General features: G+C 45.1%; 1 protein-coding gene across 1 annotated transcript; it reads right to left on the minus strand.

Annotated features, from left to right (window-relative positions):
• Positions 1–11,038: 11,038 nt before the first annotated feature.
• LOC123147367 (DNA topoisomerase 1 beta) lies at positions 11,039–17,455 on the minus strand. The gene is made up of 16 exons (XM_044566605.1): positions 17,151–17,455; positions 15,339–16,716; positions 15,014–15,208; positions 14,749–14,829; positions 14,397–14,456; positions 14,214–14,308; positions 13,964–14,120; positions 13,758–13,883; positions 13,108–13,188; positions 12,932–13,022; positions 12,716–12,849; positions 12,295–12,363; positions 12,125–12,214; positions 11,930–12,033; positions 11,677–11,845; positions 11,039–11,539 (listed from the first exon to the last, which is right to left on the minus strand). Exons 2-16 carry the CDS (start codon positions 16,662–16,664, stop codon positions 11,471–11,473), a joined length of 2,847 nt encoding a protein of 948 aa, XP_044422540.1. The 5' UTR covers positions 16,665–16,716; positions 17,151–17,455; the 3' UTR covers positions 11,039–11,470.
• Positions 17,456–72,089: the final 54,634 nt, after the last annotated feature.

Raw genomic sequence — 72,089 nt, forward strand, 5'->3', positions numbered from 1 at the left:
CATGGAACGATTATTGAGAGAAAGTCGAGCATAAAATTTTTGAATAATAATTTCTCTTGAGAGCTCATGATTGGCGCATGAATATAACATTGACTTAAGCCTCCCCGAAGCTTGAGAGATGCTTTCTCCTTCGCGAGGCCAAAAATTATATATATAATTACGATCACGATGAACAAGATGCATAAGATAAAACTTCTGATGAAATTCCAATTTCAATCGGTTGTAGTTCCATGATCTCATATCATCACATAGCCTAAACCATGCCAATGCCTTTCCCTTCAAAGATAAAGGGAAGACCTTCTTCTTGATAACATCCTTGGGCATACCTGCAAGCTTAAATAATCCACAAACTTCATCCACATAGATTAGGTGCAAATCGGGATGTAATGTTCTATCACCTGTGAAAGGATTAGCTAGCAGTTTCTCTATCATACCCGAAGGAATTTCAAAGTAAACATTTTCAGTAGGTTCGGTAGGTTGAGGAGCAACTCTTTGCTCTACTGGTCGGGGTGAAGATACCCCGAACAAGCCCCTCAAAAGATTATGTTCCATAGTAACAAGTGACAGTGAATTTCAGCACACTATATAAATTTTTCCTTACCAAATTCCACCTACCAAAGGCGCTTCACTCCCCGGCAACGGTGCCAGAAAAGAGTCTTGATGACCCACAAGTATATGTGATCTATCGTAGTTCTTTCGATAAGTAAGAGTGTCGAACCCAACAAGGAGCAGAAGGAAATGATAAGCAGTTTTCAGTAAGGTATTCTCTGCAAGCAATGAAATTATCGATAACAGATAGTTTTGTGATAAGGTAATTTGTAATAGGTAACAAGTAATAAAAGCAAATAAGGTGTAGAAAGATGGCCCAATCCTTTTTGTAGCAAAGGACAAGCCTGGACAAACTCTTATATAAAGGAAAGCGCTCCCGAGGACACATTGGAATTATCGTCAAGCTAGTTTTCATCATGTTCATATGATTCACGTTCGGTACTTTGATAATTTGATATGTGGGTGGACCGGCGCTTGGGTACCGCCCTTCCTTGGACAAGCATCCCACTTATGATTAATCCCTATTGCAAGCATCCGCAACTACAAAAGAAGTATTAAGGTAAACCTAACCATAGCATGAAACATATGGATCCAAATCATCCCCTTACGAAGCAACTCATAAACTAGGGTTTAAGCTTCTGTCACTCTAGCAACCCATCATCTACTTATTGCTTCCCAATGCCTCCCCCTAGGCCCAAACAATGGTGAAGTGTCATGTAGTCGACGTTCACATGACACCACTAGAGGAAAGACAACATACATCTCATCAAAATATCGAACGAATACCAAATTCACATGACTACTTATAGCAAGACTTCTCCCATGTCCTCAGGAACAAACGTAACTACTCACAAATCATATTCATGTTCATAATCAGAGGGGTATCAATATGCATAAAGGATCTGAACATATGATCTTCCACCGAATAAACCAACTAGCATCAACTACAAGGAGTAATCAACACTACTAGCAACCCACAGGTTCCAATCTGAGGTTTTGAGACAAAGATTGGATACAAGATATGAACTAGGGTTTGAGATGAGATGGTGCTGGTGAAGATGTTGATGGAGATTGACCCCCTCCCGATGAGAGGATCAATGGTGATGACGATGGTGATGATTTCCCCCTCCTGGAGGGAAGTTTCCCCGGCAGAACAGCTCCGCCGGAGCCCTAGATTGGTTCCGCCACGATTCCGCCTCGTGGCGGCGGAGTTTCGTCCCGTGAGCTTGCTTATGATTTTTTTCCCGGACGAAAGACCTCATATAGCAGAAGATGGGCACCAGAGGGCTGCCAGGGGGCCCACGAGGCAGGGGGCGCGCCCCCCACCCTCGTAGATGGTGGGTGGCCCCCCTCTGGTACTTCCTTCGCCCAATATTTTTTTTATATTCCGAAACGTGCTCCCGTGAAGTTTCAGGACTTTTGGAGATGTGTAGAATAGGTCTGTAATATTTGCTCCTTTTCCAACCCAGAATTCCGGCTGTCGGCATTCTCCCTCTTCATGTAAACCTTGTAAAATAAGAGAGAATAGGCATAAGTATTGTGATAACAGCCCATAATGCAATAAATATCGATATAAAAGCATGATGCAAAATTGACGTATCAGATCCCAACAACTCTATGTTTTGTGGGCGATGGGATCTTTAGGGGGTGGGAGATTGCTTTCTAGGGTCCCATGTAAACAGGGGTTCAAGAGCTAGGGTTTGTCGCACAAATGAGGAAGTTTTATCCCAAACCGTTCAATGGCACGTCATCATGACGTTTATAGCCCAGTTAGCCTCATTATAGTCAAAACCACTATCGATATGACGCAAACCACTCTAGGGCTAAATCGGATTTATTAACTTTAGGGTCCAAATCACATGGTTTTTGACTGGGTATGACTATTGAAGTGGATTTGAGGGTGGAAAGTATATTTTCCTCTTTTTTGCCCCCAAAACTATCAAACTCTTTTTTTGGAAGAAATGATTTTTCAGTGGGGTTGTAAATGCATCTAGTGCCACCCCTAGTTGGTTTTGGAGTATTGACAACAAACATGGTTGAGGGACTAATGTGTTTGTGAGAATTGCAGGATAACACAGGTAGTAGTCCCTCATTGATTCGGTTTACCTACCAGAGATGACCCCTAAAAATGTATGAAGACATTGAAGACAATGGTGGTTCGTGAAGACATTAACGTTGAAGATAATGACGATGAAGACATTCACTTGAAGACTATGGAGTGCGAAGACATAGTTGTTTCGTAGTTTCATTTTCTTCTTTGTTGAGTTATAGGAACCACCGTACTGTTAAGTGGGGTCCAAGTGAACAAAGTCAGATGACTGAAGTGATGCTCAACCAAAATCCTATGTCTTCGAGCGAAGACAATGAGAGCAAATCTTATCCAGAGTTGGATAAGTCATCTTTGCTTGTAGCCCAAGGCAAGCTGCCGCGTGTGTTTGAAATCCGACCGTTGGACACGTGTTGGTTCCTTAGTGGCCCAAGGTCATTTCGGACATATCATGTCGGGTTGCCTCCTGGCTATAAATAGCCCACCCCCTACACCATAAATTGGTGGCTGCTCAGAGTTAGTGCATGACTTTTATCGTTTGAGACCAACCCACCTCTGAAGTCTTTGAGAGAGAGAGATCCTTGCGAGGACAAAGCCCAGAACACACAAAGCCAAAGAGTGTTAGGCATGACTGAAGTCTTTCTGTCTGCGTGACCTGAAGACTTGTTACACTCGAGGACTGTGCATCCTCCAGCCGGTTAGGCGTCACGTTTTGAGGATCCAAGAGTCATTGTGGATCGCTGGTGAACAAAGTCTGTGAAGGTTTGGAAGTCTACCTTGGAGACTTACCAGAGTGATTGGGCGAGGACTGGGTGTCCTTAGCTCAAGGGGAATAAGGTGAAGACACTGTCTTCTGAGTTCAATCTCAGCCTCCCTAAACAGACGTACAATTGTCACAACAACTGGAACTGGTATACCAAATCATTGTCTTCACCAAGCTACTGGTTCTATCCCCTGCCTTCTTTATATTTCAGTTCGTCTTCATGAAGTCATTGTTTGCTTGCATGGTCTGTTTGACTTCACTGTGTGAAGACTAATACATGTTTGGCTTCATACTCTCTTCCATTTCGATCCGCATTACCTAGCTACTATTAGTCTTCGCGCTTTCTCTATATTGCTTACTTGACTATCGCATGTCTAGTGTAGTTCATCTTCCGTTGTATCATATAGGCTCAATTACTTGTTTGTCTCAAAGACCTCGTGTTTTGAAGACTTTCTTAAAAATCGCCTATTCACCCCCCCTCTAGTCGATAACTAGCACTTTTAGGGTGACGCATGGGCCCATTCATTCATGGACTAAGCCACTTTGCAGAGTTCAGCGCTCCACTTCAGTTAGTTTCTAGTGTGTTTTTCTAAAATTAACAGTATGCTCTTGTTTCAACATAAAAAATAAGAATATAGTTTTGGAAAACATGAACAGAAATTATGGGAAAATGTAAGCATTTTTCAAAACATGTTTATGATTTTGGTAAAGATATGTGTGAACATTTTTTGGGGGAAAACACAATCATTTTTAGAGAAATGTGAACATATTTTAAATTTGTGATTGTTTTTCTAAAACATGAACGTTTTTGTAGAATCGTCCTTTTTGAAATTCCATTTTTATAAATTATCTTTTCTAAAAAAAATCAAACAGTTTTTGTAATTTGTGATAAATAAAACAATAGAAAAAAAGACCATACCGAAACCTTTATAAAGGTTCCAAAACCAGATTCCGACAGGCCTATAATTGGCCTTTCCCACCTGTAGGTGGCTCTATGCGAAATGTCGATACCTTGTGGCACGAAGCGATAAATAGAAATCGCCTTTTATACTCAGTTTTTCAATTGAGATTATCTATTGAGTAGGTCTTTGTTACATCATCAGTAAATCCACTAAAGGTTGTTGCAAGTCCCATTTTTAAAAATAATAATAAATGAAGGTTTTACCTCCTGTTGCCAAAGCAGGGATGGTTGAGGCCTTAGGTTGGTCGTAAGTGGTAGTATCATAGTTAGTATTATGCATGCCAACTATGCAATTTTGATGAATTGTCATAGACTTAAATGAAGATAGAGAGGATTGAGTATCATATCATGATACTGTATCATAACAAATGCTATGCTACTATGGGTCATGCATGACAACAACATAAAGTACTACGTGATACTAATATATGATACTATGCATTAGAGAGACAATATCATACACTAGTATCATATGCATGATACTAGTATATGATACTCCTCATTACAACCAGGCTTAGCGATGCAACATGATCTACTCAATCTCTTCAAGTTGGGTGCCACAATCGTGCAAGCCAAGTAAGACTCTTTAGAGGGGGGGGTTCCCCACAATTGACTCTTTGGAATTTTTTTGAACTTATGGCACACTTTATTCAATCAAATCAAATAGCTGTTACATCACTAACAATTTCAGCTAGGATAATTTGTGGAGGATTACCCTCCCAAGAAATTACAGAATTAGAATCATAGGAACTCCTAGCGAGTTTGTGTGCCACCTTGTTTCCTTCCCTTGGACAGTGAGAGTAGAAGACCGAACCAATACTTTGAGCTAAATGAAAACACTCGTTCAGAGAGTAACAAAATAAGGACTCACAATATCAACTTCCCCCTTGCATGCCTGGATAATCTCAAGACAATCAGATTCGAAGATTACATTTGAGCATCCCCACTGGTCCGCTAGCTCCATACCATTCTTCAACGCCAAAGCTCACGCTGCAGCGGCATCAAGCACACGCGTAAAGAGAGTTGTCGACCCAGTAAGAGCCTCACCCAAGTGGTTTTGAAGAACCGTTATTGTGGCTCCGCTTCCATCTTCCATGAAGCATGCATCCACGGTCACTTTATAAAGATTTTGAATAGGTTTAGACCATTTAACATCAGGAACACTTGTCGCACTCCTAGAGCCAGCATAATTGGTCGTTATCGCATGTATGGCCAGTGTTGTTTTGGAAGGAATGGCCAAACCTTCGCCCTTCACAGCTTCCCTTCTCTGCCATCAGATGTACCAAGCTCCAACCAGATAGACTCTTGGAAGCCAAGATGTTGCGGTGTGGTTGAATTACGCCTTTTATCTGTGAGGATATTCCCAAGCACGACACTACCAGATCCGTTAGAAACAAGGGCTTGGGCAATTGTTTCCTGAAGACCCTAAGATTTTCATTTAGCTCGAACACATGTAAACATGAGGTGTCGCAAGTCTTTAGCTCCCCCTTACAAACAGGACATTGTCCAGATACCGGCATATGACGATTCGCAAGGACTGACATACCCGGTATCATCGCATTTAAAACCTTTCAACCAAAATCTTTATTTTAATGCATGTACGGAGAATATAGCCTTTTCTAAAAAAATTGCCAATCCAATTATCATCTGTCATGGCAGAGAGACAACAGAAATAACAAAAAATTACAACCAGGTCCATATCAACAAACCCTGATGAAGGCCTGTCGTCATCATTTCTCTCTCATCGGAGCAGGACAAACTTTATTGTAGTAAAGAATGAGGAATTCAGAGAGGGGACGTCCTGAACGCAGCGACATCTGCTCGCTGCAATCTGACCACGTTAATTGGCATTACGAGTGAAATACCATCGTAGGTCTGCAGGGCGACTGACTTGTCAGATGAAGCTAGTCCACAAAAAGGTTGACACGGTCTGAGATATTCCAATTATTTATTGTGGCGGCTGGTTGGTGGTTGGCCATGATTTGCCCCTTGCATGCCCGCGTGCTGTCCTTGACTATGCCTCGTACGCGTTTTTCAGGATCGGCCTCGTACACTCACGCGTACATCGGTGTACTGCTAACGAAAGATCAGGGCTTCATGTTGAATTAATAGTTCTTACACGGTAGATCTTTAATTTTATTCAGTAGCGGTCGGACTCGGCTTGACGAGTAGCACGACGAGAGTGAACAGGCATAGCATTAGTGTGTTCTTGTGCCTGCGTATGTTCTACAGTGTTTTTTTGTTGCATAGAATATGTTCTACAGTGATGCCCACTCATGTAATGAAGAACGCGTTTGATCCTACCAAAGCCAAAAATCACATGGTCCGTGGTTCTGCACGTCCAAAACAAACAAGCAAAACAGTTGTTGTCAAACATAAAATGCAGTCGCATGGCCAATGGACATGTGCATGTTAAATGAGGAAGCAAGAAATTACGTTATGCACTGTCGCAATGGCACTCAACTATGGTATCTGTGTTCATACTGCCAGAAACGAAAAGGCCCATGCCAGGGGCAACGGTCAGCTCAATACTGACATTTGGAGCATGTACTTGCCTTTGTGTCATACCGCCAGCATGTTCACCTCTAATACTACATAAATACTCTGCAAAACGATGTCCTACACCCACATACTCTAACTAGCAGCCTACTCTGACCCGAATCACAAAGGCCCGCGCGCCGTGGATGGTGTGGGATCAGATGCCGCTGCGTGCAGTCATGCACTTTCTCGAGGAAGTTATTGTAATAAGGCCACAAAGTCAGTAAACCCGAACAATGATCACCAATTTAGAGAAGCATATATCAAAGGGAAACGCTTGCGTTCGGCGCGCCGGCCGAACGCTTGGGCCGGTCAACTCTTTCGTTCGTGCACTGCCTATTGGGCCTACGCACCGCCCACCGCTTATCACAGCCAGTCTTATCCATTATCTTGTATGCATCTTCTTCCACACACATATCTTTCTCTCTCGCGCCGCTCGCCGCAGCCCCCAATCATGTCCCCCGCCTTGTGCTACAACACCTCTGCTCCTCCTTGCCCTTCTTCCACGTACCCGCGGCCATTGGCTCGACGGCGGCCGTCGCCACGGTGAGTGGAGGAGAGTAAAAAAAAGCTGCAAGCTGTGATGCGTCGACGCCGCCGTTGCCTGGAGCGGAAGCACCGACCGGCCGTGCGTGCTGCCATGGCGACGGCAACCCGTGCTGCAAACGGGACGTGGAAGCTGCAATCGGCCGGCGAAAAAGCCACGAGTGGCGCGCAGATGCTTCAACAGGGTGTGATGTGATAATGTTGGAACCAGCGTCGAGATTTGCGAGATTTGCTGGAACTAGCATCGAGATTTGCTGGAACCGGCTTCTTGATTTGCTGGAATCAATGTCGCGAGCGCATCATTTTGTTGCAACCAGCCACAGAGATTGCTGGAACCGGCGTCCAGAATTGTTGGAACGGGCTCCTTCGACGGCGACCATGGTGACCATGATGCTTTTTCTTCTTCTTTGCAACCGGCATATGTTTTTCCTGCAATCGGTGATTTGTTTTGCTACAACCGTTTCATATTTTTGCTACAATCGTTTCATTTTTTTGCTACATTCATTCACGGCCGAGCTGAGTCCCGCGATGGCGACAACTTTTCTTGCTACAACCATTGTAGTTTTTGCTACATCCGTCGAGGATTTTTGCTACATCCTTTTTTCATGGAGAAGATGCCGGCTCGACGGCGGCGATGATGATTCTTTTGTTGCAACCGTTGTTGCTTTTTTGCTACATACAGTCATTTTTTTGCTGAGATCGTGTGCTACATCTGGCGACAGGCTAACGCGTGCGCGGGCGGTGCTTCGATATCCGACGAGGGGATTATGACAAGGGTCGCCGGCGCTCGCTGCAGCCCCCCCCCCCCCTCCCACTCTCTCTCTCTCTCTCTCCGACGCGCAGCTGCTGCTCATGATGCGGGACAAGAAAGAATCGAGGAGGAAGAAGGGGACGACGCGCGGGGGGAGGGGGCACTGAATCATGCGGCCTAGGATACAGGCATCGTGTGGCTGCCGTGCGACCGGCCTAAATTTAGGCCGGTGCGCCGGTGCCTATCAGTGCCCTATATCAAAAATATCAAATTTGTAGACACACAACCGAAGATGACACATCATCGACCAAACAAATCCAACAAGTGAAATTTTGTTGTCCATATATAGATTCTCTTATGTTCCATATCCAGTCACCACTCCCAATGCGGATCCAAGAAAATATGATCAGTACCAGCTCGATTTTCTCTCCGGTGGCACCACAGCATTGGACTCCCTTGAACAACCCGTTTCCCAAAATTTCAGAAAAAATCACACCTCTATTAGGCCAACTCTACCGCGTGACTCCATCCTGTCCGCACGCGTCCGTTTGGGGTAAAACGGACGAATAGCACGGCCCAGCGCGCGGCCTCAAACGGGCAAATGTCCGGATTTCATCCGTTTTCGATCCATCCCCGGCCCAAACTTACGCCCGTTTTGGGTTGAAACGGACACGCGCGGACAGCCTGGACACACGCCCTTGCCCCCCTGTGGCCCGCCTGTCGGGGACACTAGCAGTCCCTCCGCTCCCAACGCTTTCACCCTCTCTCTCCCGCCCCGCCCCGCCGCCGGTGCCGCCGCTATTCTCCGGCCGCCTCCTCACCGCATAGCCTCCGGCCGTCCCTACCAAACCACGTATCGACATGGCCGCCACCACGCCCGCGCTTTGGCCGTAGTTTTGGCCGTCGATCGAGGTGTTTGGCCGTCACCGTCTTTGCCGGTCGCAGAGGGGAGACGACCGTCGGCGACGTACCACGGCGGCCTCGGCAGCTTCCGACGAGAGCTCCAGAGCGGCCAGTAGCCGCCGGCAACCATCCCTGCTGCGTCGAGGTGATCATCGCGGCCTCTTCTTCACCACGACCGCAAGGTGTTCGGCATTTTTCCCACAGATGTATGGACAGTGGAGACAAGTTTTTCTTCCATCACTTCCTTTGTTCATCGGATGATTCGTCATCAGATAATGAAGATCTCGTGGTGGCTGCACTGGCCGTTCACGACCACATTCAACGGCAGCTTCCTCGGTACATGGGGTCAGTCCCTGGACGAGCTCCCAACCTAAACCGCAACAGGGAGAGAGGTCACGCCCTGCTCTATGTCGATTACTTTGCCAACACCCCGCTCTTCAAGCCGGATAAATTCCGTCGCCGTTTCCGAATGGCAAGGCATGTGTTCAATCGTATCCGAGAGGGAGTGGTTGCTCGTGACCCATACTTCGAGTGCAAGACGGATGCCCTTGGCAAGCTTGGATTCTCCTCTTACCAGAAATGCACCGCGGCCATCCGCATGCTTGCATATGGAATTCCAGACGATCTGGTGGATGAGTATGTGCGTATGAGTGAGACAACATGTCTGGTGTCAATGTACAAGTTTTCACAGGCTGTGATCGAGGTGTTTGGCCAAGAGTACTTGAGGCAGCCAACTACCGCTGATATAGAGAGATTGTTGGCGACCAACGCAGTTAGAGGCTTTCCAGGCATGCTTGGCAGCATAGATTGTATGCATTGGGAGTGGAAAAAATTGTCCATTTGCTTGGCAAGGCCAGTACAAAGGGCATGTCAAGGCGTGCACTCTCATATTAGAAGCGGTGGCATCACAGGATCTTTGGATATGGCATTCTTTCTTCGGCATGGCAGGTTCTCACAATGATATCAACGTGCCGCAACGTTCTCCAGTCTTCGCGAGGCTTGCAGAAGGCCACTCCCCACCTGTCAACTTTGAGATCAACGGCCACCAGTACAACAAGGGATACTATCTAGCAGATGGTATATATCCTCAGTGGTCAACTTTTGTGAAGACAATCTCGAAACCCCAAGGTGAGAAGAGAAAGAGATTTGCCCAAATGCAAGAGAGTGTTAGAAAGGATGTGGAACGTGCTTTTGATGTGCTTCAATCCCGGTGGGGTATCGTTCGAAACCCTGCACTGTCATGGGATGAAAGGAAGCTTTGGGAGGTGATGACTGTTTGTGTGATATTGCACAACATGATCGTCGAGGACGAGCGTGATGAGAGTATCTTCGACCAAGGATTTGATTATCAAGGTGAAAATATTGAGCCCCTGCACCAAGACTCGGCCACATTTGAACAGTTTGTCCAATTCCACCGTGAGATGCGTGATTGGCACACTCATTTGAATCTTCAAAATGACTTGGTAGAGCACGTGAGGGATCACATTGGCAACCAATAGATGTATTGGTCCATTTTATATTCAGTGTAGACAATTTCGATTTGGTTGTAAAACTATTTTAATTTTCAGACAAACATTTGGGTTGTAAAAACTAGTTTTGATGAAAATATGGGCATTTTTTACCGCGACGGACAAGATGGAGCAAAAAGGATGAGGCCGCGTGCTGGGCGCACGACCACCGCATCCCAGGATACGCACAGACACGACCCCAAATCCCTATTCAAACGGATAAAATCCAAACAAAACAGACGTCCGTTTGAGATGCGCGACCCCAAACAGACAATACCCAAACAAAACGAAACGTCCGTTTGGGGTCACGCGGTCGAGTTGGCCTTATAGTAGGAAGAAACGAATGAGGCAAATCGACCTGCCAGCCAAAACCAGACCTCGGTGTCAGCGAAACCGCACACGCAGCCACGCAGCCACGCACACCCATGGAGCATATACCCCCAAATTCATACCCCACGGTGCACAGTTACCATGAACAAACACTTTTAGATAAACTTACACCTCAGCATCACACAACCAGTTCTCAACTACATCAAACAACACAGTTTGCTTCCTCGCTCAAACAAATCCACAACCATCACTCTGACAGGTTATCTATATTTGCGATTGATGCAGTATAAAATGAATGTCCATCAGTTCTCAACAAGCTAAAATTCGTCGGCCCAAATGCAAACACGACTTTAGGCAATTGGGCCATAGCAAGTACAGAAGAGAAGATGGGTAGAGAAAAAAAAGCCTACAAAGAAAATGCCGGGTGCTTCCTTCTTCCAGGAGCAGGGAGACTTGAAAAACAAACACCGAGCTCTTCCTTTACTACTAGTTGCAGTTAGGGGACCGCGAGAAGGCCTGGAAGCTGAATCGAATTTACCAAGGGGCCCATTGGCTCACCCGGAAGCCAATACTCTTAGAATCTGAAATCCGGCTCGACGTCCATTGCCCATCCAAACTTTGCAAGAATCGTCTTGCTGAAAATCTGTCAGCAAAAATATAAGAAATGAGATATTAGCATAGGAAAGCAGCAGAGTGGAGCACCAACTACGAAATGTTACAATTTGGTGTAGACACTTGTAGAACCTAGAAAAGAAACTAGTAGTCCTTAAACTATGATACCTTCTCAATAGGGACTTCATGGGTTTTGCACCATGCTACCGTAATTCTAGGGTCAAGGTAGTTGATCTTTGATGTCCCTAATGCTACCGTCTTCAAATCCTCTTTCGTCTTCTTATCCATCTCCATTTTCTCTATCTTGGTTTCTATCTGAGAGATCTTCTTCTCAATCCTGCAAGTAGATTTGTTGAGACTGTTTGCTCCACTCTTTGTTCAAATGCACAAAAATATGGTATATCTGTGATTAAGATATTACGCTTCAGGTGCCAAAGTTCTCTTTGGCTTCCCATCTGCACCGTTGCCTAGAGGTTTTCCTCTCTTCACTTTGCCCAAATCTTTGTTCAGCTCATCCACCTGGGCCTGGAGAAAAGAAGCAAATGATAACGAAAGTGCTTACAGGACAGTAGTAATAATTTAAGTTCCGACCTAATCATATGCAACCACGACCAACCTTTAATTCATCAATCTTTTCATTCAGCTTAGTCATCTGGGTATCGTGTGACTTTGACACAGCACGCTGATGGTTACAAATTATAGCAACCTGGGTAAACAAAAGGCACCATTGAGAGTTGAAAAAGATGATAATACATGATTTTTCTTCTTAAGAGTAACAGACTCTACCTCTTTGTTTGCTCGTTGATAGACAGCAATCTTTTCAAGAAGGGTTCCATCTTCTGTTTCTTCGTGCAACTGCAATATCAGCACATGTACATTTTTATTTGGACCAATAAAATACATAACATAATCACATGAAACACGGTAATGCTACACGTTCTTTTGAGAATAAGAAGAAAAAATCAGGTAAATGCAGCAACTGAAGATACAATGGTGACTGTTACATTGATAGACAAAATATTTAGTGCAGCTATGATATTAAAGTTCAATAACAAAACATCACAAAAAATGCTCCTGATTGTCTTACTAGCGGCAAAGGACAAATAATCACTTCACCGAGCCCCGGGTCTGTGCGAGCCTAAACAACTCAACAAATAGTAGAGAACAGTCTCCTGGTAAGAAATGGTGAGTTTTGCTTTTAACTTACGATAGCATCCAAGGTAATCGAAGCATTATATGTACGGAACACTTTCGCAGAAAGGCCAGGCATCAAGTCCTTCAGGTGATGATTCAGTTTCGTTGTATCAAGCTGGTCAAAGACAGCATCTCCATCCTTTTTGCCTACAAAGACAAGAGGAACACATGTGAACAAAATTTTCCAGCGCAGCAAGAGGGACAGATGGAGGGAAAGCATGGGAGGTACCAGTACGGAATTCCTCAATCGCATTGTATACAGGTAATTCAACCTCTACAGTGTTGAAATATCTTATAGAATCTTTACCAAGGAAGTCAAACTGTAAGTCACCAAACATCAGATTAACATCAAAATTACTTTATCACAGTGAGTAACCATCATACAAAAATGATGAATATCAAGACCTGAAGCTTATTTGGAGGCACACAGGTAACATTATCAACCTTCAGCGTACAACAACCAACAGTATCAGCCTCATCATCATCCTGAAAAGGAAATCAAGTAGCATGAAATATATGTGAATGAAGCTCGAAGTTAAATACAAATGAAAAATAATGCTGAAAGAAAGAATTTTTTGGTAGAAGATTGGCTTATCATGTAAATACTTGGTGGCAACTAATCCTTTCTAGTCTTGCCGCAAAAAGCAAAAAAAGAAATTAATCCTTTATAGTTTGACGGGAAAAGAGTAATTTACTATACTGATGTTAATGATGCTGATGAGATATATTCCCTAAGTTCACAAATATAAGATGTTTTGGATATTTCAATATGGAGTAAATAAGTGAACAAACACACTAAAATGTGTCAATATACATCCATTCAGAAAAAAGTTAGAACATCTTATATTTGTGAACGGAGGGAGTGCCACATAAAAGCAAGCATAGTTGTGCATTAACAGAAAATATATTCTTTGTGCATGCTGTTTGAATGTGTTCTTTGGCAACAAGCATAGTTGTGCATACTGCATTGCCAACAGAAATAACATGCCAACCATCCCAAATAAAATTGAGTGTCAGTACATAACTGCAAGCAATTAGGTCCAGTAGGACAGTACCTTCTCATTACCAGCCCTAAGGGCTAGTTTATCTATGAGGTATGTTGCCACTGCAATTTGCTTCTTGGAGACATCTTTGCTATTGAAATCCTTTGTGTAATTTACACGAATGTTGTGTATGTGATCCTGCCATGGCCATGCAGAAAGATGGTTATCTGTACTTGTCGACTTAAAATTAACATGACACACAAACTGAACCTCCTTACCTTCAATTTTCGGGACTTCTCATATTTCTCCTTGTCACTCTGTCCCTTTAGTGAGCTGCTTGCTGCCAAGAAAACATACTTGAAATCTTTTTGGCTAATCGGGTCATTCCAAAAGGCCAACCATGTAACAGTATTGTCATGTTTGACTTCTTTCCAGCTGCATAACACATAAGCAATCAAGAGTTTATACATGCTACCAGCTCCTTCACAAATACATATAATTTACTAACAGCGGAAAAAATTATGGTACCTTTGTCCCTCTATTGGACACTCTGGGACTGGAGTGCCTTTTCCAATGTTTATTGTAATATCACTTGGACGAATACGTCTCTTCAGTTTTCCCATCTGAAACAATGTAATAAAAAGGCTTAAACTGAAGGCCCTCACTTAAAGAGGGTAAAATGTATGCGATTAAACATTTTCCTATGTGCACCTTAGGATGCTCTCCTCGTCCCCTGAACAAGCCTGGTGGTTCTACTCTGAAATTGCCAACCTGAATTGAACAAACAGTTTAGTCCAAAAGACACAAATGGTACGCATGTACAAGAAATCAGGAACAGGAAGAGCAGTGCAAGATAAGGAAATCATCATTATTTAATAATAACAGTAACATGCCATTCTTTGCATCCAATGTAAAGATCTTGATTGATTAACTGGTCAGACTATCAATTGCTGACTGAGAACGTGTATCTAGCACAAATGTATGATAACAAATTAACAAAGGAATTATATATGATTCAAGAAGGCAAGAAGTGAGTAAGAAAATCACAGTACAGAAACAGAACCTTCTCTCTAACACCATCAACAACAGCCCACATATACTTCTCCTCTTGTTTCAATTTCTCTTCCCGCAATGCTTTCTTCTCCTGTAAGCAAAAATCAAGATTAATCACTTCAGACAATGGTGCATTCTACAACCTACTAAGATTTAGACACAATATCTAGTCATAATCCACCTAGTTAGCAAGATTACAACAGTATGAACAACAATTTCTTTCCACGGAATAATTCCAACATGCAGAGCTTTGCTAACAAGTCAGTAAAATCTACCTCCGATGTCATCTGTTTCTTCTTCTCCTTCTCTCTGAGGTGCCATTCATAAATAGGGGTGAAGTCACAAAGCTCAAATTTCTTGATGATATGGTTTTTACCAAGAATTTTTTTCCAGTCACCAAAAAAGTTGTCGATAAATGTTTTCTTTGTTGCGTACTCCGTGTCTTTCATCACAGCAAACATGGTTGCAACCTGCAACGCAAAGGATTAGCAAAGGAACAAATTATTCGGATTCAAAGCACCCTGGCCACTACTTCATTTCATTGCTATGAATCCAAAGTTGCAAAACAAAATAACAAATAGCAAATGCTTTAGAGATCACCTCCTCCTCTTCTGGAGTCAGCTCAACAGGTTGCCCATTGTAAAGCATTTTGACGCCATGGGGATTGTATGGAGGGGGGAAAATAACACCATTGTGCTCCAAAGTAGACCATTTCTTTCCACCGCCAGATCCTGGAGGCACCCTCAGTGATTTTGAGAACTGGGAACTTTTCATTGTTTTCTTTGTTTTTGTTTTGAATTTCTTATTATCCTTCTTAACGGATAAAGGACTCTTCTTTACAATATTCTTTACAGGTGGCTTGCTTTTTGAAGACTCCCCCGGTGTCAGTTTTCTTTCGACGGGTACACTGTTACTGTCATCATCCTTGGATTCTCTTTTGACACTTCCTGAGGCAGAAGCATCAGAAGATTTGGTCTTCTTAAGAGCTGAACTTGTTTGATTATTGTTATCACCTGGCCTTTTAACTGAATTCCGGGGAGCACTCGAATTATTGGTTGGCCCCTTGTTGTTAGACGGGAGCTTGTCCTTGGAATTTGAGATACTCGCAGATGTACCTGCAGTACCTCTTGAAAATCGGGCAGACAGTGGCTTCTCATCCTCTGAATCAGAGGTACTACCTCTACTTTTTGGAGCAGCATTAGTGGGTAACCTGCTGGCAAGTGGTTTCTCATCCTCTGAATCATCATCAGATTGCACAATCTTAGGTGCAGGCTTCAATAAAACGGGCTTACTTGTGCTATTATTAGAAGCCCCTTTTGCTGGGTTGAACCTCTGAACAAGTGGCTTATGATCATCATCTGAATCATCATCAGGTTGCAGAGTCTTAGGTGGTGCAGTCTTCAACAAAAAGGTCTTATTTGTGCTATTATTAGAAGCCACTTTTGCTGAGTTGATATTCATACCAAGTGGCTTACGATCATCTCCTGAACCATATGCATTCTCACCTCCTGTGACAACTTTCTTTAATTTCGTGTCAGGCTTTTTCCTCAAAGCAAGTGGCTTGTCATCATCTGAATCATCTGACTTGTCACCTTTGACCTGAGGTCTTTTCATTTTACTCTTATCCACTGTGTTACTCTTTTGACTCCGTTCTAGAGAACTGTTAGGCTGAACAGACCCTGAAGGTCGAGGGTTTGAGCTGGTCGACTGTGGCTTCGGTGGCAGCGGCGACCTGGAAGCGCCATTAATCCCATTCCTCTGCTGATTCGAGGCTGCAGCCTTAGGGCTCCCAACATAGGTGATATTTGCCGATGAGCCTTCCTGCTTCGAGGGGGGCGGCCTGCTGCTTGACGACCTCTTGAAGGATATCGGGGTATCGTCATCGTCATAGTCATTGTCATGGACTGAAGGATTGAAAACAGACATTGCTTCCTGGCAGTGGCAGGATGCCCGATGGAATAGACCAATTCAGCCACACCTGCAAGCACAGTTCACCCATGTAAGAAGACTGCAGGTGATGAACAAGTGGAAGAATGAACTAAGCGCAAATCACGGCATCTGATAGCTAAAATGTGCTCCAATTTTGGTTTGCCATCATCCCCTGTCTGTCAAGGTCACCACAGATACTAGCGGCCTAGAGACAGCTGTTCAATATATATCCTACTAACATCATCAGGCACGACGCAACAAGACCAACCCGGGCCATCGCGTTGCCACGCACGCGCCCCGTCCCCAGATCGACAGCCCCGCGCTAAGAAACAGAAACCAGCCTCTCTCATATGGCGCGAACACGTCGACGTCCCCCGATCCGCTGGGCGCGGCCCCGTCGGGTCTCGACCACGGCGCGCGGACCCCATGCCCAGCGCGCGCGAGAGACGGGGAAGGTGCAGGGAGGGAGGGAGCGAGACGCACCTTGTCGCGTGTCCGGCGCGTCGGCCGGCGGGCGCGGAGCGAGGAGACAGAGTAGCCGGGCGGATCTCGACGCGGTCCGCCCTCCGTCAAGGCGGCAGCGGCGGCGGTGGGGGGATGGGACGGAGTTTAGGGTTAGGGCTGGCGCGGCTTATCTATGTCCTCTCCCGCTGCTCGCTCGTATTTCTATCTCTCCCCCGCCTTCTCTCGTCTCTCGTCTTCTCTGGTCTCGGTTTTTTTCTCTCTCTCTCCCTCTCACGCCAGAGAGATGGGTGGGGAGCAGAGAGAGGGGGGGCAGCGAGAGGATACACTAGACCAGTGGGGCCCGCCAGCAGTGACACATACGGCGGGGAGAAGAGAGGAGCTTCAGGATTTAGCTGGGGGCCACCGGAGAGAGACAGGGGCCCGTGTGCAGACAGAGAGCTGGCGATGCGTGCGATGCAGGCTGGCTCACGCCTCGCTCGCTCTCCGTTGCGTGCACCGGAACTGTCCGGAAGCCCGAAGAAGGGCCCGGCCGGTGGGGTCGTTGCGTCAGCAGGTGCCTTCGCGTCTCTTGTGTGGATAGGCGGCGGCGAGCGGGGTGGAAAGCGACCCATACATGAACCCGTCATCACGTTTCCGGGTATGGAAAGCGGAAAAGCTAGGATGAATGGTTGAATGTTTAATCCAGAAAACAAGAACCAGGGGAGAACCGAGCTCTCTCACAGCTCAGGCACTCTCGACCGTCGGATCAAAATACTTAATGCGATTTGGGTCGTGGGATTGAGTCGCTGGAGAGCATGGGTCGTCGGATCGATCCAGGTTCCTGTAGCAAATAAACAAGAACCACAGGGAAAACCAGGTTCTCTCACAACTCAGGCACTCTCGACTGTCGTATCGAAATTCTTGATGCGATCTGGGTCGTTGGATTGAGTCGCTGGAGAGCCTGGTCGTCGGATCGATCCAGGTTCCTGTAGCAATGAATAGTTACTCGTTTTGCTCGCTATCGCTCACTCCGTGGCTTCCAACTGGGTCTCGCCGACTTGTGGGGTAGCATGCTAGGGGCGCATGTCATTCTCTGTGACTGGGGCACGTCCCGTGCGGCCCGTCGGCGCGGTCCAGCGATAAAAGATCTTATGCCACCGCCGAAATTCCCGTCCCCCGTCGAGAGCATTTTAGTTATTTCACGCCTAGTACTCATTCAATGTGTCCGCTACTTTCGTTTCTTGCCATGCACTCCCACTCAACAAGTCGACAAGTGTTTTTTTTTTGGCTTCCGATCTACTCCATCCGTTCATAAATATAAACACCATTAGAATTTTAAAACAGAATATATACAAAGCTGAATGAATGAACCTACACCTTAAATTGTGTTTATATACATCCGAATGTAGTCCGTATTGAATTCTCTAAAAGTCATATATTTAGAAACGGATTGAGTATTCATCTTCAATCATGACAGTACAACGAACATAAAAAATAAAAATTACATCCAGATCCGTAGACCACCTAACGAGGATAGGTTGCAATGAAAAGTATCATTAAACCCATTAACACCGAAATAAGGGGCGAGCAGCCAGCGACACATGCCACTTGACTACGGTGAAAAAGTAAATTTTAGATTTCTTAACTTTTTTTAAAAGATGAGAGTGAGTTTTTTATTCTTTTCGAGAAAAGTTTTTTTAGATGGAAATAAGTTTTTTTAGGCTTTGTTGTTGTTGAGATGAGATGTGCTCTTAAGCTGGTTGACTTATGTGAGAAAGTTTTTTATTTTGAGATGAATGTGAGGTTTTTTTAAAAGATGAGGAAACACGCGCACCTTCCTCTCAAGCAGCCCGGCAGATGACGGCCCAGCCATTAGTAAATTAGTAGATTGGCATCATGCATATAATACTAGTATATGATATTACCTCCATAATGTATAGTATCATAGATTGATATTATATAGAGCTTATTTATGGCCATGCATGCTCCCTCCATTGCGAAATATAAGTCTTTTTAGACAGTTCATATTGAAATCTCAAACAGGACTTATATTTAGGAATGGAGGGAGTATTAGTATACCATTTGATATGATATGGTATCATATCATGGTGTTTCTTGATGGTGTTATGGGTGTTATGGATAGGGGTTGCTTGCCACATCGACTCCCAACCATATGGGTTGGGCCGAGGACCACCGAGATGATCAGCCGGTGGGCCACGTTCGCAGGGCCCAGGAGCGTCAAGGTGATGATCTCTTGAAAACTTGACGTGTACTCCAAGACATAAAGGTCATCTTTGGCACGGGTACCCCTAGATGTAACCCCTATGTCACACCTAGGCGCCCATTGGTATCTATATAAGCCAAAGGATTAGAACTGTAGAGGACAACTCTCATACACACATGATCTCATGTTAAATCAACCTTTAACTTGTACTTCCTCCAGATCAATATGATCAAAGTAGGACGTATGGTATTATCTCTTCGAGAGAGCCCAAACCTGGGTAAATCTTGTGTCCCTGTTACCATCGTGCCAATGCTATCAGCTCGGGACCCCCTACCCTATATCTGCTGGATTTGACTCCATCATAGATACAAGTCCCTTCCGAGTAGCTGAAGTTGTTCGATGACGTCTGAGGCCGACGATCAGGTCGGCAAAAGGCTCGATTTCCATACCCGATCTCCCTACCACGGCTTGACTGGACAGTCGGGGCAAATCGAGGGTTTAACACCTCCTCGAGACATTGAGCTCGACGATTTAGGATCCGGTGCTTTTTCATCACCCATGACACAAGATCAGACCGAGGAAAAGCATGCCACACTTATGTTGGATATATAGCATACAATTAATACAATTTCGAATTTATGATACCAATGACAAAGATAGATCTAACAAATTTACACATGCGATCATATAGATGAAATCTAACAAGGCATATGAAAAACTACATGGATAGAAATCCCTCAAATAGATTACATAAAATATGATCGATCACAAGATGATTTCTTACAATGGGGTTGATGATGACAAGGTCGCAGTGCAGACGGGCATTGTCGATGGAGAGTTGATGAAGTTTGTGGTTGACATAGTCGAGGAAGATGAAGTAGTCATGCGGATGCACCATCCAGAAACTTTATCACATGGCTACTCGTGTAGGTCAATGATGTCGGGGAAAGTCCGGAGACTACTACTTTCTTCGCCCCGCTGCACGACATGGAGATGATCGACGAAGGTCGACAGTGGCGGCTCAAAACAGAACAGTTTAGGGTTGTGTGTATGTAATCTCTTTTTGAGAAGGACGTCTCCCTCTTATAGACTCGGATGGATAACCCCCACATGGCATGTTCTGCCTATACCATAGGATCCACCCCTCGGATATCTCCATCATGAGCAAACCTCTAAGTGCACGTAAACATGCGAGTTTATCTTCGGTTCGTGCATGAGACAGACGCGGGTGGATAAGAGTAAAGTGACGCGATGAAAAAAATGCATTTCATTACGCCATGGGCGCGCTCGCCTCGCTAAAGCCCAAAGTCACAAGCCACGCTTAATTAAACACGAATAAATGTGAAATGCGAGCGAGCGTGTGTGGTGTACACTTAGCGTAGCTTTTTCTAGCCATCCTAATTACGTGAACCATGAAAGGCCCCTTTAAAAGAATCGATAAGAGGTGTCTAGAGGGGGGTGAATAGACTCTCGACAAAGAAAAGTAGCAGTTTTTAATTTCTTCAAGTTAAGGTAGAGTTTTAGCACAAGTTTAAACATTCGCAGTACATTCAAGCAAGCATGGCAAGAGTATATGAGCAGCGAAAAGTAAAGCATGTAATTTGCAAGAAAGTAAAGGGATGGGATTGGAGTGTGCAAACACAATTGGAGACACGGAGATTTTTGGCGTGGTTCCGATAGGTGGTGCTATCGTACATCCACGTTGATGGAGACTTCAACCCACGAAGGGTAACGGTTGCGCGAGTCCACGGAGGGCTCCACCCACGAAGGGTCCACGAAGAAGCAACCTTGCCTATCCCACCATGGCCATCGCCCATGAAGGACTTGCCTCACTAGGGGGGATCTTCACGAAGTAGGCGATCTCCTTGCCCGTACAAACTCCTTGGTTCAACTCCACAATCTTGTCGAAGGCTCCCAAGTGACACCTAACCAATCTAGGAGACATCACTCTTCAAAAGGTAATAGATGGTGTGTTGATGATGAACTCATTGCTCTTGTGCTTCAAATGATAGCATCCCCAACATTCAACTCTCTCTCACTATTTTGGATTTGGTGGAAAGATGATTTGAGTGGAAAGCAACTTGTGGAAGGCTAGAGATCAAGATTCATATGGTTGGAATGGAATATCTTGGTCTCAACACATGAGTAGGTGGTTCTCTCTCAGAAAATGAATGCTGGAAGTGTAGGCACGTTCTGATGGCTCTCCTTACTAATGAAGGAAGGGTGAAGGGGTATATATAGCCTCCACACAAAATCTAACCGTTACACACAATTTACCAAACTCGGTGGGACCGAATCAGAAAACTCGGTCAGACCAATTCAGTTCATAATGTGACCGTTAGGCATTTCGGTGGGATCAATACGATCAACTCGGTGGGACCGATGTGCTAGGGTTAGGGTAAAACCTCATCTCGGTTTGACCGATTACACAAACTCGGTGAGACCGATTTTGGTAATAAGCAAAACAGAGAGTGGTCAGGCAAACTCGGTGGGACCGATTACTTATCTCGGTGGGACCGGAATAATTGCAACAGGCAACAGAGAGTTTGCAAGCCCATCTCGGTGAGACCGAGATCCCATCGGTGAGACCGAATTGATTAGGGTTTCTGGCAGTGGCTATGTCAAGTGAACTCGGTGGCGCCGGATGGATCAAATCGGTGGGGCCGAGTTTGACTTTTGGTTTGAGACATATGTGGACATGAGAAAGTGGTTGAGGGCTTTGGAGCATATCACTAAGCACTTTGAGCAAGCAAGCCATTAAGCAACACCTCATCCCCTTTTAATAGTATTGGCTTTCCTAAGGACTTAATGTGATCTTGGATCACTAAAATGAAAATGTAGAGCCTTGAGCTTTTGAGCTTAAGCCAATCCTTTGTCCTTAGCATCTTGAAGGGGTTCCACATCCTCTTGTCCACCCCACTCCATCTGTTGAACTTATTTGAAATATACTAGATAGAAACATTAGTCCAATAAGAGATATATTGACATTAATTACCAAAACCACCCAGGGAGCACTTGTGCTTTCACCCTTCTATGCAGGTCAAACTCTTGCTCCCTTAGCAACGTGGGACTAAACTCTCACATGGTTGTCCACCCCCTTGACTTCTCTCTAATTTTGAAGTTTATTAGGGCCCAATATGTGGAGAAGACCCATTAATTCCAACAATCCCCACCAAGAAGTCAAGGTATGCAATTTGTTCTCAACTGGCTTTTACATACCAGTTTTAAAGTATAGACCCATCTTGGGTTGAACTATACTTAATACTCCATATCCACTCATCTTACAGCTAGAAAATGGACAATGCCTTGAATTGTCACTCTTTTGTAGAAGAGAATCACCTGAAGGCATCACTGATATTAGGCCGCCTTGATCCACACTAAGGTTTGGAGCGTTATGGTCGTGTTCCCTAGTCCTTTAATGAGCTCGTTAGAGATCACTCAAATCTCATGTATTGCGACCTCACAACTAAGCTCACATACGTGTGTTCTTTCAAGAATACCCTGTAGGAGGTATCTTGCCGAAGTGTTTCGGCCTTAGAAAATATTAAGACAAAAGTCAACCTCCCATATAGTACTAAGAGTACTCATCTCAGCGGGAAATGGAATATACATATGTACTCTCTCTAGTTGCTCCAACAACTTGTTTTTCCCTTTTCCTAATTTACGGGATATTCGATCACATAGGTTGATCTTCTGTAGTTGTGCAACTCAGGTGGGTCTCAAGCCCATTTCCCTTGATGCTCCATCTATCACTCCACATGATACTCCCTTTGTAAAGGGATCCACCAGGTTTTTGGTAGTGTTAGTATAATCAACCTCGATCACTCCTTTACGTCTCAAATTCCTGACGGATTTGATACGCCATTTCATGTGTCTTGGCGACTTCAGGTTATCATTCGAACTTTTAACCTTGGTGATCACGATTTGGTTATCACAGTTTAGAATGATGGCCAAAATTGTTTTTTCAACCATTGGCAAATCACTCAATGCAAGAGTTCATGCAACCACTTTGCATGTATAGTGGTTGAGTCAAGTGCTAAAAGTTCAGTCTCCATAGTAGACCTTGTTAAGATAGTCTGCTTGCAAGACCTCCAAAATATTGCAACACCGCCAAAAGTATGTATATATATATCCACTAGTGGCTTTGATCACATATGCATATGAGATCCAACTAGCATCACTATACCCCTCTAGTACATCTGGGTACCCTCTTTAGTGTAGTCCATACATTGTGGTTCCTCTCAAATACCTCATTACTCGTTCTAGTGCAGTCCAGTGATCATTCCCCATATTTGAATTAAACTGGCTCAATTTGCTAATAGCAAATGAAATGTCGGGTCTATTTGCACCAGCAAGGTACATGAGAGAACCAACAATTTGAGACTATTTTAGTTGCTCGACCCCTTGTCCTCTGTTCTTTTGAAGCTTTAGGCTTGGGTCATAAGGAGTTGGAGATGATTAGAGTCCTCAAAACCAAACCGACTCAAGATTTTCTCCACATAATGAGATTGACTCCCATTCTCATTCATTTGCATCTTTATGTTTAAAATGGCATCCACCTCTCCCAAATCTTTCATATCAAAGTTTTGAGACAAGAACGATATAACATCATTTATAACATCCATATCGGTCACAAAAATTAATATGTCATCAACATAAAAGCATAAGATTACACACTTACCCGCACCATATTTGTAGTACACACATTTGTCTCCTCCATTCACCACAAAGCCTGCCGAAGTGAGAGTTTTCACTACAAAAAAACACTTTCGTGATGATACGTGTTTGTCACAGTAGGTCACGTTTTCTGTCATGCATGTACATCCATGACGATTTTATGACAGAATGAAGATAGTCATACATGTGATGTCGTAGAAGTGTTCCATGACAATACCAAAATTATCATCACGCAAGTGTCCACTTCCATGACGATAAATTGTGCGTCATATAAGTGTTTTCGTCAAGGGTAACCAACACGTGGCATCCACCGCAACGGGTCGCCTTAAGCTATCAGGTTCTGATTTGGATCCGATAACCCGTTAAAAGCCCTGACAAATGGGGATTTTCCACGTGTAAAATTCCCATTCACCGGAGTATCCACATGTCAGCTCGGTGCTCGGATAGATCCAGTGAATGGACGGGACGCGCCTATGATACGTCGACACGTGGCTCGGCCCAATAGTGGCGCATTCAGGTCAAAAGGCCGGCCCGTTTGACTTGGTCAAAAGATAGTAGCTCGGCCCACGGAAAGCCTGTTAATGGCATGTTCGCATATAGCCCATTTACAACCCGCTAACTCACGACCCGTTATAGCTAAGCAAATTAGGCCCAATAGCTTCATATGGGCCTCCAATATGATTCCATCCCATTGTAGCTTCCGGGCCATGTATGGCCCATGACGTCTTTCGGCACATATGAGGCCCTTTGTAACTCTTGGCCCATAAATGACCCATAGTGAAACTGGCCCAAAATGAACAACATATCGCTTTATACCCATTAATGGCCCATTATTCCATTGGGCTGTTTCGAGCCCGTGTTATCTTTCGGCCTTCTAAGGGCCCATTTATTATTGGGCTCATTTCCAACATTCATTACTTACGGTTCGTTAGTGCTTGTTCCGCTTGTGGGCCAAATTCAGCTTGTGGTTAAAGTCGGCCCGTCTATGGCCCGTTAATTCGTTGGGCCGTTTTCACAGCATCATCAAATATGGCCCATTAACGACCTGTTATGCCTGCCGATAGAATTAAGTTTGTTGTACACATCGGCCTATTAACGGCCCGTTATGGTCGGCCCATAAACAGACGATTCCCATTCTAGCTTGTTTACGACCCATATTGCGGTCCATTAATGGCCCACGAATAATACGGCCCGTATTTGGCCCATGGTTATTGTGGCCTAGTTTTAAAAAATAACAGGTTATTGTGGCCACTAGGAAACCGAGAAAAAATAACTGCAGAACTAGAAGCAAACAAGTGAATAAGACTAACAAAATAAATAAGCAAGCAACTAACGCTAGGATATGACGGCGATTACACAGATTACATTCACTGGGCATCAAAGTTCGCCACCAGTGCAAATACAGGGAACAAAAAGCAGCATATTACACACACATATTGTCAAAGTCGGCGACCGATGCAAATAAACGCCGCAGGAAAACAAGTCCAGAACCAAAACCACTTCAAAAGAGCTCAAGAAACAATATCCTGGGTACTCAACATGCTGGCAAGATGCTTAGCAAGCTTATTAACTTTCTTTTGTTTGGTGCTTGAATCCTCCAGCGCTTGTTGTTGCACTAGAAAGTATGAGTCTGAATTCTGCAAGGACTTCCTTAGTCCTTCGGCTTTGTGTCGCAGCACATATGATCGATGGCTTTCAACTTAAAGTTGAGACTGAACAGGACGAACTGATTCAGGCAGTGAGTTCAAAGAGCTTGTGCCAGCAGTAGTGGCCAGTAACTCGAACACTACATCAAGGCAAGACTTTGGGGTTGTCTCGTTGTCGTCAAGATAGTTTTTATTAGTTTTCTTAGAGACCAACAGGGATGTCTCACTATCTTGAACCTTGTTTGCATTACAGGATACTCTTCTCCAATATTTTGTCTGCATTCTAAAACATAAACAAGCAGACACATCACAGGTTTACCATGTTGTATATGAAACTCATTTTGGTAAATCAGTTCAGTAGTAAAGTGGACATGATAACAACATGAAACAAACATATATCTATGTACCATGGTCACTGTATGGTCTATACCATTCTAGTTTTTGTTGCCAATCAAGATAGAGACACGGTTCAAACCATAATTGTTTAAGACAAAGCAACATGGATAGAATATAAGTATGGGAAACTACACATTAATAACAACACTTGTAATGTGCATGACATGAGAACATAACTGTTTATTCAATTGAAGCTGAAATCAACATAGAGCAAGTTACAACAACAAAATAGTTAAAGAAACATGTTTAAAACATACCATTGGAGTTTCAGTTGCATCCTTCAAATTTGAAATTAGTTGGTATGAGTAAATACAGTGATGCAAGAGCAAAGGAGTATGAACCATAGCTACAGAACCTGACCTGGGAATAATTCTTCTTCTACTTTAAGCGTTGAGTTGGGGTTTAGAGTGGTGGTCCTCGTGCTTTGGGCACTGGAGTTGCCTTACTAACTGCTCGTGTTTGGATGTTGTGTGGTGGAGACGGCGTTGTGTCAATTGGAACTGGGTTACTATATGCTGGGGCTGGGGTTAGAAGGGGTTGATACGTCTCCAATGTATCTACTTTTCCAAACACTTTTGCCCTTGTTTTGGACTCTAACTTGCATGATTTGAATGGAACTGACTTGGACTGACGCTGTTTTCAGCAGAATTGCCATGGTGTTATTTTTTTACAGAAATAGAAGTTCTTGGAATGACCTGAAAATCAACGGAGAATATTTTTGGAATATATAAAAAATACTGGCGAAAGAATCAAGGCCAGGGGGCCCACACCATGTCCACGAGGGTGGGAGGCGCGTCCCCTGCCTCGTGGGCCCCCTTGTGCTCCACCGACCTCAACTCCAACTCCATATATTCATGTTCGGGGAGAAAAAATAAGAGAGAAGGATTCCGTGTTTTACGATGCGGAGCAGCTGCCAAGCCCTAATCTCTCTCGGGAGGGCTGATTTGGAGTCTGTTCGGGGCTCCGTAGAGGGGAATCCGTCGCCATCATCATCATCAACCTTCCTCCATCACCAATTTCATGATGCTCACCGCCGTGCGTGAGTAATTCCATCGTAGGCTTGCTGGACGGTGATGGGTTGGAACAGATTTATCATGTAATCGAGTTAGTTTTGTTAGGGTTTGATCCCTAGTATCCATTATGTTCTGAGATTCATGTTGCTATGACTTTGCTATGCTTAATGCTTGTCACTAGGGCCCGAGTGCCATGATTTCATATCTGAACCTATTATGTTTTCATGAGTATATGTGAGTTCTTAATCCTATCTTGCAAGTCTATAGTCACCTATTATGTGTTATGATCCGTTAACCCTGAAGTGACAATAATTGGGATACTTACCGGTGATGACTGTAGTTTGGGGAGTTCATGTATTCACTAAGTGTTAATGCTTTGGTCCGGTACTCTATTAAAAGGAGGCCTTAATATCCCTTAGTTTCCAATAGGACCCCGCTGCCATGGGAGGGTAGGACAAAAGATGTCATGCAAGTTCTTTTCCATAAGCATGTATGACTATATTCGGAATACATGCCTACATTACATTGATGAACTGGAGCTAGTTCTGTGTCACCCTATGTTATAACTATTGCATGATGAATCGCATCCGACATAATTATCCATCACTGATCCATTGCCTATGAGCTTTTCGCATATTGTTCTTTGCTTATTTACTTTTCCGTTGCTCTTGGTACAATCACTATAAAACCAAAACTATTACTTTTGCTACCGTTACCGTTACTACCATACTACCTTGCTACTAAATACTTTGCTGCAGATATTAAGTTTCCAGGTGTGGTTGAATTGACAACTCAGCTGCTAATACTTGAGAATATTCTTTGGCTCCCCTTGTGTGGAATCAATAACTTTGGGTTGAATACTCTACCCTCGAAAACTGTTGCGACCCCCTATACTTGTGGGTTACCAAGACTATTTTCTGGCACCATTGCCAGGGAGCATAGCTCTATTCTTTGAGTCACTTGGGATTTATATCTGCTGATCACTATGAAGAACTTGAAAGATAAAAGAACCAAGATTTTCCCTCAACTACGAGGGGAGGTAAGGAACTGCCATCTAGCTCTGCACTTGATTCACCTTCTGTTTTGAGTAAACTTGCGACACCTACACCTGCTATTCATTCTGATATGTCGCATGTTATTGATGATGCCACTTCTGCTTTGCATGATATTTATGATGAAACTACTTCTATGCTTGATAATACTGTGCCACTAGGTGAATTTCTTGATGAACAACTTGCTAGGGTTAGAGAGAATGAAATTATTGAAACTATTAATATTGATGAAAGTGATGATGAAGATTCTCACCCTAGATATGAATTGCCTGTTGTGCCTGAGGGTTATGTTATGGATGAAGAAACTGCTAGAGACTTCTTAGCTTGCAATGATAGATCTGATCTTAAGAAATTATTAGCTAAGATTAAAGAAAAGTCTTTGAATGCTAGAATGAATATGGCCTTGCTTTTGCTACTTCACCTATCTTTATTACTGATAAGGATTATGATTTCTCTGTCGATCCTGAGTTAATTACTTTGGTTGAATCTGATCCTTTTTATGGCTATGAATCTGAAACTGTTGTGGCACATCTTACTAAATTAAATGATATAACCACCCTGTTTACTCATGATGAGAAAACTCGCTATTACTTTATCCTTAAGTTGTTTCCATTCTCATTAAAGGTGATGCTAAAACATGGTTTAATTCTCTTGATCCTGGTTGTGTGCGTAGTCCCCAGGATATGATTTATTACTTCTCTGCTAAATATTTCCCCACTCATAAGAAACAAGCTGCTTTAAGGGAAATATATAATTTTGTGCAAATTGAAGAAGAGAGTCTCCCACAAGCTCTGGGGAGGCTTCTCCGATTACTTAATGCTTTGCCTAATCATCCTCTCAAGAAAAATGAAATACTTGATATCTTTTATAATGGACTAACCGATGCTTCCAGAGACCACCTGGATAGTTGTGCTGGTTGTGTTTTTAGGGAAAGAACTATTGATCAAGCTGAATTACTATTGAACAATATGTTGAGTAATGAAAATGATTGGACACTTCCTGAACCAACTCCTAAGCCAACTTCGAAGAAAAGGGATATTCTATTTCTCAGTCCTGAAGATATGCAAGAGGCAAAGAAATCTATGAAAGAAAAAGTCATTAAAGCTGAGGATGTTAAGAATTTACCACCTATTGAAGAAATACATGGTCTTGATAACCCTACACAGGTAGTGAAGGTAAATTCCCTCTATAGGTTTGATGAAGGTGATATTCCTCGTTATAAGTCTGCTAGCCAATGCTTAGATGAGTTTGAAAATTTTATTGTTAAACAAGAAAACTTCAATGCTTATGTTGGTAGACAATTGAAACGCAACACTGATATGCTTGAACACTTGAGTGATTATATGTCCAGAGTTAAAGGTGAACTTAAACATATTAGTAAACATGCTTCTATGGTTACCACTCAAGTTGAACAAGTACTTAAGGCTCGGAATGATTTTCTCAATGAATTAAATAATAAGAAAAATGATAATGTTGTTAGAGTTATGACTAGAGGGGGTAAAATGACTCGGGAACCTTTGTATCCTGAGGGCCACCCTAAGAGAATTGAGCAAGATTCTCAGAGAACTAATGTTGATGCACCTAGTTCTTCTAAGAAGAAGAAGAAGAAAAATGATAGGACTTTGCATGCTTCTAGTGAACCTGTCGTTGACACACCTGAGAATCCCAATGATATTTCTATTTCTGATGCTGAAACACAATCTGGTAATGAACATGAACCTAGTGATAATGTTAATGATGATGTCCATGTTGATGCTCAGCCTAGCAATGATAATGATGTAGAGATTGAACCTGATGTTGATCTTGATTACCCACAATCAAAGAATCAATGTTATGATAAGAGAGACTTTGTTGCTAGGAAGCACGGTAAAGAAAGAGAAACATTGGTTTAGAAATCCATGCCTTTTCGTCCTAAACCATCCAAGAAAAAGGACGATGAGGATTTTGAGTGCTTTGCTGAAATGATTAGACCTATCTTTTTGCGTATGCGTTTGACTGATATGCTTAAGATGAATCCTTATGATAAGTATAGGAAAGATATTGTCACAAATAAAAGAAAGATACCGGAAACTGAAATTTCCACCATGCTTGCTAATTATACTTTTAAGGGTGGAATACCTAAGAAACTAGGAGATCTAGGAGTACCAACTATACCATGCTCCATTAAAAGGAACTATGTTAAAACTGCTTTATGTGATCCTGGAGCCGGTGTTAGTGTTATACCTCTCTCTTTATATCGTAGACTTGATTTGAATAAGTTGACACCTACTGAAATATCTTTGCAAATGGCTGATAAATCAACTGCTATACCTGTCGGTATTTGTGAGGATGTGCCTGTTGTGGTTGCAAACGTTACTATTTTAACAAACTTTGTTATTCTTGATATTACCGAGGACGATAGTATGTCTACTATTCTTGGTAGACCCTTTTTGAATACTACAGGGGCTGTTATTGATTGCAACAAAGGGAATGTCACTTTTCATGTTAATGGTAATGAGCATACGGTACACTTTCTGAGGAAACAACCTCAAGTCCACAGTATCAGTTCTATCAATAACAGCCCCTGTAGTATTCTTGAGAGAACCCGGGATTTATGAAGATTTTTATTATTTGGCTGAGAGTGCAGGCCTCACCGACTTCCTCCACGACCAGCGTGAACAATATCTCTTACTCACCATTATTTTTGTGCAAAATTTTCATTTCCATGCTAGGAGATCACCACCTTCGGTGGAATTTTATTTATATGATGAGCATAAGGAGATGTCACTTTATGATTTTTGCCGGGTTTGTAGGATACCCTTTGAGGACAACATAGAGGAACCACATCGTAATGATGTGGATGGATTTATTGATATGATTGTTGTAGGGGAAACGAGGAAAGTTTCCGATGCAAGAATAACTAGCATACATTTTCCTGTTCTACATTGCTTTGCAATATTTGCTAGTAGATGCTTAATTGGTCGCGGGAACTGTGGAAATCTTAGTGCCCCTGATATTGTTATTTTGCGCCATGCTTTGTTTCGTGATACCACTTTCAGTTTAGGCGCTATTGTTGCTAAACGATTAAATCTGAACCATACAAAGGGTCCCATCTTAGGAGGCATCTTCTCCTCGCGCCTTGCTGCACACTTTAACATACCTATTAGGCATTATGAGAAAGAGGAAAAGTTGTTGCCTCCTATTTTTCTAGATTATAAGAGCATGGTAGCACATGATTTTATTGTTAAGAACAAGAAGAAGATGCTTAACTATAGACTGATGTTTGATAAGAATCACTTTGAGACTATTACCTTGCCTGCTCCCTCTTTGTTCAACATATTTTCAGGCACGTACCTTGTTTTTCCGGAGGCCGTTCAGGCATACTAGAGCCTGACATCAGCCCCAGAGCCAGAGCCATTATCTGATCATCACCGCCAGTCTGTTTATCAGTGGGATCCGGAGGAGATCGCTAATCAGTGGCACCCCGAGGATCCTCCTCAGTACACTGGAGGGGATCATTTCGATCCATGGGCATAGACCAACTTAGGCCAAAAGCCTAAGCTTGGGGGAGTACGTATTTCTCACCGACATTACATTCATGTTCACATACTCATGCCAGTTGTCGGTGCGCATACTTTTTCATTGTATCATCCATGCTAGTTTATTTTCTTTTTAAGCTTTCTTCTTGTGTGTTTGAAAAACCTTAAGAAAAACAAAAAAAGTTGTAGCTTTTAGCTAGTTTACTTTACATGCTTGTAGTAGTAATAATTAAAAATAAAACCCAAAAAGATTTCTTGTTCTTGTTTTGCTTGCTGGGAGCTTTCCCGTGTAAATAGTTTTGTTTCTTTGGGGGTCGAGAGGAGAAGACCATGATGAAAATGTTGAGTGTCTCTCATATGCATTATTGTCGATCTAACAAAGAGTCCATATTGCCTTGTCTTCTCCCTTGAGTTGAATGCTTGCAGACTCCAACTTAGTCCAATGCACATGCACTATTATTATTATTCACACTATTCGGTCGTGCAAGTGAAAGGCAATAATGACGATATATGATGAACTGATTGAGATGAGAAAAGCTGGTATGAACTCGACCTCTCTTGTTTTTGTAAATATGATTAGTTCATCATTCTTGATTCAGCCTATTATAAATGAAACATGTTTGCAATGACAATTAGAGATTATAGTTGCTCATGACATGCTTAATTTGCTAGGAGTTTATAATGGTTTACCTTGCGTACCAATATGCTATTAAAATGGTTGTGATGTGGTATGATAGGGTGGTATCCTCCTTTGAATGATTCAAGTGGCTTGACTTGGCACATGTTCACGCATGTAGTTGAAACAAAATCAACATAGCCTCCATGATATTTATGTTCATGGTGATTTATATCCTACTCATGATTGCATTCAGTGTTGATTAATTTTAATGCATGTTCATGACTGTTGTCACTCTCTAGTTGGTCGCTTTCCAGTCTCTTTCTAGCCTTCACTTGTACTAAGCGGGAATATTGCTTGTGCATCCAACTGTTGGGGAACATAGTAATTTCAAAAAAATTCTTACGCACACACAAGATCATGGTGATGCATAGCAACGAGAGGGGAGAGTGTGTCCACGTACCCTCGTAGACCGAAAGCGGAAGCGTTAGCACAACGCGGTTGATGTAGTCGTACGTCTTCACGATCCGACCGATCAAGCACCGAACGCATGACGCCTCCGAGTTCTGCACACGTTCAACTCGATGACGTCCCTCGAATTCTCATCCAGCCAAGCTTTGAGGGTGAGTTCCGTCAACACGACGGCGTGGTGACGATGATGATGTTCTACCGACGCAGGGCTTCGCCTAAGCACCGCTAAAATATGACCGAGGTGGATTATGGTGGAGGGGGCACCGCACACGGCTAAAAGATCTAAGAGATCAATTGTTGTGCCTATGGGTGCCCCCTCCTCCGTATGTAAAGGGGGGGAGGAGGGGGCCGACCAAGAGGAGGAGGCGCGCCCAAGGGGAGCAATCCTACTCCAAGCAGGTTTTGCCCCCCTTTCCTATTCCAACTAGAAGAAGGGGAAGGAGGAGGTGGAGAGAAGGAAGGAGAAGGGGGCCGCCGCCCCCTTCCCTTTCCCAATTCGGATTGGGGCAAGGGGGGCCACGCGCCACCTCCTGATGCCTCTCCTTTTCCACCACTTTGGGCCCATGAGGCCCAATAACCCCCCCCCCCTCGGGGGGGGGGGGTCCGGTAACCCCCGGTACTCCGGTATATATCCGATAACCCCCGGAACCATTCCGCTATCCGAATATAGTCGTCCAATATATCAATCTTCATGTCTCGACCATTTCGAGACTCCTCGTCATGTCCATGATCACATTCAGGACTCCGAACTACCTTTGGTACATCAAAACACATAAACTCATAATATAACCGTCATCGAACTTTAAGTGTGCGGACCCTACGGGTTCGAGAACTATGTAGACATGACCGAGACACGTCTCCGGTCAATAACCAATAGCGGAACCTAGATGCTCATATTGGCTCCTACATATTCTACGAAGATCTTTATCGGTCAAACCACAAAACAACATACGTTGTTCCCTTTGTCATCGGTATGTTACTTGCCCGAGATTCGATCGTCGGTATCTCAATACCTAGTTCAATCTCGTTACCAGCAAGTCTCTTTACTCGTTCTGTAATACATCACCCCGCAACTAACTCATTAGTTGCAATGCTTGCAAGGCTTAAGTGATGTGCATTACCGAGTGGGCCCAGAGATACCTCTCCGATAATCGGAGTGACAAATCCTAATCTCGAAATACGCCAACCCAACAAGTACCTTTGGAGACACCTATAGAGCACCTTTATAATCATGCAGTTATGTTGTGACGTTTGGTAGCACACAAAGTGTTCCTCCAGTAAACGGGAGTTGCATAATCTCATAGTCACAGGAACATGTATAAGTCATGAAGAAAGCAATAGCAACAAACTAAACGATCAAGTGCTAAGCTAACGGAATGGGTCAAGTCAATCACATCATTCTCCTAATGTTGTGATCCCATTAATCAAATTACAACTCTTTGTCTATGGTTAGGAAACATAACCATCTTTGATTCAACAAGCTAGTCAAGTAGAGGCATACTAGTGACACTCTGTTTTGTCTATGTATTCACACATGTATCATGTTTCCGGTTAATACAATTCTAGCATGAATAATAAACATTTATCATGACATAAGGAAATAAATAGTAACTTTATTATTGCCTCTAGGGCATATTTGCTTCAGTCTCCCACTTGCACTAGAGTCAATAATCTAGATTACACAGTAATGATTCTAACACCCATGGAGCCTTGGTGTTGATCATGTTTTGCTCGTGGAAGAGGCTTAGTCAACGGGTCTGCAACATTCAGATCCGTATGCGTATTGCAAATTTCTATGTCTCCCACCTGGACTTGATCCCGGATGGAGTTGAAGCGTCTCTTGATGTGCTTGGTTCTCTTGTGAAATCTGGATTCCTTTGCTAAAGCAATTGCACCAGTATTGTCACAAAAGATTTTCATTAGACCTGATGCACTAGGTATGACACCTAGATCGGATATGAACTCCTTCATCCAGACTCCTTCATTTGATGCTTCCGAAGCAACTATGTACTCCGCTTCACATGTAGATCCCGCTACGACGCTTTGTTTAGAACTGCACCAACTAACAGCTCCACTGTTTAATAAAAACACATATCCTGTTTGCGATTTAGAATCGTCCGGATCAGTGTCAAAGCTTGCATCGACGTAACCATTTACGACGAGCTCTTTATCACCTCCATAAACGAGAAACATATCCTTCGTCCTTTTCAGGTATTTCAGGATGTTCTTGACCGCTGTCCAGTGATCCACTCCTGGATTACTTTGGTACCTCCCTGCTAAACTAATAGCAAGGCACACATCAGGTCTAGTACACAACATTGCATACATGATAGAGCCTATGGCTGAAGCATAGGGAACATCTTTCATTTTCTCTCTATCTTCTGCAGTGGTCGGGCATTGAGTCTTACTCAACTTCACACCTTGTAACACAGGCAAGAACCCTTTCTTTGCTTGATCCATTTTGAACTTCTTCAAAACTTTGTCAAGGTATGTGCTTTGTGAAAGTCCAATTAAGCGTCTCGATCTATCTCTATAGATCTTGATGCCCAATATATAAGCAGCTTCACCGAGGTCTTTCATTGGAAAACTCTTATTCAAATATCCTTTTATGCTATCCAGAAATTCTATATCATTTCCAATCAACAATATGTCATCCACATATAATATTAGAAATGCTACATAGCTCCCACTCACTTTCTTGTAAATACAGGCTTCTCCAAAAGTCTATATAAAACCATATGCTTTGATCACACTATCAAAATGTTATTCCAACTCCGAGAGGCTTGCACCAGTCCATAAATGGATCGCTGGAGCTTGCACACTTTGTTAGCTCCCTTTGGATCGACAAAACCTTCCGGTTGCATCATATACAACTCTTCTTCCAGAAATCCATTCAGGAACGTAGTTTTGACATCCATTTGCCAAATTTCATAATCATAAAATGCAGCAATTGCTAACATGATTCGAACAGACTTAAGCATCGCTACGGGTGAGAAAGTCTCATCGTAGTCAATCCCTTGAACTTGTCGAAAACCTTTTGCAACAAGTCGAGCTTTATAGACAGTAATATTACCGTCAGCGTCAGTCTTCTTCTTGAAGATCCATTTATTTTCAATGGCTTGCCGATCATCGGGCAAGTCAACCAAAGTCCACACTTTGTTCTCATACATGGATCCCATCTCAGATTTCATGGCCTCAAGCCATTTTGCGGAATCTGGGCTCACCATCGCTTCTTCATAGTTCGTAGGTTCGTCATGGTCTAGCAACATAACCTCCAGAATAGGATTACCGTACCACTCTGGTGTGGATCTTAATCTGTTTGACCTACGAGGTTCAGTAACAACTTGATCTGAAGTTTCATGATCATCATCATTAACTTCCTCACTAATTGGTGTAGGTGTCACAGGAACCGGTTTCTGTGATGAACTACTTTCCAATAAGGGAGCAGGTACAGTTACCTCATCAAGTTCTACTTTCCTCCCACTCACTTCTTTCAAGAGAAACTCCTTCTCTAGAAAGGATCCAAATTTAGCAACAAACGTTTTGCCTTCAGATCTGTGATAGAAGGTGTACCCAACAGTTTCCTTTGGGTATCCTATGAAGACACATTTCTCCGATTTGGGTTCGAGCTTATCAGGTTCGAGCTTATCGCAGCCCCAAACTTTAAGAAACAACAACTTTGGCTTCTTGCCAAACCACAGTTCATAAGGCGTCGTCTCAACGGATTTTGATGGTGCCCTATTTAACGTGAATGCAGTCGTCTCTAAAGCATAACCCCAAAATGATAGCGGTAAATCAGTAAGAGACATCATAGATCGCACCACATCTAGTAAAGTACTATTACGACGTTTGGACACACCATTACGCTGTGGTGTTCCAGGTGGCGTGAGTTGCGAAACTATTCCGCATTGTTTCAAATGAAGACCAAACTCGTAACTCAAATATTCTTCTCCATGATTAGATCGTAGAAACTTTATTTTCTTATTACAATGATTTTCAACTTCACTCTGAAGTTCTTTGAACTTTTCAAATATTTCAGATTTATGTTTCATTAAGTAGATATACCCATATCTGCTTAAATCATCTATGAAGGTGAGAAAATAACGATACCCGCCGCAAGCCTCAACATTCATCGGACCACATATATCTGTATGTATGATTTCCAACAAATCTGTTGCACGCTCCATAGTTCCGGAGAACGGTGTTTTAGTCATCTTGCCCATGAGGCACGGTTTGCAAGTACCAAGTGATTCATAATCAAGTGGTTCCAAAAGTCCATCAGTATGGAGTTTCTTCATGCGCTTTACACCAATATGACCTAAACGGCAGTGCCACAAATAAGTTGCACTATCATTATCAACTCTGCATCTTTTGGCTTCAATATTATGAATACGTGTATCACTACTATCGAGATTCAATCAAAATAGACCACTCTTCAAGGGTGCATGACCATAAAAGATATTACTCATATAAATAGAACAACCATTATTCTCTGATTTAAATGAATAACCGTCTCGCATCAAACAAGATCCAGATATAATGTTCATGCTCAACGCTGGCACCAAATAACAATTATTCAGGTCTAAAACTAATCCCGAAGGTAGATGTAGAGGTAGCGTGTCGATTGCGATCACATCGACTTTGGAACCATTTCCCACACGCATCGTCACCTCGTCCTTAGCCAATCTTCGCTTAATTCGTAGTCCCTGTTTCGAGTTGCAAATATTAGCAACATAACCAGTATCAAATACCTAGGTGCTACTGCGAGCATTAGTAAGGTACACATCAATAACATGTATATCACGTATACCTTTGTTTAGCTTGCCATCCTTCTTATCTGCCAAATACTTGGGGCAGTTCCGCTTCCAGTGACCAGTCTGTTTGTAGTAGAAGCACTCAGTTTTAGGCTTAGGACCAGACTTGGGTTTCTTCTCTTGAGCAGCAACTTGTTTGCCGTTCTTCTTGAAGTTCCCCTTCTTCTTCCCTTTACCCTTTTTCTTGAAACTAGTGGTCTTGTTGACCATCAACACTTGATGCTCCTTTTTGATTTCTACCTCCATAGCCTTTAGCATTGCCAAGAGCTCGGGAATTGTCTTATCCATCCCTTGCATATTATAGTTCATCATGAAGCTTTTGTAGCTTGGTGGCAGTGATTGAAGAACTCTGTCAATGACACTATCAACAGGAAGATTAACTCCCAGTTGAGTCAAGTGATTATGATACCCAGACATTTTGAGTATATGTCCACTGACAGAACTATTCTCCTCCATCTTGCAGCTATAGAACTTATTAGAGACTTCATATCTCTCAATCCAGGCATTTGCTTGAAATACTAACTTCAACTCCTGGAACATCTCATATGCTCCATGACGTTTAAAACATCGTTGAAGTCCCGGTTCTAAGCCGTAAAGCATGGCACACTAAACTATCGAGTAGTCATCAGCTTTACTCTGCCAAACGTTCTTAACGTTGTCAGCAGCATCTGTAGTAGGCCTGGCACCCAGCGGTGCTTCCAGGACGTAATTCTTCTGTGCAGCAATGATGATAATCCTCAAGTTACGGACCCAGTCCGTGTAATTGCTACCATCATCTTTCAACTTTGCTTTCTCAAGGAACGCATTAAAATTCAACGGAACAACAACACAGACCATCTATCTACAATCAACATAGACAAGCAAAAAACTATCAGGTACTAAGTTCATGATAAATTTAAGTTCAATTAATCATATTACTTAAGTACTCCCACTTAGATAGACATCCCTCTAATCCTCTAAGTGATCACGTGATCCAAATCAACTAAACCATGTCCGATCATCACGTGAGATGGAGTAGTTTCAATGGTGAACATCAGTATGTTGATCATATCTACTATATTATTCACGCTCCACCTTTTGGTCTCAGTGTTCCGAGGCCATATCTGCATATGCTAGGCTCGTCAAGTTTAACCTAAGTATTCCGTGTGTGCAACTGTTTTGCACCCGTTGTATTTGAACGTAGAGCCTATCACACCCGATCATCACGTGGTGTCTCAGCACGAAGAACTTTCGCAATGGTGCATACTCAGGGAGAACACTTATACCTTGATAATTTAGTGAGAGATCATCTTATAATGCTACCGTCAATCAAAGCAAGATAAGATGCATAAAAGATAAACATCACATGCAATCAATATAAGTGATATGATATGGCCATCATCATCTTGTGCTTGTGATCTTCATCTCCGAAGCACCATCATGATCACCATTGTCACCGACGCGACACTTTGATCTCCATTGTAGCATCGTTGTCGTCTTGCCAACTTATGCTTCTACGACTATCACTACCGGTTAGTGATAAAGTAAAGCATTACAGAGCGATTGCATTGCATACAATAAAGTGACAACTATATGGCTCTTGCTAGTTGACGATAACTTGGTTACAAAAGATGATCATCTCATACAATAAAATATAGCATCATGCCTTAACCATATCACATCACAACATGCCCTGCAAAAACAAGTCAGACGTCCTCTACTTTGTTGTTGCAAGTTTTACGTGGCTGCTACAGGCTGAGCAAGAACCATTCTTACCTACGCATCAAAACCACAATGATAGTTCGTCAAGTTACTGCTGTTTTAACCTTCTCAAGGACCGGGTGTAGCCACACTCGGTTCAACTAAAGTTGGAGAAACTGACACCCGCCAGCCACCTGTGTGCAATGCATGTCGGTAGAACCAGTCTCGCGTAAGCGTACGCGCAATGTCGGTCCGGGCCGCTTCATCCAACAATACCGATGAACCAAAGTATGACATGCTGGTAAGCAGTATGACTTGTATCGCCCACAACTCACTTGTGTTCTACTCGTGCATATAACATCAACGCATAGAACCTGGCTCGGATGCCACTATTGGGGGACATAGTAATTTCAAAAAAAAATCCTACGCACACGCAAGATCATGGTGATGCATTGCAACGAGAGGGGAGAGTGTGTACACATACCCTCGTAGACCGAAAGCGGAAGCGTTAGCACAACGCGGTTGATGTAGTCATACGTCTTCACGATCCGACCGATCAAGCACCAAACGCACGGCACCTCCGAGTTCTGCACACGTTCAACTCGATGACGTCCCTCGAACTCCGATCCAGCCGAGCTTTGAGGGAGAGTTCCGTCAGCACGGCGGCGTGGTGGCGATGATGATATTCTATCGACACAGGGCTTCGCCTAAGCACCGCTACAATATGACCGAGGTGGATTATGGTGGAGGGGGGCACCGCACACGGCTAAAAGATCTAAGAGATCAATTGTTGTGTCTATGGGGTGCCCCCTCCTCCGTATATAAAGGGGGAGGAGGAGGGGGCCGGACAAGAGGAGGAGGCGCGCCCAAGGGGGGGGGGCAATCCTACTCCAATTAGATTTTGCCCCCCTTTCCTATTCCAACTAGGAGAAGGGGAAGGAGGAGGTGGAGAGAAGGAAGGAGAAGGGGGGCAGCCGCCCCCTTCCCTTTCCCAATTCGGATTGGGGCAAGGGGGGCCGCGCGCCACCTCCTGATGCCTCTCCTCTTCCACCACTTTGGGCCCATGAGGCCCAATAACCCCCCCCCCCGGGTGGGGGGTCCGGTAACCCCCCGGTACTCCGGTATATATCCGATAACCCCCGGAACCATTCCGGTGTCCGAATATAGTCGTCCAATATATCAATCTTCATGTCTCGACCATTTCGAGACTCCTCGTCATGTCCATGATCACATCCGGGACTCCGAACTACCTTCGTTACATCAAAACACATAAACTCATAATATAACCGTCATCGAACTTTAAGCGTGCGGACCCTACGGGTACGAGAACTATGTAGACATGACCGAGATACGTCTCCGGTCAATAACCAATAGCGGAACCTGGATGCTCATATTGGCTCCTACATATTCTATGAAGATCTTTATCGGTCAAACCGCAAAACAACATACGTTGTTCCCTTTGTCATCGGTATGTTACTTGCCCGAGATTCGATCGTCGGTATCTCAATACCTAGTTCAATCTCGTTACCAGCAAGTCTCTTTACTCGTTCCGTAATACATCATCCCGCAACTAACTCATTAGTTGCAATGCTTGCAAGGCTTAAGTGATGTGCATTACCGAGTGGGCCCAGAGATACCTCTCTGACAATCGGAGTGACAAATCCTAATCTCGAAATATGCCAACCCAACAAGTACCTTTGGAGACACCTGTAGAGCACCTTTATAATCACCCAGTTACGTTGTGATGTTTGGTAGCACACAAAGTGTTCCTCCGGTAAACGGGAGTTGCATAATCTCATAGTAACAGGAACATGTATAAGTGATGAAGAAAGCAATAGCAACAAACTAAACGATACAGTGCTAAGCTAACGGAATGGGTCAAGTCAATCACATCATTCTCCTAATGATGTGACCCCATTAATCAAATGACAACTCTTTGTCTATGGTTAGGAAACATAATCATCTTTGATTCAACGAGCTAGTCAAGTAGAGGCATACTAGTGACACTCTGTTTTTCTATGTATTCACACATGTATCATGTTTCCGGTTAATACAATTCTAGCATGAATAATAAACATTTATCATGATATAAGCAAATAAATAATAACTTTATTATTGCCTCTAGGGCATACTTCCTTCACCAACTTAATAAACCCCAAAGTTATTCCATATGAGTCCACCATACCTTCCTATATTCGGTATCCACCTGCCGTTCAAAGTAAATTTGTATGTGCCAAACTCTAAACCTTCAAATAAAAATTTTGTTTTGTATGCTCGAATAGCTCATGTATCAACTAGGGATGTCTATATCTTCCATGCTAGATGGGTTATTCTCAAGAGGAGTGGACTCCGCTCCTCACTCACGAGAAAATGGCTGGTCACCGGGGTGCCCAGTCTAATGCTCAAATCAAATCAAAATAATTGCAAACAAAACTCCCCCAGGATTGTTGTTAGTTGGAGGCACCCGTTGTTTCGGGCAAGCCATGGATTGATGCTTGTTGGTGGTGGGGGAGTATAAACTTTACCATTCTGCTTGGGAACCGCCTATAATGTGTGTAGCATGGAAGATATCGAGATCTCTCGGTTTTTATGTTGACAATGAAAGTATACCGCTCAAAATATTATTCATCTCTATTTCAAAATCGAGCTCTGGCACCTCTACAAATCCCTGCTTCCCTCTGTGAAGGGCCTATCCATTTACTTTTATGTTGAGTCATCATCCTCTTATTAAAAAGCACCAGTTGGAGAGCACCGCTGTCATTTGCATGTATTATTATTAGTTTACATTGAGTATGACTGTGACTGGATCTCTTTTACCATGAATTACAATTTCCAGTCAGCCCTTGATCTTCAAGGGTGCTCTGCATTTATGTTTTGCGGTCTCAGAAAGGGCTAGCGAGATACCATCTTGTTATATCATATTATGATTGTTTTGAGAAAGTGTTGTCATCCGAGATTTATTATTTTTGCTCGCTAGTTGATTATGCCATTGGTATGAGTAAACATGAGACCTAAATATTACTGTGAATATGGTTAGTTCATAATCTTTGCTGAAAACTCGAATGTTGGTTTTACATATTTACAACAACAAGAGCAAACAGAGTTTGTAAAAGTTTCTCTTTATCACTTTCAGTTTGTCAACTGAATTTCTTGAGGACAAACAAAGGTTTAAGCTTGGGGGAGTTGATACATCTCCAACGCATCTACTTTTCCAAACACTTTTGCCCTTGTTTTGGACTCTAACTTGCATGGTTTGAATGGAACTAACCCGGACTGACGCTGTTTTCAGCAGAATTGCCATGGTGTTATTATTGTGCAGAAATAAAAGTTCTTGGAATGACCTGAAAATCAACGGAGAATATTTTTGGAATTTATAAAAAGTACTGGGGAAAGAATCAAGGCCAGGGGCCCACATCCTGTCCACGAGGGTGGGGGGCGAGGCCCCTGCCTCATGGGCCCCATGGTGCTCCACCAACCTCAACTCCAACTCCATATATTCACTTTCGGGGAGAAAAAAATCAGAGAGAAGGATTCATCGCGTTTTATGGTACGGAGCCGCCGCTAAGCCCTAATCTCTCTCGGGAGGACTGATCTGGAGTCCGTTCGGGGCTCCGGAGAGGGGAATCCGTCGCCATCATCATCATCAACCTTCCTCCATCACCAATTTCATGATGCTCACCTCCGTGCGTGAGTAATTCCATCGTAGGCTTGCTGGACGGTGATGGTTTGGAAGAGATTTATCATGTAATCGAGTTAGTTTTGTTAGGGTTTGATCCCTAGTATCCATTATGTTCTGAGATTGATGTTGCTATGACTTTGCTATGCTTAATGCTTGTCACTAGGGCCCGAGTGCCATGATTTCAGATATGAACCTATTATGTTTTCATGAATATATGTGAGTTCTTGATCCTATCTTGCAAGTCTATAGTCACCTATTATGTGTTATGATCCATTAACCCCGAAGTGACAATAATCAGGATACTTACCGGTGATGACCGTAGTTTGAGGAGTTCATGTATTCACTAAGTGTCAATGCTTTGGTCCGGTACTCTATTAAAAGGAGGCCTTAATATCCCTTAGTTTCCAATAGGACCCCGCTGCCACGGGAGGGTAGGACAAAAGATGTCATGCAAGTTCTTTTCAATAAGCACGTATGACTATATTCGGAATACATGCCTACATTACATTGATGAACTGGAGCTAATTCTGCGTCACCCTATGTTATAACCATTGCATGAGGAATCGCATCCGACATAATTATCCATCACTAATCCATTGCCTACGAGCTTTTCGCATATTGTTCTTCGCTTATTTACTTTTCCGTTGCTATTGTTACAATCACTATAAAACCAAAACTATTACTTTTGCTACCATTACCGTTACTATCATACTACCTTGCTACTAAATACTTTGCTGCAGATATTAAGTTTCCAGGTGTGATTGAATTGACAACTCAGCTGCTAATACTTGAGAATATTCTTTGGCTCCCCTTGTGTGGAATCAATAAATTTGGGTTGAATACTCTACCCTCGAAAACTGTTGCGATCCCCTATACTTGTGGGTTATCAGGGGTGTAGCTGGTTCTGTGTCCAACTGGGTAGAGGTACAATCTGCGAGAGTCTGGGTTATGTGTGGTGGGGATGGTCCTAGGGCAAGTATACCCATGGTTCTATCTGCATCGACTCGTAGCACTGTCTTTTCTGCAGACCATGTTGTTACTCCCTTAGATACTGCCATCACCCCCTCCAATTCAAATGGCTGATAAACAAGGAAATTAATTGAACGTACAAACATTGTATGATAGATAGGTGCAATGGATAGTGGGGAATAAAAGAGGGCATGAAATAATTCACATTTATGTTGTCTAACCAAACAGAATAGCATGCCACAATTTCACATATATGATGGCTATTTAAACAGAATAGCATGACACAAATTCACATATATGATGGCTAACTAAACAGGATAGAAAGACATGATTCAAAATATGATGACTATGTAAACAGGATGACATGATATAACTATATGATGTGTTTATGAAATAGGTTGGCATGCCATAATTCACATGCATGCCGCCTATGGAAACATGATGGCATGATATAATTCACGGATAGAATGACATAATTCATAATATGATGACTATGTAAACACTAAACATGATGTGATGATATAACTATATGACGTTTTTATTAAATGGGTTGGCATGCCATAATTCATATAGATGATGTCTATGTAAACATGATGGCATGATATAATTCAAATATATGATTTATATATTAAGCAAGTAAGCAGATGGTAATCGCATATATGATGTCTAAACTAAGCAGATGGCATTCAATATTGTGTATATCATGTAAAAACTAAGCAATGCAAGACAACATATGCATGATATGAGTAATATAACCCTGCCAAGTTTGAGCATACACCTTACACTACTGCAGGATGCTACTAACACGACACTACGATGAGAGACCCTTCAACAAAACTGTGTGCGATGCAATAATTGCAAACGGTGGTGTAAAAACCCGTCAAAAAAGGTGCAAAACATTTGCGATGACGGATGCATCAAACACGGTTCGGATTTTAGTTGCGTGTGCGATGCAGGGCATACGGTTCAGTTCAATTAACTGTTTGCGATGAGGAGGAACAAAAGAAACAGGCAGCCAGATGAAGGTGTGTGCGATATACATCATATGGTTCACTCGGTTGAACCGTTTGTGATTAGGCAATACAAAAGAAACGGTCAGCCAGATCAAGGTGTGTGCGATATACGACATGCAGTTCACTCGGATGAACTGTTTGTGTTGAGACAAGAGAACATAAACGGTTCAATATATCAAGATGTGTGTGATACACGGCAAACATGTTTGTAATCAGAAATATGTGCGAAGACCGATAATAACACAAACGGTTACTTCTAATAAGACGTATGTGATATGCTCTGTCTACACAACATCTATTGGCCATTGGGGGATTGACGGTCATCCGGATATGTGATATGCTTTGTCTACACAACATCTCTTAATTTAACCTCGAGGTCCTTGTATTTATTTTTTATTTTTTAACACATGTTAAAGAAGGTCTACCGTATTGTCTCCGCTCGGGACCTCGAGCTGCCCCACGGTGGGTGCTAACCGTCATGGTGGACGCACGTCAGATGCCAAAGGATGGCTAAAGAGGGGGACAAGCTCGAGGGCACCGGTGGGCTCCAGAGGCGAGGTCGGCATGAGCGAGTGAGGGACACAAGACATACCCAAGTTCGTGGCTCTCTGGAGAGATAATACCCCTAGTCCTGCCGAGTGTGGTTTATATGTGGAGTAGTACAGAGTTGCTCCAGAGCTGTTTGGGGGGAGGAAGGAAGACAGGGCAAGGCTTAGGTCGCTCCTTCTCCTTGTGTACGTGTGTATTCTACTTATGGTCGACCCTTTTCATGGGGTCTCCTTGGGGGGTTTTATAGGTCAACCCCCTATGTTACAATGGTAAAGTTACAAGGCGATGGGGGTCGGGACGTCAGTGTTTGGGAAGCTGGAGCTGGGACCCGCCGAGTACCAACATTCGCCAGGTTCTCCGGGCGCGGGCCCCGCGCGTCAGGGGCACTGTTCTCCATCTTGTCGTGCGTCGCGGGGTGGTTGGGACGGCTCGGCTATAGTGGCGCACCGCCTGGTCGCCATCGGCTTGCGTTAGCAGGACGAGAGGGGCACTATTGCCATGCCGGCCCTGGTCAGCGGAGTAGGTGGGCCACTGTAGCCACGCTCCTACCGGTCAGCAGGGTTGGTGGGCCACTATTGCCATGCTCATCCCCTCTACGGGGACTTGTTCCGTCGTACGCCTCGAATGGGTAACTTGTGGCCGAGTTGAGGAACACGCCATGGGGGCACTTGCTTGTTGGAGAACCTTGGTTTGTCGGGTTCGACCGGTCATGCCGTGTCGCAGTTTTGGCCGGGTTGCAGAACCCGGCCAAGTACGAGCCGGATTGAGGGGCGATGCCAACCCCATTTTTTTTGAAACGGACCCGGGTTCCGTTGCCTGCCCGGGGTTCATCCCCCGACAGTAACTTTTTGTCTCATACCCTTACCCCAATAGGGTTTTTACGGAGGAGACTTGTATGAGATCTCATGTTAGGTGAGATCGTGATATCAACCCCAAAATTTTATATTTAAACATTTCGAAAGATCTGAAATTATTTGACAAAATCCATGTGGGGTATGTCTACAACTGCATAAAAAATCAGCTCAAAAATCAATGTACATTTGGAGATTAAAAAAATTGAATGTGAATAGTGGCAGCTTTGGGTGAATAGTACTTTGACACTAATCACATCCAATTTTATATTTTTTGTTTCTATTAATGTAGGTCGAATAAGGAGCTAATTTTTTTTGAGATTGAACATCAACCATTGATGTGTGTCTACAATTTTTATGAGAATGTTTGAACATGTTGATTTTTTCAAAAAAATTGATCTCACCTAATTTGAGATCTTACACAAGTCTTCCCCGGGTTTTTACCTACAAGGTATGCCGGTAATGGGTACCCATTTCCATGGGGCTTGTAAGCATTGAGGCAACCCTCGCGGCTTTTTGCCCATGAAGAGATGGATGGCGCCACCGCAAGAACCGCAAGGAATTGGACCGTGGCAATAGCCCCCGCCACCTCTATGATGCCTGCTCTCTCTTCTTCCCCGGGCAAGCCGACCTTCTCGCCAATGGTACGACTCAACCGCTAAAGGAAATATGCCCTAGAGGCAATAATAAAGTTGTTATTTTATATTTCCTTATTCATGATAAAGGTTTATTATAAATGCTAGACTTGTATTGATCAGAAACTTAAATACATGTGTGAATACATAAACAAATACCATGTCCCTAGTAAGCCTCTACTAGACTAGCTCGTTGATCAAAGATGGTTAAGGTTTCCTAACCATAGACATGTGTTGTCATTTGATAATGGGATCACATCATTAGGAGAATGATGTGATGGACAAGACCCATCCGTTAGCTTAGCATATTGATCGTTTAGTTTATTGCTATTGCTTTCTTCATGTCAAATACATATTCCTTCGACTATGAGATTATGCAACTCCCGGATACCGGAGGAATACCTTGTGTGCTATCAAACATCACGACATAATGTAGTGATCATAAAGATGCTCTACAGGTATCTCCGAAGGTGTTTGCTGAGTTGGCATAGACCGAGATTAGGATTTGTCACTCCGAGTATCGGAGAGGTATCTCTGGGCCCTCCCGGTAATACACATCACAAGCTTGCAAGCAAATGACTAAGGAGTTAGTTATGAGGTGATGTATTACGGAACGAGTAAAGAGACTTGCTGGTAACGAGATTGAACTAGGTATGAAGATACCGACGATCTGTCAGGGAACACAAACATGGGTGTGTATTTTCCCCTGACTGGTGCACAGATGGTGAAGCCTACCGGTACAAGAACAAGACCACATCACCAAGATCAGATTGGAGCACAAGGGACCAGCCCTTTGAAGGATCCAACATGCGGATCAAGGAGATCAAGAAGAGCCAGAGAAGCAGGACATTGCTAAGGGAAATGGCTTCCCTTGCCGGGTAGGCGATCTTGGCGAGGACGGGGTTACCCCCGGAAGCAAGTCTTCAGGTTATCCCGGCAGGCCTGCCGGGACTTACGAAGGCAGAACCACCCCACCACACCACCTCATCATGACCCAAGTCATCAATCAGTGCGGTGTCAAGCTCCAAGGTGACTAAGTGGCTGTTATTCGCCACATGGCAGCCACTTTCTACAGAAAATGCCTCCAAGCGACACACGTCGTACGACGTGTCAAGCAAGCAGGCGCGAAGCTGGCAATACAACCCGGCAGGGCCTGCCGGGCAAGCTATGATGTGACTTTGAGCGGCACATTTAATGCGCTCTGTCGGCTTACAGAGTTAGGTATGATAGCAATGTTTGCTATCTAATCAGTGCATAATGACTGATTTGCCACTGTGGTGACCCCTTTATCTATAAAAGGAGGCCCATGGCAACCGTAGAAAGGATTCGGATCTCCTCACACTTATACATGCGTAGCCACTCTCGCCCTGAGGCAACCCTGCCGGGCAAATGCGCTGCGTCCACCACCATTTTTCCACCATCAATCCACCAAACCAGGAGTAGGGTTTTACGTCTCATGGTGGCCCGAACATGGGTAAAGATTTTCCACGTGATCTCTGCCGTGCTGCTCCATGTTCATCCGCTCTTTGTGCAATGTGCTATCGCCCCGCCGAACCAGAAAGGGACTCTTGGTCCCATAGGTGGCCATGGTTTCCCGCGACATCTTTGGCACGCCAGGTAGGGGGATCACTTGCGCGAATCTGAAAGCGTGAGCAACGCATCATCTTCATCACCTGCTCCACCAACAACGCCATTTTGGAATGGCGTCAGAAGAGATGCGGAGAAAGGCGGGGATGGAGCGGGAGAACCACACCGCTCCCCTCCTCCGATCCCACCCGGACTCCATTACCTCTTTCCGTCGCGACCTCGACAGCGTTGAAAGCCGATGGATGGGACGACAAGACCACCCCGGGCGGACCAGGCAGCGTGGGTACGCCACGATCTCCGTTCGAAGAAGAGGATGGTGCTAAATGGTACATGGTCTTCTCTCTCTGCCGCTTTCACTCTTCAACAATCGAGCTGCTTTGGGGTTTTAGCATCATCAATGTTGATGAGCCCACGCGAAACTCGGTTCAACATTTTCCCTGCTTGGAAAAATCCTGAGTATAGCATTGGTGTGGATCCGTTGGTCGGTCCCCCGGCTAGTACGCTCCGGCAATGCCGTCCGCATTGGCATGACTTTTGTGCCGATAGCCGTTGTATTATTTAGAGGTTGTGAAGAGAAGGAGAGAGAGAAACCCACCATGCTCGGCGTCGCGTCCTGCTACCCGCAAGATATACATTTGATTCTGACCATCTTTCCCAAAATATTACGATCCCAACCAACGGCCGTAACTAAAAAAGATGGACGGGGACATAGATAAAAGCTAAGTCATGCTATCCTTGTGTCATTACAGTTTTATTTGGATTGATATGTATGTTTATCCCTTGAGTACCAGAGTGTTCTCGCGATAAACCTTTCATGAAATGGTACCTATGTTAGATTCTTGGCCGCACCCTCATTCCGTCCAGAGCCAGCTCGCGGAATGAGTGGATGCGTCGGAATCTACTAAGGAAAAACCTGTCGGGACGCATCCACCCCAAAATAAATGTTAAGGGTCAGGCCCTCATGACCATTGCGGCAATATGATACCGGCTAATACGTCCATTTTGCATCATGCTTTTATATCGATATTTATTGCATTATGGGCTGTTATTACACATTATGTCACAATACTTATGCATATTCTCTCTTATTTTACAAGGTTTACACGAAGAGGGAGAATGCCGACAGCTGGAATTCTGGGCTGGAAAAGGAACAAATATTAGAGACCTATTCTGCACAACTCCAAAAGTCCTGAAACTCCACGGGAGTCATTTTTAGAATATATAAAAAATATTGGGCGAAGGAAGCACCAGAGGGGGTCCACCCACCATCCACGAGGGTGGGGGGCGCGCCCTACCCCTAGGTGCGCCCCCTGTCTCGTGGGCCCCCTGGCAAGCCTCCGGTGCCCATCTTTGGCTATATGAAGTCTTTTGCCCTGAAAAAAAATCATAAGCAAGCTCTCGGGATGAAACTCCGCCGCCATGAGGCGGAACCTTGGCGGAACCAATCTAGGGCTCCGACGAAGCTGTTCTGCCGGGGAAACATCCCTACGGGAGGGGGAAATCATCACCATCATCATCACCATCGATCCTCTAATTAGGAGGGGGTTAATCTTCATCAACATCTTCACCAGCACCATCTCATCTCAAACCCTAGTTCATCTCTTGTATCCAATCTTTGTCTCAAAACCTCAGATTGGTACCTGTGGGTTGCTAGTAGTGTTGATTACTCCTTATAGTTGATGCTAGTTGGTTTGCTTGGTGGAAGATCATATGTTCAGATCCTTTATGTATATTAATACCCCTCTGATTAGGAACATGAATATGATTTGTGAGTAGTTACGGTTGTTCCTGAGGACATGGGATAAGTCTTGCTATAAGTAGTCATGTGAATTTGGTATTCGTTTGATATTTTGATGAGATGTACGTTGTCTCTCATCTAGTGGTGTCATGTGAACATCGACTACATGACACTTCACCATTATTTGGGCCTAGGGGAAGGCATTGGGAAGTAATAAGTAGATGATGGGTTGCTAGAGTGACAGAACCTTAAACCCTAGTTTATGCGTTGCTTCGTAAGGGGCTGATTTGGATCCATATGTTTCATGCTATGGTTAGGTTTACCTTAATACTTCTTTTGTAGTTGCGAATGCTTGCAAGAGGGGTAATCATAAGTGGGATGCTTGTCCAAGTAAGGGTAGCAGCCAAGCACCGGTCCACCCACATATCAAATTATCAAAGTACCGAACACGAATCATATGAGCGTGATGAAAACTAGCTTGACGACAATTCCCATGTGTCCTCGGGAGCACTTTCCTTTATATAAGAGTTTGTCCAGGCTTGTCCTTTGCTACAAAAAGGATTGGGCCATCTTGATGCAGCTTATTTACTTTTATTACTTGTTACCCGTTACCTATTACCTTATCACAAAACTATCTGTTACCGATAATTTTAGTGCTTGTAGAGAATACCGTACTGAAAACTGCTTATTATTTCCTTCTGCTCCTCGTTGGGTTCAACACTCTTACTTATCGAAAGGACTATGATAGATCCCCTATACTTGTGGGTCATCAAGACTCTTTTCTGGCGCCGTTGCCTGGGAGTGAAGCGCCTTCGGTAAGGAAAAATTTATATAGTGTGCTGAAATTTACTGTCACTTGTTACTATGGAAAGTAAACCTTTGAGGGGCTTGTTCGGGGTATCTTCACCCCGACCAGTAGAGCAAAGAGTTGCTCCTTAACCTACTGAACCTACTGAAAATGTTTACTTTGAAATTCCTTCGGGTATGATAGAGAAACTGCTAGCTAATCCTTTTACACGAGATGGAACATTGCATCCCGATTTGCACCTAATCTATGTGGATGAAGTTTGTGGATTATTTAAGCTTGCAGGTATGCCCAAGTATGTTATCAATAAGAGGGTCTTCCCTTTATCTTTGAATGGAAAGACATTGACATGGTTTACGCTATGTGATGATATTGGATCATGGAACTACAACCGATTAAAATTGGAATTTTATTAGAAGTTTTATCCTATGCATCTGGTTCATCGTGATCGTAATTATATATATATATATATATATATATATATATAATTTTTGGCCTCGCGAAGGAGAAAGCATCGCTCAAGCTTGGGGGAGGCTTAAGTCAATTTTATATTCATGCCCCAATCATGATCTCTCAAGAGAAATTATTATTCAAAATTTTTATGCTCGACTTTCTCTCAATAATCGCTCCATGCTCGATACTTCTTGTACTGGATCTTTTATGATGAAGGCTATTGAATTCAAATGGGATTTATTGGAAAGAATTAAACGCAACTCTGAAGATTGGGAACTCGACGAAGGTAAGGAGTCAGGTATAACACCTAAGTTTGATTGTGTTAAATCTTTTATGGATACCGATGCTTTTCGTGAATTTAGCACTAAATATGGACTTGACTCTGAGATAGTAGCTTCTTTCTGTGAATCATTTGCTACTCATGTTGATCTCCCTAACGACAAGTGGCTTAAATATCATCCTCCCAATGGAGTAAAAGTAGTTGAACCTTCTAAAGTTGAAGAAAAGACTGACACTTATAATGTTGATCCTATTGTTCCTACCGCTTATATTGAGAAACCACCTTTCCCTACTAGAATAAAGGATCATGCTAAAGCTTCAACTGTGGTTCGTAAGAGTAACATTAGAACACCCAAACCCTCTTAGCAAATTAAAGTTGAACCTAGTATTGCTATGGTTAAAGATCTCTTGTCCGATAACATTGATGGGCATGTTATTTACTTTTGTGATGAAGCTGCTAGAATTGCTAGACCCGATACTAAAAATAAATATAGACCTATTGTAGGCATGGCTGTTATTTCTGTTAAAATAGGAGATCATTGCTAGCATGGCTTATGTGATATGGGTGCTAGTACGAGTGCAATACCTCATTCTTTATATGAAGAAATTATGCATGATATTGCACCTACTGAGATAGAAGGTATTGATGTTACAATTAAGCTTGCCAATAGAGATACTATTTCACCGATTGGGATTGTTAGAGATGTTAAAGTCTTGTGTGGGAAAATTAAATATCCTTCTGATTTTCTTGTTCTTGGTTCCCCAGAAGATGACTTTTGTCCCATTATATTTGGTAGACCCTTCTTGAATACTGTTAATGCTAAGATAGACTGCAAAAAGGATATTGTTTCTGTTGGTTTAGGGGATATGTCTCATGATTTTAATTTCTAAATTTCGTAGACAACCCCATGATAAAAAATTGCCTAGTAAAGATGAAATTATTGGTCTTGCTTCTATTTCTGTGCCTCCTAATGATCCTTTAGAACAATATTTGCTAGACCATGATATGTTTATGAATGAAAGAAGGAAAATAGATGAAGTATTCTTCAAACATGGATCTATTTTGAAACACAACTTGCCTATTAAAATTCTAGGGGATCCTCCTCCACCCAAGGGCGATCCCGTGTTTGAGCTTAAACCATTGCCTAATACTCTTAAATATGCTTATCTTGATGAAAAGAAGATATATCATGTTATTATTAGTGCTAACCTTTCAGAGCAAGAAGAAGAGAAATTATTGAAAACTCTGAAGAAACACCATGCTGCTATTGGATATACTCTTGATGATCTTAAGGGCATTAGTCCCACTCTATGCCAGCACAAAATAAAATTGGAGAAAGACGCTAAACCGGTTGTTGATCACCAACGACGGTTAAATCCTAAAATGAAAAAGTGGTAAGAAAATAAATACTAAAGCTTCTGGAGGCAGGTATATTTTATCCCGTTGCTGATAGTCAGTGGGTAAGTCCTGTCCATTGTGTCCCTAAGAAGGGAGCTATTACTGTTGTTCCAAATGATAAAGATGAATTGATCCCACAAAGAATTGTTACAGGTTATAGAATGGTAATTGATTTCAACAAACTAAATAAAGCTACTAAAGGATCATTACCCTTTACCTTTTATTGATCAAATGTTAGAAATATTATCTAAACATACACATTTTTGCTTTCTAGATGGTTATTCTGGTTCCTCTCAAATACCTGTGTTGAAAGAGGATCAAGAAAAGACCACCTTTACTTGCCCTTTTGGTACCTTTGCTTATAGACGTATGCCTTTTGGTTTATGTAATGCACCTGCTACCTTTCAAAGATGTATGACTGCTATATTCTCTGACTTCTGTGAAAAGATAGTTGAGGTTTTCATGGATGATTTCTCCATAATGGAACTTCTTTTGATGATTGCTTAAGCAACCTTGATCGAGTTTTGCAGAGATGTGAAGAAACTAATCTTGTCTTGAATTGGGAGAAGTGCCACTTTATGGTTAATGAAGGTATTGTCTTGGGGCATAAATTTTTTGAAAGAGGTATTGAAGTTGATAAAGCTAAAGTTGATGCTATTGAAAAGATGACATGTCCTAAGGAGATTAAAGGTATAAGAAGTTTCCTTGGTCATGTCGGTTCTTATAGGAGGTTCATTAAAGACTTACCAAAAAATTCTAGGCCTCTGACTAATCTCTTACAAAAAGATGTTCCTTTTGTCTTTGATGATGATTGTGTAGAAGCATTTGAAATACTTAAGAAGCTTTGATTTCTGCACCCATTGTTCAGCCACCTGATTGGAATTTACCCTTTGAAATTATGTGTGATGCTAGTGATTATGCTGTAGGTGCTGTTTTAGGACAAAGAGTTGATAAGAAATTAAATGTTATCTAATATGCTAGTAAAACTCTAGACAGTGCCCAGAGAAATTATGCTACTACTGAAAAAGAATTTTTAGAATTTTTAGCAGTTGTATTTGCTTGTGATAAGTTCAGACCTTATATTGTTGATTCTAAAGTAACTATTCACACTGATCATGCTGCTATTAAATACCTTATGGAAAATAAAGATGCTAAACCTACTGTTATTAGATGGGTTCTCCTACTACAAGAATTTGATTTGCATATTATTGATAGAAAGGGAGCTGAGAACCCCATTGCAGACAACTTGTCTAGGTTAGAGAATGTTCTTGATGACCCACTACCTATTGATGATAGCTTGCCTGATGAACAATTAGCTCATAAATGCTTCTCGTACTGCTCCATGGTATGCTGATTATGCCAATTACATTGTTGCTAAATTTATACCACCTAGTTTCACATACCAACAAAAGAAAAAGCTTTTCTATGATTTAAGATATTACTTCTGGGATGACCCACACCTTTATAAAGAAGGAGTAGATGGTGTTATTAGACGTTGTGTACCTGAGCATGAACAGGAACATATCCTATGCAAGTGTCACCCCGAGGCTTATGGAGGACACCATCCTGGAGATAGAACTGCACATAAGGTATTGCAATCCAGTTTTTATTGGCCTACTCTCTTCAAGATGCCCGTAAGTTTGTCTTATCTTGTGATGAATGTCAAAGAATTGGTAATACTAGTAGATGTCAAGAAATTCCTATGAATTATTCTCTTTTTATTGAACCATTTGATGTTTGGGGCTTTGATTATATGGGACCGTTTCCTTCCTCTAATGGGTACACACATATTTTAGTTGATGTTGATTACGTTACTAAGTGGGTAGAAGCTATTCCAACTAGTAGTGCTGATCATAACACCTCTACTAATATGCTTAAGAAGTTAATTTTCCGAGGTTTGGAGTCCGTAGATACTTAATGACCGACGATGGTTCGAATTTTATTCATGGTGCTTTTCGTAAAATGCTTGCTAAGTATGATGTTAATCATAGAATTACATCTCCATATCACCCACAGTCTAGTGGTCAAGTAGAACTAAGTAATAGAGAGCTTAAATTAATTTTGCAAAAGACTGTTAATAGATCTAGAAAGAATTGGTCCAAGAAACTTGATGATGCATTATGGGCCTATAGAACTACATATAAAAATCCTATGGGTATGTCTCCGTATAAAATGGTTTATGGAAAAGCATGTCACTTACCTCTCGAACTAGAACATAAGGCATATTGGGCCATTAAAGAGCTCAATTATGATTTGAAACTTGCCGGTGAGAAGAGACTATTTGACATTAGCTCACTTGATGAATGGAGAACCCAGGCCTATGAGAATGCCAAACTGTTAAAAGATGGCATGACAAAAGGATACAAAAATGTGAGCTTAATGTAGGTGATTATGTATTGTTATACAACTCCCATTTAAGATTTTTTGCAGGAAAACTCCTCTCTAAATGGGAAGGTCCTTACGTTATCGAGGAGGTCTATCGTTCCGGTGCCATAAAAATCAACAACTTCGAAGGCACAAATCCGAGGGTGGTGAACGGTCAAAGAATCAAACATTATATCTCAGGTAATCCTATAAATGTTGAAACTAATGTTATTGAAACCGTAACCCCGGAGGAGTATATAAGGGACACCTTCCAGAACGTTTCAGCCTCCGTAAAGGAAGAGGTATGTGGTATGGTAAGTAAGCCGACTCCAAAATAGTTCTAATAGCATTTTTTTCTCCGTTTTGGAATATTTAAGAAAATAGGAAAATAAGAAGCAGTCCGGAAAGGACACGAGGCGTCCGCGAGGGTGGAGGGCGCGCCCAGGGGGTAGGGCGCGCCCCCTGCCTCGTGGGCACCTCGTGTGCCCTCTGGACTCCGTTGTCTTGCACGGTACTTCTTTTGGTCGGTAAAAATTCATTATATAATCTCGCGAAGGTTTTGACCACCGTACCACACAAATATCTCCTGTCTTTGTTTTGAGCTGTTCTGCTACAGATTTAGATCAAGATGTCTTCTCAAGAGTCAGTCGGGGAGAGCCGTGTGTCTCATCCGACACCGGGACCAGGAGCGGTGATGCTGACCACTTTGGGCCGTCAGCAGGGGAAGAGATGGAGGCTGGCTTGAAAAGGATAGATGTCATGGAAGAGGATCAAGAAGTTACTTCTCATTTCCGAGCCGGATTCACAATTGGGGAACTATAGAGCTAAGCTATTCCAAACTTGGTCATCCCTTCCAATGTCAGATTTCTTTGTTATGAAAATATGAAAAAGAGTGGTACTTGTTCTCCCGCAGCTATGCAACATCCAGGGGTGAAAGGAGCTTTACCGTCACAGGCAAGCTCCGCAAGGAAATAATGGACCTCAAGCAACAACTTAATAAGCTTGAGGAAGAGAATCCCATCCTGAGGGGCATCATCGCCAAGAATATCACATCACCACCTCTGAAGAAAGAGACATAAATACACGGGTATGGGCACTCCCCTTGGCAACTGCCAAGCTTGGGGGAGTGCCCCGGTATCGTATCACCATCACACTTTTATCTTTACCATTTTTCTTAGTTCGATCCTTTTGGTAATATCTTAATCTAGTAGAATAAAGTTTTAGTATGATCTAGTTTGCAGTTTTGCTTTATGATCCTTCTATGTAATCGAGTCCGTGAGCTATATATAATAAAGATTAGTTTTGAGTCAAGGGCTTGGTTATCTTGCTATGATCTTGAGAAAATAAGAGAAAGAATAAAAGAAATAAAGAGATCATATTGATCTTATGGAGACTAATGACTTCACATATAGAGAGTATGATGAATAGAAGTTGTTGAGAGTTGACAAACATAGTTTTGGTCATCGTTGCAATTAATAGGAAGTAATAAATAAAGAGAGGTTTTCACATATAAATATACTATCTTGGACATATTTTATGATTGTGAGCACTCATTAAAATATGACATGCTAAAAAGTTGACGTTGGACAAGGAAGACAATGTAATGGGTTATGCTTTCTCACATCCGAAATAAATTATATTGTTATGGATCATCCAACATGTTGAGCTTGCCTTTCCCCCTCATGCTAGCCAAATTCTTTGCACCAAGTAGAGATACTACTTGTGCTTCCAAATATCCTTAAACCTAGTTTTGCCATGAGTCCACCATATCTACCTATGCATTGAGTAAGATCCTTCAAGTAAGTTCTCATTTGTTGCAAGTAATAAAAATTGCTCTCTAAATATGTATGATCTATTAGTGTGGAGAAAATAAGCTTTATACCATCTTGTGATGTGGAAGGAATAAAAGCGACGAACTGCATAATAAAGGTCCATATCACAAGTGGTAATATAAAGTGACGTTCTTTTGCATTAAGATTTCGTTCATCCAACCATAAAAACATATGACAACCTCTGCTTCCCTCTGCGAAGGGTCTATCTTTTATTTTTGTCCTATACCTTATACAAGAGTCATGGTGATCTTCACCTTCCCTTTTTACATTTTATCCTTTGACAAGCACTGTGTGTTGGAAAGATCTTGATATATATAGCTAATTGGATGTGGGTTTTCATAAACTATTATTGTTGACATTACCCTTGAGGTAAAAGGTTGGGAGGTAAAACTATAAGCCCCTATCTTTCTCTGTGTCCGATTAAAGCTTCATACCCATAAGTATTGCGTGAGTGTTAGCAATTGTGAAAGATAAATGATAGTTGAGTATGTGGACTAGCTAAAAAGCTCTTATATTGACTCTTTCCGATGTTATGATAAATTGCAATTGCTTCAATGACTGAGATTATAGTTTGTTAGTTTTCAATGAAGTTTCTGATTCATACTTGAAATTGTGAATGAATTGTTAGTTTAGCTAATTCTGGGCTGGAAAAGGAGCAAATATTAGAGGCATATTCTGCACAACTCCAAAAGTCCTAAAACTCCACGGGAGTCATTTTTAGAATATATAAAAAATATTGGGCGAAGGAAGCACCCAAGGGGGGCCACCCACCATCCATGAGGGTGGGGGCGCGCCCTACCCCCCTGGGCGCGCCCCCTGTCTCGTGGGCCCCCTGGCAGGCCTCCGGTGCCCATATTTGGCTATATGAAGTCTTTTGCCCTAAAAAAAAATCATAAGAAAGCTCTTGGGATGAAACTCTGCCGCCACAAGGCGGAACCTTGGTGGAACCAATCTAGGGCTCCGGTGGAGCTGTTCTGCCGGGGAAACATCCCTCTGGGAGGGGGAAATCATCACCATCGTCATCACCATCGATCCTCTCATCAGGAGGGGGTCAATCTTCATCAACATCTTCACCAGCACCATCTCATCTCAAACCCTAGTTCATCTCTTGTATCCAATCTTTGTCTCAAAACCTCAGATTGGTACGTGTGGGTTGCTAGTAGTGTTGATTACTCCTTGTAGTTGATGCTAGTGGGTTTGCTTGGTGGAAGATCATATGTTCAGATCCTTTATGTAGATTAATACCCCTCTAATTATGAACATGAATATGATTTGTGAGTAGCCACGTTTGTTCCTGAGGACATGGGAGAAGTCTTGCTATAAGTAGTCATGTGAATTTGGTATTCGTTCGATATTTTGATGAGATGTACGTTGTCTCTCCTCTAGTGGTGTCATGTGAACATCGACTACATGACACTTCACCATTATTTGGGCCTAGGGGAAGGCATTGGTAAGTAATAAGTAGATGATGGGTTGCTAGAGTGACAGAAGCTTAAACCCTAGTTTATGTGTTGCTTCGTAAGGGGCTGATTTGGATCCATATGTTTCATGCTATGGTTAGGTTTACCTTAATACTTCTTTTGTAGTTGCGGATGCTTGCAAGAGGTGTTAATCATAAGTGGGATGCTTGTCCAAGTAAGGGCAGTACCCAAGCACCGGTCCACCCACATATCAAATTATCAAAGTACCGAGCGCGAATCATATGAGCGTGATGAAAACTAGCTTGACGATAATTCCCATGTGTCCTCGGGAGCGCTTTCCTTTATATAAGAGTTTGTCCAGGCTTGTCCTTTTCTACAAAAAGGATTGGACCATCTTGCTGCATCTTATTTACTTTTATTACTTGTTACCCATTACCAATTACCTTATCACAAAACTATCTGTTACCGATAATTTTAGTGCTTGCAGAGAATACCTTACTGAAAATTGCTTATCATTTCCTTCTGCTCCTCGTTGGGTTCGACACTCTTACTTACCAAAAGGACTACGATAAATCCCCTAGACTTGTGGGTCATCACTGGCAGGCAACCTAAATGCGCATAGGGACTAATCGCACAAACACTGCACGGAAAAATAAAAAAGGGATAAACATACAATCCAAATTAAGCAAAAGTATTAAACACAACATGAAGCAAAAAATAGAACAACGTTTAAACACAAGGCATGCTTCATTGTCTCGATTACAAAACAGTTCAAGGCTGGGCCTGGCGGCCTTATGAAGCAGCGCGGACGCAAAGAACCTTGTGGGCAAGAGGGGTGGCCTTCTCCTTGGCAGCAGGGACGTCTGTGCCCGGCGGCAGCTTCCTGAAGCCATCATGAAGATCGAGGTCTGGGTGACGGCAGGCGAGGTTGCTTAGAACCATGAAGAGGGCATTGCAGGCGAGCTTCCGGGACTCAGTTGCGAAGCGGCCGACCCTTCTTCTTGCGCCTTCATCTTGTTGATCAATTCATTGAAGAAGACCCCGAGCTTGGCACCCAGGGTCTCCCGATTGCTGGACGAGTAGACCGGCCTTTCCATGCCCATCGCTATAGTTTGGACCGCAAGGTGTTCGGCAACATCTATTAAGATTTTTGTCCAGAGGTCGACCTACTGGGATTGGTTCACCAGCGCGTCCTTCGCATCCTTCCGGAGGCGCCTCGCTGTGTCCAGGTCCTTCGACAACTGCTTCTCACGGGTTCAACAGATTCAATTGAGCTCTCTAAAGAGCCGATCATGGCCCTCAGATCTTCGATGGTGCTGTTGGCGGTCTCGAGGCCCTGGCTCTTGGAGGAAAACTGCGATTGTGTGTCCGATAGGAGGGACTCCGTTTTCTGCGCCTCCTCCTTGAGGGCAAAGACCTCCTTGACGCTCCCGGCAAGCTTCTCCGTCAACTCAGCCACTTGCCGGTCGAGGTCCGTTTTGGCGGCAGAGGCAGTAGCAAGGTCATCGGCAGATTTCTTCAGCCGAGCAGCAGAATCTGTAGTGAGAACGTCCAGGGCAGCCTTGTGCTTGTCCTCCAGTTCCTTGGTGCGCTGCCGCACGAGGACCTCCAGATGGTTATCCTTGGTGCAAAGAGTGGCTTCAAGTTTCTCCTCCCAGAGAGCGATACTCTGCTCCTTGGCATACAAGAGCGCCTTGCGCTCCGCTAGGCGCGTCTCCCGAGCAATGGCATCTTCCCTCATAATTGAGAGCGTTTCCTGCTGCCACAGGAGGACTTGGAAATGCTTGCCGTGCCAGTCATGCAGCTCAACCTCTTTGTCCTTCAGCTTCTAGTCCACCTTGTTGGCAGATTGGTGCTACTCCTTGAGCTCCTGCTACTTCCAGTTGTGCTGCTCTCGCATCTCTTTGTGGCCTGCCGCCAAGAACTCCATGAAGGACAGGTCCATGGCGACGGCGACAGAGTCGTCCACCTCTTCGACTCCTTGGTACAATGATGCCAGGATGCACTGGAGCTCTTTGTCAAGCTCTGTGCTCATCGCCATTGATGGGCCCGGGGCTCCAAGTCTGGGTTGTGCGAGCACTAGCGCCAGATGACTCCAAGATGGTGGCGGTGCCTCCCTTGAGGTGCTGAAAGGGGGGAGGGGGCTCATGGTTTGGAGAGGAATCTGCTCCTCGACCATCACCCCTGATCCAGGCCCGCTGCTGGGGATCTCCACAGGCTCCTTTGAGGGACCCAGGGTGCTCCCGGCAACATGCCCCCGCTCCTCTGCGGCAACGATCTTGGTGGCTTCATCCGCAGCAGCTTTCCCTATGTTGGCCACCTCCTCCAGCAGTTCTGGCTCTTCGGCCTGGAGGATTGCAAACAAGGGGACAAGCGAGTGGCAAAAAGGCAGAAGTTTTAGATTGCCTGCAAATAGGGAGATGAGATATATGAGAAGAAGAAGGAAAAGGGAGGAGTATAAATACCGGGAGAAGCCTGCCGGGCAGGGGCTTCAGTTTCCCCAGCAACATCAGTTGTCGGGCCGTGAACTCCACCCCTTGCCCCGGCAGCTACGGCGACATTCTGTTTGGGTTTGTCCACGTAGAGCCTCACCAGGGGTTCTTCGGCCGGGTCGGCAGGAGGAACATGCCCTCCCAAGGAGGGCTCATCCTGTGCCGCCTCGCTGCCCCCTCTAGCTGGGGGGATGGGGACCCATCTCCGTCACCTCCAGCAGGAGGAACTAGCCCTCCACTTTTGGGCCCGGGGCTGGACTGGGGGCTCAGAGCTGGGCCGTCCGTATTGCTCCCCGCCAAGCCCAAGCTCTCCATAGCCTTCGGCAACCCAGCGTGCCGGAGCCTCTTCGATTGATCGATGAGGGTCTCCGTATCCTCCTCCTCCTCCATACCAGCGACAACAAAACGAGAGGTCAGTCAGTAAAGATAACCAAGCATACGAAAATAATTGCGAGAAAGGAAATCTTCCTTACTCCTCATCAATGAGCATGGAGCTTAATTCAAATTCCATGGGCGGCGGGGATGCCTTGCCTCTCTTCTGGGATGGTGGGGCAGAATTCACCGGCAGCCCTAAGCCCTGCCGGGGCGCTGGGGGCTCCGGTGAAGACGAGCTCTGTGAGGAGCTCAAGCCAGAGTGAGGGCTGGAATTGACTTCCACATCCGCTGATTGCTTGGCAGAGGAAGCTTTGATCCCGGCAAGGTGAGCAGATTGGCGACATGCCACATCAGTCTTGGTGTTTCTAGTGGCGGTCTTCTTCACCCTCTTGGTGGCAGGCACTGGGTTTGGGGTCACCGCTCCCTGATTGGTAGCTCGCCTTCGGGGACGCTGATCCAAAATCGGCTCGGGGGCCTGAGGTCCAGCCACGAGCCACTCCGCCTCGGGCTCTGCTACCTCACCAACCTCCTCCTCCTCTTGGAGCTCTGCTGCCATGGCGGCTAGGGCATCAAGCCCGATAGTCTCGTCCCCGGCAACATCTTTGCCGGCAATCTCTTCTGTGGCCTGCGCCTTGCTGCCACCACGAGAGGAGCCCTCATTCTCAGCTTTTCCTTTACCCTTCCCAGCCTTTGCAGCTCTTGCCATTGCAGCGATGCGGGCAGCTTTATCCTCCTCGATCCTCCTCTTGATAAATGCTATCTCCATGGAGGAGGTGTGCTTGTATACATTGGTCTCCACCTTGGGACCCTCTCCGTCAGGCTGCTGGACCATTCAAGCTCTTCCTCAATAGTAGGCAATCGCCAATCGCCTGCTACCCCATGAGCATTGCAGTCCGGCATCCACATCAAGATCTGATCCCTGGCAGATTTGACATTTAGAGGGATAACATTGGCCGGCAGCTTGAATAACTCGAAGCGGCCAAATAGCTGATCGCACAACCAGGCGTGGCCGTAAACAAACAGGTTATTAGCCAAACCTTGGAGCAATCTCATCCTGTCCCCAGCATCACCATACAACCAGGCGGGTATGTCCCTCTTCTGCAGTGGCGAGATACGGCGGAGGAGGAAATCTGCCCCCACATGCTCGATGGTTAACCCGACAGCCTTCAGGCGAGTGATCCTGTTAATTGCCGGGCGAAGCATGTCCTCGGTGAGGCCGAGTGCACTCCATTCCTTACTGCGCTCGACACACACTGTCCGTGCCTCACAAAACTCTGGGGCTTTCTCATCCTGGATCCAACACAAATCTCCTCTCCACTCGTCCCACCTTTCGCGCTGCAGCCCGGGGATATAATCCCAAGACTTCCTTGCTACCCATGGCATCCAGCTGATGTTCCCAGAGCGATGAGTTTTCTTCTCCACTCGCGGGATAAAGTAATGCCTGAACAGTTCCACGTTGGGGGCGACTCCAACGAAATTCTCGCACAAATGAGCAAAGATGGCCATGGTCGCCATTGCATTTGGCATAAAGTCGAGAAGATGGAAGCCATAAATCATCATCATCACCTCAAAGAACTCAGAAAAGGGGGAGCAGAGACCGCAGATAAAGTACATGCAGAAGAACTTGTAAGAATTCGGCGGATCTTCCTCTCCCCCACCAGGACATTAGGAGCGCCATGCCCCTTGGGGACTTCCCTCCCCCACAGGTACTCGTACTTACTTGCAGAATTGGGTTGTCCAGGTTCGACAGAAAGAAGACAACATCTCCCCGCCGCTTCTTGTCCAACTCTATCGCCCTCTTGCTTCCCTCGGCGACCACCTCCTTCCCCGCGACCGTCTGCTTCCCCTTTTCTACAGTTTTCTTCCCCATTCTCGCGAACGCCGGTGCGAATGGGGGAAGAAATCAGGTGGGGGAATGGCAGCGGGCGAGGGAGCGAGAGATGAGGGGGCAGTTGTTTGGCTTGCGGGAGAAGATGATGGGAAGGCAGGGCAGGCGACAAGTGAACCGTGCAGCTCTGTGTTTTCCTATCGTAAGGGGGAAAAGCATGGAGCAGGGGTGCGACGCTTCAGAAAGTTACCGTTTTACATTAACTGCAATAGTCCCATGACCCCACGACTCGCAGTAATTACGCGAAGTGGACGTTGGATTGACTGGTCATCATGGCGAATCGCCATGTGCAACCCTCTTTTGCCCCATGCCCGTGCACTGTTTGGGGCCTAACCCAACGTGCCGCGCGACATGTATGGCTCAGACCCGGGGGCTTATGTCGGGGAACACAAACAGGGATGTGTATTTTCCCCTGACTTGTGCACGGACGGTGAAGCCTACCAGTACAAGAACAAGACCACAACACCAAGATCAGATTGGAGCACAAGGGACCAGCCCTTTGAAGGATCCAACATGCGGATCAAGGAGATCATGAAGAGCCAGAGAAGTAGGACATTGCTAAGGGAAATGTCTTCCCTTGCCGGGCAGGCGAGCCTGGTGAGGACAGGGTTACCCCCGGAAGCAAGTCTTCGGGTCGTCCCGACAAGCCTGCTGGGACTTATGAAGGTAGAACCACCCCACCGCACCACCTCATCACGACCCAAGTTGTCAATCAGTGCGGTGTCAAGCTCCAAGGTGACTAAGTGGTTGTTATTCCCCACATGGCAGCCACTTTCTACAAAAAATGCCTCCAAGCAACACCCGTCCTACGACGTGTCAAGCAAGCAGGCGGGAAGCTGGCAAAATGGCCCGACAGGGTCTGCCGGGCAAGCTATGATGTGACGTTGAGCAGCGCATTTAATGGACTCTGTCAGACTGTAGAGTTAGGTATGATAGCACTATTTGCTATCTAATCAGTGCATAATGACTGATTTGCCACTGTGGTGACCCCTTTATCTATAAAAGGAGGCCCATGGCAACCATAGAAAGGATTCAGATCTCCTCACACTTATACGCGCGTAGCCACACTCGCCCTGAGGCAACCCTGCTAGGAAAATGCGCCGCGCCAACCACCATTTTTCCACCATCAATCCACCAAAGCGGGAGTAGGGTTTTATGCCTCACGGCGGCCCGAACCTGGGTAAAGATTGCCTACGTGATCTCTACCCTGCTGATCCATGTTCTTCCACTCTTTGTGCAACGTGCCATCCCCCCGCTGAACTAGAAAGGGACTCTTGGTCCCATAGGTGGTCGTGGTTTCCCGTGACACGATCGACTCTCGGGCAAGTAACATACCAACGGACAAAAGGAATTACGTATGTTGTCATACTGGTTCGACCGATAAAGATCTTCATAGAATATGTAGGAACTAATATGGCATCCAGGTTCCGCTATTGGTTATTGACCGAAGAGGTGTCATGGTCATGTCTACATAGTTCTCGAACCCATAGGATCAGCACGTTTAACGTTCTTTGACGATATAGTGTTATATGAGTTATATGATTTGTTGACCGAATGTTGTTTAGAGCCCTGGATGAGATCATGGACATGATGAGGAGTCTCAAAATGGTCGATAGGTAAAGATTGATATATAGGACGATGGTATTCAGAGAGTGGAAAACTTTCGGAGTGCACCGGGTAGTCATCAGGTCATCGGAAGGGGTTCCGAACACCCCCGGTAAGTGTATGGGGTTAATGGGCCAAAGGAGGGGACAGAGCAGCCCACTAGGGGTCTGGTGCGCCCCTCTGGAAAGGGAAGGGGAGGGGTGTCCCCTCCTGCCTTTCCCTCCACGTGAGAGAGAGGAGGGGGGGGCGCCACCTCCCCCTGCCTTCTTCCCACACTCATATAAGGAAAGGGGTGCAAGTTGGGGAAGAACCCAAGTAGGATTCGGCCCTACTTGGGGTACCCATTGGCCTCTCCCCTCTCCCCACCTATATATATGTGGGAGGGGGCGCCTAGCACAACCAGAACAATTGCTTAGCGGTGTGCGGCGCCCCCTCCACCGTTTACACCCATGGTCATATTTTCATAGTGCTTAGGCGAAGCCCTGCAGAGATAACTTCACCATCACCGTCACCATGCTGTCGTGCTACCGGAACTCATCCACTACCTTGCCGTCTTGTTGGATCAAGAAGGCAGAGGACTTCACCGAGATGAACATGTGCTGAACGCGGAGGTCCCGTACGTTCAGTACTCGATCGGTTGGATCGTGAAGAAGTTCAACTACATCAACCGCGTTATCAAACGCTTCCGCTTATGGTCTACGAGTGTATGTATACACACTCTCCCCTCTCGTTGCTATGCATCTCCATGGATAGATCTTGCGTGTGCGTGGAATTTTTTTGTTTTCTATGCAATGTTTCCCAATAGTGGCATCCGAGCCAGGTCTATGCGTAGATGATATGCACGAGTAGAACACAAAGAATTGTGGGCGGTGATAGTCATACTTCTTACCACAAACATTTCATTTTGATTCATCGGTATTGTGGGATGAAGCGGCCCGGACTAACTTTACATGTCCACGTACATGAGACCGGTTCCACCGACTGACATGCAACTAGTTTTGCATAAAAGGTGGCTGGCGGGTGTCTGTTTCTCCTACTTTAGTTGAATCGAATTTGACTACGGCTGGTCCTTGAAGAAGATTAAAACAACAAACTTGATGAATCACCGTTGTGGTTTTTGCGTAGGTAAGAACAGTTCTTGTTAGAAGCCCATAGCAGCCACATAAAACTTGCAACAACAAAGTAGAGGATGTCTAACTTGTTTTTGTAGGGAATGTTGTGATGTGATATGGTTGTCGGCGTTCTGGGAATGGGGGTCCCCAGATATGCCTCCCTGCGGCCCGCAGCGTGGCTCCTCTAGCGGCCCTGTATGGACCATCTTCACCAGCAAACACCCAAGACCCTCGCGAGGGGCCAAGCCTCGTGAGGCGAACGACGCAAGACCTCCTCAGGGGTGGCCACACCAGGCTGGCTCGCGAGGGGCGAAGAGATCAAGGCAAGGCAAACCTCGTGAGGTTCCAATGACGTAAGCCATGACGATCAAGACCAGGCGGGCGCCAGCAAGCATAGTGTCCTCACTTCCTCTTTGGTGCTAAGGAGGCAAGCGCAGGCGAGGAGTTCCAAAGCATCAGGCAAAGGTTTCCATATCGGTGCAACAAGACCAAGACCAGCAGAATGGCAGGACGGAGATCACCGTGGAGCCCAAGACGGCGTCACCACCAGATCCTTTGGCAGGCGAAGACCACTTTTTTCAGGATAACTTGTACTAGTTGTCTTCCTTCAAATTTGGCCGTTGTGGGATCCCTTCCCACTCAATATTTGGGAAGAGGACCCGGGCCTCTATGCATAGGACTAGCCACCACCATAGCTAGGGGGAAGGATCTTGGGCGGAGAGAGGATCCAGTTCATCCTCAAACACACAAGTTCACCAAGCAAAAGAACACCTCTCCTCAGGAGGCTGTTCTTCCCTTGTAACTGTTCATCCATAGCCCAAGAGGCAATCGACCACACCACACTGGAGTAGGGTATTACACCACAACGGTGGCCCGAACCAGTATAAATCTTGTGTCCCTTGTTCTTTGGGTTCGTCAAGCTAGGTCGTGAGATCATTGAGTGTGCGAGTTTGAGAGGGGGGATCTTCATGCGCACCCCAGTGTTTGAACCTCAAGGGTTTTGCCGGAACCCGAAATCCGACATTTGGCGCGCTAGGCAGGGGTGCGCCGAAGCTTCGCCCCTCGACGACCTCGCCTCTCTGACCGACTCTCATGGATGCCACCTCTTCCCCGACTGGATTGACAGGCGCCCTCCGCGGCGCCGGGGGGCTCCAGGCCTTCACCACCGCCTTGCGGCGGGTGTAGTGGCTGCACAAGTTCAAGCTGGAGATGCCGCCCCGTTACGATGGTGCGGCGGATCTGGCGACCTTTCTGCTGGTGTACGAGGAGGCTGTCCTGGAGGCCGGGGGCGATGACAAGATCATGGCCAATTGGTTCCTGATGGCCCTCACCAGCGTGCCGCGCGCCTGGCTCCTCCATCTGCCAGAATCTTCCGTGGCCTCTTGGGAGGAGCTGCGCGACCTCTTCATCGCGCGCTTCAGGGGACTAGCGCCCCCGGTCGTTGCGGCTCTCCTCGGTGGCTCGCAAGCGCCACCCACGGACCATCACATCAAGCCGTTCTTTCGCCAGATCAGCATCGCCTCCACACGGCAAGGGGCTCCCCCGGGGTGGGCGGCGCCCAAGGCCGACCTGATTTTCGACTTAGGAGATCATCCAGTCAACACCGTCGGCTCGGGTGCGCTTCCAATGCTTTGCACGCCGACCATATGCAGTGTAGCCGTCACCAAGACCCTCATCATGGCGCCGGCCTCAACGTGCTCTCTGTGGAGGCCTTTAGTCTTCTTCACATACCGCTCGAGCGGCTCCACCCCAGCTGGTCGTTCTTCAGAGTTGGTGGCGGCTCCTCCAACCCACTGGGGCAAATCCGTCTCCCCGTGACTTTCGGCACGCGCGACAACTACCGTACCGAGCTAATCGACTTCGATATCGCTCGCATCGGTTTGCCGTATAACACCATCCTCAGGTACCCGGCGCTGGCCCAGTTCATGACAGCGACCCATCCTGCCTACAACCTCATGAAGATGCCAGGAAGCAATGGTGTCCTTACCATGGCCGGGGACACCAAGGAAGCCGTGGCGGCCCTCAAGCTAGCCTTCAGGGCCACAGCGGCATCTTGCCCGGCCAGCAAGGCCACGCCCAGGGCCAAGGGAGCTGCCCCGACCAAGAAGAAGCAGCTGTTCACCCAAGGTCAGACCAAGACGAAGCAGATACCGGTTGACGTGGACGGGGCCTCTGGCGCTACCTTTATCATAGGCGCCGACCTTGCCCCAGCTCAAGAGAAGGAGTTGATGGACTTCCTGCAAGAGAACAAGGAAGTATTCGCCTGGGAGCCCAAGAAGCTAGTTGGGGTCCCGAGAGGAGTAATTGAACATCATCTGAGGGTATGCCCCAATGTGCGCCCTGTGAAGCAGAAGACCAGGAAACAATCCACGGAGAAGTAGTCTTTCATTGTTCAGGAAACCCGCAAGCTGGAGGCAGCAGGTGTCATTCGCGAGGTTCGGTTCCCGGAGTGGCTGGCAAATCCAGTCGTTGTGCCAAAGAAAGGAGGAAAGGAACGCATGTGTGTCGACTTCACCAACCTCAACAAGGCCTACCCTCAGGACCCGTTTCCATTGCCGCGCATCAACCAAATTGTTGACTCCACCGCGGAGTGTGACCTGATGTGCTTCCTGGATGCGTTCTCAGGATACCACCAGATCAAGATGGTAGTGGAAGATGTGGAAAAGACAGCTTTCTTGACCCCATGCGGGGTATACTGCTACACTTGCATGCCATTCGGACTGCGCAACGCAGGAGCAACCTTCCTGCAGCTGATTCACATCGCCTTGGGGTGGCAGCTCGGGAGGAACACTGAGGCCTATGTCGACGACATTGTGGTAAAATCTCGGGAGGCAAGAACTTTGATTCAGGACCTGGAGGAGACCTTCGCGAGCCTGCGCCAGGTGGAACTGCGGCTCAATCCGGAGAAGTGCGTGTTTTGTGTCCCTTCTAGCAAGCTGCTGGGCTTCCTCATATCCCACAGAGGGATCGAGGCCAACCCGGAGAAGGTCAAGGCAATCGAAGACATGAGTCCACCACAAAACCTCAGAGAGATGCAGAAGCTTGTAGATTGCATGACTTTGTTGGGGCGCTTCATCTCCAAGTTGGGGGAGCGCGCCTTGCCATTCTTCAAGCTAATGAAGAAGAAGGGTCCGTTCGAGTGGACCCCCGAGGCCGACCTAGTGTTTCAAGACCTCAAGAGATACTTGACCAACCAGCCGGTGATGGTGGCGCCCCGTCCTCGCGAGCCCTTGGTACTCTACCTGTCTGCCACACCGCATTCCGCTACCGCGACACTGGTGGCCCTCAGAGAGGAGCCCCAAGTCAAGGGCTCGCCAAATGAAGCCGCCCAGCCGGATAAGGCCACACAACACCAGGACGATGTTCCTGAGGCGGCGGCTAGGCCCTTAAGAGGCAAGCTAAAGGACGATGTTCCTGAGGCGGCGGCTGGACCGGCTGGTTGTCAAGCCACTGGAGCTGGAGATCCACAGGAAACACCTCAGTCCCCGGGAGCCAAAAACTCCGTCAGCTCTCCCACCCTTGTCGAGCACCCAGTATACTTCGTCAGCACAGTGCTACGAGATGCGAGGGCGCGATACCCCATGCCTCAGAAGCTCTTGCCTGCGCTCCTGGTGGCCTCGCTTAAGTTGCACCACTACTTCCAGGGTCACCTCATCAAGGTCGTCTCAGCCTACCCATTGGAGAGAGTGCTTAGGAGCCCCAATGCTGCTGAGAGGGTCGCCGAATGGAACATCGAGCTGCAAGTGTTTGACTTGGAGTTCAGCACAACCAGGGTCATCAAGGGCGCAGCGCTCGCTGATTTTTTGGCGGAATGGATCGATACGCCGGAGCTCAAAGCAGGCGAAAACCGATCCCTCTCACCAGGGAATGAAGCGCCAGATGGCTGGGTCATGTACTTCGATGGCGCGTTCACGCGCCAAGGCATGGGGGCTGGAGCTGTACTCATCTCGCCCACTCAGGACAAACTGTACTACGCCGTGCAGCTCTGCTTCTAGCGGGGTGAGAAGGTCTCCAACAACATCGCAGAGTACGAGGGCCTCATCGCCGGCCTCAAGGCGGCGGCGGCCCTGGGAGTGAAGCGCCTCACTGTCAAGGGAGACTCGCAGCTCCTCGTCAACTTATCCAACAAGGTGTACGAGCCAAAGGACGAGCACATGGAAGCATATCTCACGGAGGTACGCAAAATGGAGAAGCAGTTCCTGGGCCTGGAGCTGCAGCATGTGCCACATGGCACCAACCAAGAGGCCGATGACATCGCCAGAAGAGCATCCAAGCGGCTGCCCCAAGAACCTGGTGTCTTCAAGGAACAACTCTTCAAGCCTTCAGTAGCACCTCAGCCTGCGGTGCCAGTGCCGCCTCAGGAGGAGCTCCCTCAGCCACCAGCCTCGGGAGCCCCCGCCTGCGGCCCGACCTCGGGAGCGCGCCTCCTCTTAGCACTCGAGCCTCAGGAGGGTGTTAGAGTTCAAGGCATACCTGACACATGGCACGCTGTCGGAGAAGGAGGAAGACACGAAACATGTGGCCCGGCAGGCTACGACATACTGCATTCAGGACGGTGAGCTATATAGGGGCGGCCAAATGATGTTTCTCTATGATGCATTTCCAGGGAACAGGGGAAGGAGTTGCTGGCTGACATACATGGCGGAGACTGCGGGCACCACTCATCGTCGCGCACCTTGGTCGGCAAGGCTTTTTGCAGCGGGTTCTACTGGCCCACAGCACTCAACGACGCGGCTGGGCTGGTGAAGTCCTGCGAGGCTTGCCAATTCCACACCAAGCAGATCCACCAGCTGGCTCAGGGCCTCCAGACTATCCCGCTCTCATGGCCGTTCGCGGTCTGGGGGCTGGATATCCTGGGTCCATTCCCTCGAGCGCCTGGAGGTTACCGCTACCTCTACGTCGCCATCGACAAGTTCACCAAGTGGGCAGAAGTGGAAGCCGTCTGCACCATCCCAGCCAGGTCAGCAGTCAAGTTCATCAAGGGCATTGTGAGCCGGTTTGGGGTCCCTAATCGCATCATCACCGACAATGGTTCACAATTCACCAACAATCTCTTCAAAACATATTGTGCTAACCTTGGGACGCAGATCTGCTATGCCTCTGTGGCACACCCCAGGAGCAACGGCCAAGCTGAACGCGCTAACGTGGAAGTCCTAAGGGGTCTCAAGACTAGGACCTTCAAGAAGAAGCTTGAGGCCTGCGGCAGGGGCTGGCACGATGAGCTCCAGTCTGTGTTGTGATCCATCTGCACCATCGCTACCAGGCCAACAGGCGAAATCCCGTTCTTCCTCGTCTATGGAGCAGAAGCGGTTCTCCCACACGAGGTCAAGCATCGCTCCGCGCGGGTCCTTGCATTTGATGAAACACGGCAGGACACCATGCGGGGGATGGATCTCGTGCCGGGGGAGGAACGCCGCCGTGAAGCCTCGCTCCGAGCTACGAGGTACCAGCAGGCGCTGCAGCGGTACCACTGTCGCAACGTCCTCTCCAGGACGCTCGAGGTGGGTGACCTTGTCCTGAGGCGGGTGCTCTCCTGGGAAGGGCTAAACAAGCTCTCGCCCATGTGGGAGGGCCCGTTTCGGGTCGCCCACGTCTCTAGGCCTGATTCCACGTGCCTGGAGACACGGGACGGGGTCCCCATCCAGAACGCTAGGAACATCCAGCACCTCAGGAAGTTCTACCTATGAAGCAAGGCCCGGTGCCTTTGAAGCAAGGCCCAGTGCCTGTGAAGAATCTCCGCTCATGACACTCTCATGTAATAATGAGTGGGGCTATACACGCCACGGAGTCTCAGGAGTGCTGCCCTCGGGCCTCGGGGGCTCCCT

The sequence above is a fragment of the Triticum aestivum genome, chromosome 7A (genome assembly GCF_018294505.1).
Source record: "Triticum aestivum cultivar Chinese Spring chromosome 7A, IWGSC CS RefSeq v2.1, whole genome shotgun sequence".
NCBI classification, from domain to species: Eukaryota; Viridiplantae; Streptophyta; class Magnoliopsida; order Poales; family Poaceae; genus Triticum; species Triticum aestivum.

What these genes read in the sequence shown, in the direction of transcription:
- LOC123147367 (XM_044566605.1), bottom strand. Translation starts at nt 16,664, where the DNA reads ATGTCTGTTTTCAATCCTTCAGTCCATGACAATGACTATGACGATGAC. An exon ending in GACGAGGAGAGCATCCTAAG is followed by an intron (nt 14,309 to 14,396) that starts GTGCACATAGGA and finishes ACATTGTTTCAG; the next exon opens with ATGGGAAAACTGAAGAGACG. An exon ending in AGAACTTTGGCACCTGAAGC is followed by an intron (nt 11,846 to 11,929) that starts GTAATATCTTAA and finishes ATCTACTTGCAG; the next exon opens with GATTGAGAAGAAGATCTCTC.